Below are 71890 nucleotides of genomic sequence, written 5' to 3'. Positions count from 1 at the left end.
GCGTTGCCCAGAAGGGTGACAGTGTAGATGAGCAGCAACAGCACAAAAAGGGCTGCCTTCGTCTCCACTTGGTTACTGAGACCCTTGAGGATGAACTCTGCTGCTGAGGTGTGATTCTGCTCTGCCATTCAGGGCTTTTGTATCTGGCAAGGAAGGAAAAAAGTCTTGAAAATACAGGACAGTGGAAACCATGCCTTTGTTTGAACTGGAATGGGATAACTTGACAATTAGCACCCTGTGCACCGAGGGCATCCCCACTATTCATTTCCAGGGAGCTACAGTGGAATGGACTGCTCTGTGGCCATCTGCTCTAAGCTTGCCCTCTTACACAGCCCAAGGAAAGAGGAGGCCCCTTCTGAAGTGAGGGCATCCCAGCTTCCCCAAACACCTCTGAGCAGATTCATTTGTATCACTCAATCCCATTTTGGTACCTACAGTTTGATGAGACCAATGGCTACAGCAGCAGAGAGGGATCGATGTGACACAAACCAAGCCATCAGCTCTGCCCTTGATCTCCTGTGATTAAGTTTCTCTGAAGACAGCACTGATTTTGGAAGCAGCTTCTGGCTATAACTCATATAAGACGAAAAGCACTGTAGCTTTCCTTGGGTGGTTTTGGAAAAGCCATTGAGATGAAGGAAAAAGAGCCTTTAATTTGCTGGGAATTAAGGAAGGAGAAGGGAAGGGGTGCTGCATGACCCTAAAACTCATTCAGGACATGAAGAGTTTAATATTACAGTCTTGGAAACCTTGGGGAAGTGAAGCCAGGAGACCATGAGCAAAATTTGGGTCTGAAGATGTTATTCCCTTAGTACTATTAAGAGAATATACGATTAGGAGGAATCAACACCATGATGAGACCATTGAGCTCTGCTAAGCCAAACTCACTCAACTCCGGTTGTCTAAGTTAGGCACTAAGTTAAGCTGCTCACCCTCATGAAAAAAAAGTGTGAATTACAGGTTTCTGTCCCTGATAACATGAAGGTTCAGAATAAAACAATTAAATCTTTACAGGATTAAAGATGAGAGTTAAAATCTTACCCCACCAGATGAGTGTCAGGACCGGAAGACTCAGCGAAGATCCATTCTCCATCAACAGAATATTTCTTTGTAGAAATATTCTTTACATTTTAAAGTGAATATCACTATTTCAGGGCCAGTGGTTAGGTTCATCTGTCCTTGTGAGTTTTCTCGTCTCTTATTTTGCAAGGTTCCTTAAACATACCATAAGCACCATGATAAGCAGCAGTGGCTAAATGGGCTACAAGAAAGATGGAGAAGGGCTTTGGACAGGGGCCTGTAGGGACAGGCCAAGGAGAATGGCTTGAACCTGCCAGAGGGGAGACTGAGATGAGCTCTTAGGCAGAAGCTCTTCCCTGGGAAGGTGCTGAGGCACTGGCACAGGGTGCCCAGAGAAGCTGTGGCTGCCCCATCCCTGGCAGTGTTCAAGGTCAGGTTGGACACAGGGGATTGGAGGAAGCTGTTCTAGTGGAAGGTGTCCCTGCCCGTGGCAGGGGTTGGAGCTGGATGAGCTTTAAACTCCCTTCCAACCCAAAGCAGGCTGGGATTCTATAAGTACATCCCAGCAGGAATATTTCATCTCTTTAAAACCAACACAGAGGAGCAAATCTTTACCTGGCACAATTCTGAGCAGCCTCCCCAGTTGCTGCAGTGATTTCTACCAGAGCAGGGCTAACCTGGACCTTTCATGGTATGGTCTCACGTACCTGTGGAAGGGGGTCACCTCTTACAGCTGTAAGTTCTCTTCCACATTAGATGACACTGGATATCTGCATAGCAAATCGAGGGGATTATCTCTTGAAGGCATCTTCCTAGCTTCCACACAAGAATGTCTCTCCTGAATCTCCAAGAGCTTCCAGCCTATTTTCATCAGATGAAGTTCTTCACTTGCACCAGTGTGTTGCCTTTGTATCTCTCCCTGCAGGTCTTTAAAGGCAACAGACACAAACACTTAAGGAATAAGTGTTTGTCACAGTTTTGGCGACAGTTCAGGGCTCTAAGACACGTGAACCTTGGTTGTATATTGCTGGCCCCTGAATGAGAACCCATGAGTCACAACAGCCTAAACTACTAATAAAGGCTTAGCTTTAGATTGGATCTAAGGAGGAAATTCTTTCCTGTTAGTGTGGTGAGGCACTGGAATAGGGTGCCCAGGGAGGTTGTGATTGCTCCATCCCTGGCAGTGTTCAAGACCAGGTTGGATGAGGCCTTGGGTGCCATGGTTTAGTGTGAGGTGTCCCTGCCCATGGCAGGGGGGTTGGAACTTGATGATCTTAAGGTTCTTTCCAACCCTAGCTGTTTTATGATTCTATGATTCTATGCACACAGGTTGATGGAATATCTCTTCTAATTATTGTCACAAAGATGTCTAACCTGTTACAACATTCAGCATAAGAACAGTGACCTCCTAGATGTCCTTTCTGAACAATAACTATGTCCTGCGGTCTTCATGGTAACATCAGGTTGCTCCTGGCCTCATTCACCTTTGAATATCAGGGGGAATCCCTCCCCGGGCTGCAGCTTCACAAGAGATTTCACTTCAAAGAAGGGAATTGTAAGCAATGAATTCATAACTGAGAATGATGAACTGTGCTGAGACCATCCAGTGGTAAGGAGAATTTGGGCACATCAAGGGCTCATCCCATTCATATTAAAGGGTGTTGTACATTCATCTTAAATCCTATTTACTTAAATGGTGAGATAAATAGAAATAAGCTGGAAATAAGCACCCACATGCCATGTCCATGACCAGCTCATGCTAAAGCACACAAGGAAAAACCAGATTGTCTATGTCACTTATAAAGTAAGCCTGTTGATGGTGACTTAGGTCGGGGAAAAGTGTCTTCTACTTGTGGTCAACAAAGGAGCCACAATCAATGCAATTAAATGATGAAAAGTTAGGAAGGACAGAGGCCTTTGAAATCAGACCAGAAAATAACACTTGAATGTAATGTTTGATTTCTCACTCTAATTTCCCTCACTGAATAGACTATCTCCTAAGTTGCCCATGTACGGATAGAATCTGGGTGGAGAGGGACTGGCAGAACAGTGAGCACTGGCTGGGCTGTTGGGTGCAGAGGGTGACAGATTCTAGTCTGCAGGAGCCTGGAGACTGCCACAGGGGTTTGTCTCCTAAATCTGTCTAAACAGAACCAAAAGAGAACACCATGGGGTGCAGGACCCATTCCACAGTATCTGAGCAAGAGCAGTAGGGCAGGAACAGAGACCTGGGCCAAGGTCAGCCAAGATTCCAGGGTGTCAAGCAAGTAAGGGATTATGAGGCAGGTCCAAGACCAAGCCAAACCAAGCCAACACAGGTCAAATAAATCCCCCGATCACGGTCAGGTTGAGCAATTGCTAGGAAGATACATGAGCAAGCTTTGGTCACCATCAAAGGATTCCATAGATGTGCACAACTCCTGCGAAAATGGAAACAAAACCTCAAAAATAGCCCAACTTCCCTGGGCTGAGCTTAAATAGAGGTGGGGGGCAAATGGGTGGAGGGTGGGGATGACGCCCCAGCTGAGGCTGCTTAGGGGGATAAAGGCCTATTAGCTCACCCTGGGACAATTCATCACTGCCTCAAATGCCCATTTCTCATCCTTCAATACAGTGGAAGCCCTAAGGCACCAGCTCAGGTGTTGGCCATCCAGGCACTATATGTGGATAATCCCACTGGGGCTGGAAAAATGGGCACTCAAGTGTTCACAGAGGGATATCAGCAGCTCCAGAGAAGGAGTCACTTGTGGTTCCTGTTGCATTTAGGGACCCTCTACAAGATCTGAAATGTCTCTAAACCCATTCTTATTCTGTTGGCAACGAGAGATAGAATGCTTGGCATAATCCACAAGTATGTCAGAAGCATCCCAAGAGCTGCTCATCACTGGTGCTGCTGTGTAGCTGTGCTCAAAGACAGCTCATGCACTCCATGACTCTCAGGTGCCCAAGCACCACAATGCCTTTCAGAGGTGATTTCACACCCTTTGCTTTTTGCTTCTCTTTGTTTTCCTCTGGGAAAGCATGAGCAGCCGTGGAGGCTTCCTCCCAGCAGAGCACATGCAACTGTATTTACAGCCCCAGCACCACAAGCTGGGCTCTTGGAGTCTGGCAGGAGCTCCCCTCTCTTCACATCAGGTGCTTAACAGAGCTGATGCCGGCACGTAGGCGTTCTCTGCTGCGTTGGGGACTAACCTGTGGCTCCCATTACTCGGTGGCAGAAGGAAGTCACAGGAGGTAACACCAACACAAAGCAGAGTCTCACCTGCATTGAGGCAGTGGGCTTGCTTCTGCATGTCCTCGGGTTGCCTTTGGGAAAGCTGCATTGGAAAACAGCCTTACCAATGTGGGTTTTCTTTATAATAAGAGGGAGCATTGGCTTATGCAGGTTGTTTTCTTTTACATAGGCAGCTAAAGCAAGATGAACTGAATTACTCAAGAGTTAAATGAGGATGAATCTTATTTTGTCATAAAGAAATGCAGCATTTCAGGTTGTCAACAGAATATGGTCACTAACAAATCAGCCTTTGGAATCAGCCTCTTATAACACCAACTCTTTTCTAAGGCAAGCAACATAATGCCCATAGGTTGAGGGTGCTTCAGCATGCTGGAACTCAGAAAGGTAGAAATCATGACTTTAGCAATGTGAATTTTATCCTTTTTGAATTATAGATAACACTTCGATATATGCGATTTTAAGACTGGCATTAGAATTAAAAGCCAAGGGAAAATATCTGGAGGTCATTAATGTGTAAGCTACGATTTCAATGGGAATGTGACTTTCTCTTGCTCAAGGTTTATGTGTGCTCCTATGAGGTTCCTCTAAACTGTCTTCTGACGCAAACTGCCTCCAATCTGAAAGTGAGTAAAGATCTGATTCTTCACTCAAACCTGAAAAATCAGGTGCTTGAATAAATCCATAGTTTATGTTTCTCAGCATAGAAGAACAAAAATGGCAGTTTTTGCTTCATCGCACTCTCTGTTCTTTTCCAAATACCTCAAATGTAAAACAAAATCATATAATTTGGGTTTAAAAAATACAATACAAAATATTAATTCCACCAAAACATGGCAGTTAAACTGGTGATCGATTGTAGTTAAATATGGTCCAAAAGTGAATTTCTGTTTGCAATGATTTTGATGTTTTCCTTCCTTTTGCCTTGGTAGGTAACACCTGGTCATGGAAGGAAATCACACGCAGACTAAATTTGTCTTCTTGGGAATTACAGACAGACCATGTGCGCAGACCCCTCTTTTTGTCTTGTTTCTCCTGATTTATATTGTCACTTTGGTGGGGAACTTTGGCATTATCATCTTGGTGCGGGTGTCTCCCAGCCTCCACACCCCCATGTACTTCTTCCTCACCCATTTTGCCTTCACTGACATCTGCTATTCCACAGTCTTCTGCCCCAGGATGCTGGCAGACCTGTTATCAGAGGACAAAACCATTTCTTTCACTGGCTGCATGATGCAGTTCCTCACCTTTGCTTTCTTTGCCACTACTGAGTGTCACCTCCTGGCCATGATGGCCTATGATCGCCATGTTGCTATCTGCCAGCCCCTGCTTTATGTGACCATCATCTCCAGCCGTGTCTGCTGGCAGCTGGTAGCATCATCCTACCTATTCGCCTTCCTCACTGCCATCGTCTACACATGGTGCATGTTTGGAGGTTCCTTCTGTGGTCCCAACCGCATTGACCACTTCTTCTGTGACAAAGTTCCTGTAGTAAAGCTCCTGTGCTCTGACACCCACAGCAGCGAGATGCTCATCTTTGCCTTCGTCACCATCAACGTGGTGGGCACGAGCATGGTCATTTTACTCTCCTACATCTCTATCATCCGCACCATGCTGAGGATGTGCTCAGCACAGAGCAGGGCCAGAGCCTTCCACACCTGTGCCTCCCATTTGATGGCTGTTTCTCTATTCTTTGGGACAGGATTCTTCATGTACCTACAACCTTCTTCTAGCCATGGGAGCCTGGATAAGGTGGCCTCCGTCTTCTACACCGTGGTCACCCCAGTGCTCAACCCATTCACCTACAGCCTGAGGAACAAGGAGGTGAAGGGGGCTCTGCTGAAGTGTGGGAGGAGGATGTTCAACCACTGGCAACAAGCAAGACTTGTATCATGCAGGACATGAATACTCTACATCAAGTGAGAACGCCTAAACTAATGGGATTTTCCACTAATCCTCATGACTTTATGTAGGTTCTTTCACAGTTCCTGCACAGTAGTCAGAGTATTTAATGAGAAATAGAACCCCCATCGCATCTTCCTTGGAAGGAAACCAAGAGGAGCAGGAACCTCAAACTTCATTTCACTTCTCAGCCACTAGCGTGTAGGAAGAGATTACCTTGAATTATCCCAGGCTTCTTTTTCCTCACAGGAAACACCCATCAGCTTTATTCAATCCTCACTTTTGTCACTGATAAATATCCACTTTTTTTGCAAGATTCTTGACCTTGTCCCTCAGCTCCAATATGTGTAATATGTGTTGATGTGTGTAAATATATATATGTGTGACAGAGAAATACAAATAAAACGTATAAAACTGGTATTACAAATAAAATGACACAGATAGAGAATCACAGAATTGTTTAGGTTGGAAAAGACCTTTAAGATCATCCAGTCCAACCATTCCCCAGCACTGCCAAGGCCACCACTAACCCATGGTACTAAGGGCCTTGTCTACATGGTTTAGGACACTTATAGGAATGGTGAGCCCAGCTCTGCCCCGGGCAGCCTATTCCAATGCCTGAGCACCCTAATCTCCTAATTTGCCCATGCAGGGACATGTTCTGAATGGAGAGCGTGTGCCAGAGCAGTGAGCCCTGGCTGGGCTGTTGGGTGCAGCCAGAGAAAAGTTCTAATTTCATAGAATAGTCAGGGTTGGAAAGGACCTTAAGATCATCCAGTTCCAACCCCCTTACCATGGGCAGGGACACCTCACGCTAAACCATGCCACCCAAGAATGGTTTGCAGAAACCTGGCCAGTACCACAGGGGTTTCTCTCTTTAATCTCTTGAAACAGAGCCAAAGGGGAACACCATGGGGTGCAGGGACCACCCCACAGTACCTGAGCAAGAGAAGCAGGGCAGGAACAGAGACCTGGGCCAAGTTCAGCCAAGACTCCAAATCATCAGGCAAGTTGGTGATGACAAGATAGGTACAAGAGCAGGCCAAGTCAGATCAAATCAGGCCCTGAACCATGGTCAGGTCCAGCAATTGCTAGGGAAGTCTATGAGCAAACCTAGGTCTTCATCAAAGGATTCCACAGGTGTGCACACCTCCTGCCAAACTGGGAACTGGAACTCCTCTTATGAAGTTCAACCTCCCTGGGCTGAGATTAAATAGAGAAGGGGGACAAATGGGCAGAGGGTGGGGATGGAGCCCCAGCTGAGGCTGCTCAGGGGGATAAAGGCCTGTTACTTCACCCTGGGATAATTGATCATTGCCTCAAAATGCCCATTTCTCATCCTTGAATACAGTGGAAGCCCAGAGTCACCAGCTCAGCAGGTCTTCATCAAAGGATTCCACATAAAGGATGTGCTCAGCACAGAGCAGGGCCAGAGCCTTCCACACCTGCACCTCCCATTTGATGGTTGTTGACTTAGTCTATGAGACAACGTTTTTCATGTACCTACAACAGCTATCTAGCCACAGGAGACTGGATAAGGTGGCCTCCATCTTCTACACCATGATCACCCCCATGCTCAACCCATTCATCTACAGCCTGAGGAACAAGGACGTGAAGGCGGCTCTGGTCAAGTGCACAAGGAGGTTCTTCAACCACTGGCTACACAAAAGAGCTCTGTCATCCAGGACATGAACAGTTCATCTTAACTGAGGAAGACTGCGATGCACTAAAACAATGAGATTTTCCCTATTCCACATGACTTTATTTATGCTCTTCCACAGATCCTGCACAGAAGTCAATGACAGTATGTAATGAGAAAGAGACCCAGCCATCACATGCTCCTTGGAAGGAAATCAAGAGGAGAAGGAACCTCAAACTTCAATTCAGTTTGTAGGCACCAGTCTGTAGGGAGAAATTACCCTCAATTATCCCAGGCTCCTTTTCCTCACAGGAAACACCAATCAGCTTTATTCATTTATAACTTTTGTCACTCGTAATTATCTATTTTTCTTACAAGATTGTTGACCTTGTTCTCTGCTCCAATAAAATTCCTCACTCTTACCTGTGAGCTGTTTATTAAAGCTGCTGGGGTGGGAGGGAAGAGCAAGTGTAGTTTTACATTTCCTTGCTGAAAAAGAGTCGGAGAAAAGGTTTCAAAAGATTCATAGCATTTGTTTGTGCCTTTCAAAGAGAAGAAGTTGATGGGAATCAAGCTCTCAAGTTGCACTTTTGAATACCAGGGTGAATCCCTCCCCAGGCTGCAGCTTTACAATAGATTATACATAAAGGAAAAAATTGTAGACAATATCATTCATAACACATGATGATGAACTGTGCTGAGACCACCCAGTGTAAAGGAAAATTTGGGCACATCAGGTCTCCTCCCATTCATTTTGAGGGGTATTTTATACTCATTTGACATGACCTTTTACCTAAATGGTGAGAGAAATGGAATTCCAGCTCGAGATCAGCACCCACATCCCATATCCATGCCCAGCTCATGCTCAAGCGCACTGGGAAACACCAAACAGTGGATTTCATATAAGAATTAAGCCTGTGGGAAGTTTCTGTTGATGAAAGACAATCTTGAACACAGAATCAATGGTAATTGAGAGCTATCCGGGTCTCAAAGAAGCCAAAACACACTGATGGGGGAAAAATTCTTTAGCTGATGTGAGTAGGAATTAACTTCTATTTGGAAAGTATGTTTATAATGAACACACTGTTTATGTGCTCTGAAAAACAACAGTATTAAGAGAACACATTGTCTTACGTGTGGGGGAACGTGTTGGCAGGACAGAGACTTTTGATCGGACAGCTTCCTTCAAAACCTTCACCACACCTTGTTTTCTACCATTTTGTTGGCTATTTTGGCTTAGACTATACATATAGAATCATAGAGCCACAGAAAGCCCAAGCTGGACCTCAAAATATTATCTGATCTGAGCTTTTGTGGAAACAGGAGTCTAGATGAGCAGTGTCATGTGGAGGGCTCATCACTGTCTGATGAATTACCCCACTCTGGTGTCCTTATTTCCTCTTGGGTTTAAGAAAGTTTCCAAAGCAGAGACAACTAAAATAGTCAAAGGTTTACCTACACTTGGTGCTACCTTTCCAAGGGAAGTCTTGAATGCCATGGTCCTGTGTATGGTGGATCCGACTCAGTGAACTGGCAATAGGAACCTCAGTCTAACGTGCAGGGGAAGCACAATTGTGAATTCCAGCAATATAAGAAACAGGCTTGAGGTTTTGGAACTACATTTTATACTGAGAGCTTCATTGCATGATTCTGCTTCAATCTTTGCAGAGAAGGGATCTACAAAACGCAGAAAGCCCTGGCTGTAGACACAAACTTCTCACATCAAATACATGACAGAGGTCCTCTCATTAAGTACTTCTGATACCTCAAAAAGAAATCACCTTTTGGCAGGAAGAGCTGGACATGGGCCTCTTTACCCTGTTCTGCAGGTGCTGTTAGACCAGCCTGAATATTTTGGAGGAGAATATTGGATTCTCTGGAGATGATTCAAAACCTGGACTACATTGAAATGAGCATAAAAGACGATATTATTCAACAGCCTTATCTACCTAACAATTAGTTAACAAATCTCATCTTTAGATACCATATCTAGCTTTATCCATAGATAATAGAGAAGATAGAGATCTCAGAGCAGTGCCTAATTAGGTGAGGTTAATGCCAGTTTTTCTCTTAAAATAAATGTACTTCATTCATTATTTTGAGTTCATTTCCTGCACTTGTACAGAAAAAAATTCGTTGCCCTTTAATGATAGGGGAGAAAGACCCTGAAAATGAGAAGAGGTCGTAAGGCAGGTTTTAAGCCATCAACTGGGAGATGCTGATGGCCATGGAAGAGCATTTTCACAGGGCTATCAAGGAGCCCAGAACTAATGTTCAGTGCCCATCTGATAAGACAAAAAAAGAGGGGGGGGGGAAATAAAGGCAATAAAATAGAGCAGATAAATTAGATTGTGGTGTTGTGTACAAGCCAGTCATAGGAAGAAAGACAGACTTGGAAATGGTTCCAAACCAGATCTTTAAGGTGAAGGAATAGGGTGGGGAAACAAAAGTCCTTGGTGTCAACTGAAGCTCTGGAGACCTTTGTCACAAAACCAGCAGCTAAACATCCTGCCAAAGCTACTTCCACCTGACAAAGTCCCTCAGGGCATTCTTCACTTCCCTGTTCCTGAGGCTGTAGATCAGGGGGTTCAGCATGGGCACCACCAGCGAGTAGAACACAGCAAAGACCTTATCCGTGCTCAGGCTGCTGCCAGACCCCGGTCGGAAGTTCAGGGCGAGGATGGACCCGTGGAAGATGGTGACTCCAGCCAGGTGAGAGGTGCACGTGGAGAAGGCTTTGTACCGGCCCCGAGCAGAGTTGATCCTTGAGACAGCAGCGAGGATGAAGGCATAGGAGACCAGGACGGCCAAGATGGTCACCATCTCCACCAGCCCACCAAGGACAAATATCAGACACCTATTGACACGTGTGTCGGAGCAGGAGAGAGCTAGAACAGGCATGAGGTCACAGTAGAAGTGGTTGACCTTGGCTGGCTGGCATAAAGGCAGGCTGAAGGCGAACTCTGTGTGCACCCAGGAATGCAGCAGGCCAAGCACATAGGAACTGGCCACCAGCAGCATGCAGAGCTGGTGGGACATGATGGACAAGTACAGCAAGGGCTTGCAGATGGCCATGTAGCGGTCGTACGCCATCGCAGCCAGGAGGAAGCACTCGGTGGTGCCAAAGGCTATGAAGAAGTAAAGCTGGGTTGCGCAGCCGATGACAGAGATTGTTTGCTTCTCCATCAGAAAGTTCATTAACGTCCTCGGTGCCACCACTGATGAGTAGCAAGCATCGAGGAGAGATAAGTTGCTAAGGAAAAAGTACATGGGGGACTGCAGCTGAGCGCTGCTCCTGATGAGCACAACCATGCCCAGGTTCCCCACCAGCGTGATGAAGTAAATGAGGAGGAAGAGGATGAACAAAGGTGCTTGTAGTTGGGGGTTGTCCGTCAGTCCCACAAGAGTCAGCTCCGTCACTTGCTTGCTTTGATTTTTCTCAGCCATCTTCTCCTAAAGCACTGCAAGATGTATTCACAGTGCCATAATAAACAGTTAATGGAGACACTCAGCACCTAAAAAGCCCATCGATCCCCAAGGTCTGGATGGCAAACCCTCTCCTTATCAGAGATCTGCTTCATTTGCATCAACATCCATCAAAAAACAGTTAGCAAAGCAATGAATGTTTTATTCTGGTAGCAGTCACTCTACCAAGTGTTCCCTATTCCATTCATTCTAATATACATCTCCCTGATGTATACTCATGGTATATATCACATTCCAGGGTAACCCTCCCAAGTTCTGACAAAGAAAGTGTAAAAGAAGGGGTTCAGTGCTTCCTGTAATGAATTAGTGACATCAATAATGAAAATTTCACGCTAGACCGTGTCTTTAGAGGTGACACGGTCTAGTGTGAGACGTCCCTGCCCAAGCCTGAGAGGTTGGAACTAGCTGAACTTCAGGTGCTTTCCAACCCAAACCAGTCTGTGATTCTGTAATTCTAGGACTTAGAATCATAGAATCAACTGGGTTGGAAAAGACCTTTCAGATCATCAAATCCAACCTTTGAAGTAGAATAGAACATTTGGCATCTTAGGGAGCCTTCCCCGTAGAGGTTTTCCTTAAAGGTGATTTTGCTTGCACACTGCAGAGATAAAACAGGAAAACCCCATTTATTCTTCAGTAACTTTTCATCTGTTTTGCTATTTCAGGGTTATTCTTCTATTTGGTATATAGAAATGGTGAAGTGCCATCATGAGGGAGAAAACCATTAAAACCAAAAAATGGCACAACAAATCTTTTCCTTTTTATCAACTTTTCCTACACCTCCTCTTTCTAAAATCCATATTTAAGAGTTCTATGAAAATACACCATGGCATCCTGCCTTTTAATCACAGCATCAGGGAGGGATATGGAGCAGCCTCCACAGGGGTCCACAAGGAACCACTGTAACATAAACACTTGGAAGAGACCAAGAAAAGAGACAGGAAAACTGCTGGGAATAGCAGATCAATATTAGCCTAAGATCATGGAAAGCACTGTGCTGCTCATGGGGTGTGCGTCACTGTCAGCAAATCTCTGCAGTGCAATGAGCACAGCTTTCCTATCAGCAGTCACTGTAAAACTGGTATCAAAGAGCCTGGCTTATATTCAGAAAGGAAAATCAGATAAACCATTTATCCCTATGGAAGAAGCACATGGGGTTTAGCTCTATGTACAACCTGCAGCATGACAGAATTAATCAGGATGGGATCACCGGCATTGCAGTGATAAAGGATTTATTATAACTGGTATTTTAGCTGCTATCTACTGCTATTAAAAAATAACCAAACCATTATAACTGGTACAACACCCTTCACAAAATCCACGTGCTCTGTGATCTTCCTTCTTCTGTTGTTCTCTTGCTCTGCCATGAAATAAACAGCTCCTTATGGTATGTCTAATAAAGATACAACCCAAAACAATCAAATTCCTCTCTACAGACCTCATCTCTAAAGGATGAAACCATTCTCCTGCCCTCCTGCTTCCTGCAAGGAATTATGTATTGTATTGCACAAGGAGACACTGGCACAGGGTGCCCAGAGAAGCTGTGGCTGCCCCATCCCTGGCAGTGTTCAGGGCCAGGTTGGACACAGGGGCTTGGAGCAAGCTGCTCCAGTGGAAGGGGTCCCTGCTCTTGGCAGGGGTTAGAACTGGATGAGCTTTAAGCACCCTTCCAACACAAGCAATTCCGGGATTCTATGATACTATATAACCCCTTAAAATTATAAACTACCTTCTAACTCCAGCGATAAAACAAATCCTGATGTCCCCCTGTCCTTACCAGTGACAGCTTGGTTCTTCTTCCTTGCTTCACATTAAGTTACGACAGATGACGAGTTCACTTATATGCTCTGTCTGTCCCCCCTGCTGGTGTAACTGCTTTATAACCCTTATCTCTAATCCACTGAGACCTCCGAGGTGCTTTGGCTGAGAGGTGTTTTGCAGAACTTCCTTTGGGAGAAGTGCAATTATTATTATATTGCTCTGTCATACATATATGTGTGTGCATGGGGGGGGTGCATAGAAGGATGACAGAGGAATATGAAAATAAAATAAAAAATAAAGTTAAATTAAAAAATGAACTAAAAAATAAGATTAATAAGAATTAAAAATTATAAAAATAAATGAAAACTTCAAAACTAAACATAAAAAGCAAACAAAAATGTATATTAAAATAAATTAACTTACCTAAATTAAAGAATAGACTAGAATAATAAATTAAAATAAAATAATATGAAATAGTAAAATAAATAAAAACTAAACTAAAAACTAAACTAAACCAAACCAAATTGAAATAAAGCTGGTCTTCCTGCATGGATCCTTCTCCTTGGAGAGGGGCTTTGGATCAAGGGCTGTAGGGACAGGCCAAGGGGAACGGCTTGAACCTGCCCGAGGGGAGACTGAGATGAGCTCTTAGGCAGAAGCTCTTCCCTTTGAGGGTGCTGAGGCACTGGCACAGGGTGCCCAGAGAAGCTGTGGCTGCCCCATCCCTGGCAGTGCTCAAGGCCAGGTTAGACACAGGGGCTTGGAGCAAGCTGCTCTAGTGGAAGGTGTCCCTGCCCGTGGCAGGAGTTGGAGCTGGATGAGCTTTAAGGTCCCTTCCAGCCCAAACTACTCTGGATTCCAGGTTTCGTCTCATAATCCTAGATATTCATATAAATACAAGCATGAACACAGATTTCCATTGCTGGGACACAAACAGGCATTTCTGGGCTCTGATTCATGCGATTTGCTTTAGAGACTGGAGTTACAACAGAGTGAATTACACATAAAGGTGCCTGGTTCTTATGGTTGGGAGGAAATACCCACTTGCTGGAAGAGTTACTTTAGCACGAACATAGTTTATCCCAACTTTAAAGTTGTTTACTTGTATTTTTTACCTGGGTTTGCTTCTTTGACAGAGAGCCCTTCAGCTTTAAGAGCTGGGAAATCCAACACTGATGATCCAATCACTGCTGAAACAATCGATATTGACCCAACTTGTGATTAAGTTCTTTACATTTGCACACCGTCTGCAAAAGAACAGCAAAGACAAGGCTCAAATTGCCCAAAGGCTTCCAGGTAAATTAGCACCAACACTGTGAGATTTCAAAGGACCAAACACCTTCAGCTTGACCTGAAATTTCACTTGTAGGAACCAAGTTTTGGGTGGGAAAGCTTTATTTAAGAGTGCCACAAGCCTTATCATGAGAAAGTACAGTGGAGACTTGTGTGATTGAGTTATTAACTGATTCTATGATGTCCTGTGGTCCTTTGGGTCTATTCCATTCTCACCCATCCTGGTAGGCACTGGATTTCAGAGACACTCCAGAAGAAGAGAGTTTCTGGCTCTTCTTTTGAGTTCACCTCTGAACCTTGGCAACCTGGAAACCCATGCCCAGGGTAGTCCATGCTGTCTCTGTAGTGACTGAACAGAGCAATGTGATGAACAGGATGAATCAAGGTGTCCGGAGGAGCTGTTTGTGCACATTGACCATTGGTGATGAATGAGGTTGGGCTTCATCTCACCCACCTTCATCTAGGCAGGTGTTACATGACAAATCAGTGTCAGATACCTTATAAATGAGAGAGAAATTACAGAGTAATCACCTCAATACACCTTCACAGAGACCTCAGCGCTGCAATGAGTCCTGCTCAATAACAGCAACAAGGAAACACCCTCCTGGTCACCAGCTTCCTCCATTCACTGCTGTCCTGGGTTCAGCAGTAGCAGTCATGTTTTTTCCTTTGTGTTAACTGGTGCAGTGCTGTGTTTTGACTTCTAGTTTGAGAACAGTGTTGGTGAAGCCGATGTTTTCGGTTGTTGCTAAGTGATTTTTACCCTGACCAAGGACTCTGTGAGGCTCATGCTCTGCCAGGGAGGAGGGGAAGCTGTGAGGAAGCAGAGACGGGGCGCCTGACCCGGGCTAGCCGGGGAGGTATTCCATACCACAGCACGTCATGCCCGGGGTGGGGGGTAACTGGGAGTTACCCGGAAGGACAGGGGCTTCCGGGTGGAACTCGCTTTCTTGGCCGGTGGTATCGTATTCTCTTCTCTTGTTATTTTCCCTTATCATTGTTTTAGCTGATAGTAGCGGTGGTGATTTGTTGCTGGACTGTTCTTGTCTCAACCCGTAGGAGTTGCACTCTCTCGATCCTCCTCCCCGTTCCTCCGGGAGCGGGGAAGGGGAGAGCCCCGGTGCAGGGGGGGGGGGGGGGAGACGGACACGGACCTTGATTGTTGTCAGCTCGGCACCACTCACTGGGAGTGAGTGAACAAGTTACCTGACTGGGTTTAAACCACGACAGTTCTTTTGGCGCCCAACGTGGGGCACGAGGGGTTGAGATAAGAACAGATCTGACTGGATTGATAGTCACTCGTCACAATGCTGATTTATTGGCTCTCAAGGTTTTTCCTCTTGATCTCACAGTTTCAGTATACCATATCTTACGTCCATCCGGTATTGGCTGTATTAGTGTTTTTGAAGTGTGGGGCTTGGCCTAAGGTTTTTATCCCATTGTACTTTATGGTAATGACTTGTAATACAATAGAATCATTGATCATGAAACTGATCTGGCTTATGTTCCCAGTGTGGTCACCACCTTTATACTTTGGGAGGGATATGATGGAGGTGCTTAGCAATTACACATCTTTTTTCTCCTTCTCAGGTGCTCAACCTGTGAAGGAGACATCCTTTTACCCTCCCAGTCGTCCCCCCAGACCATTTACATTTGAGAGTTTTGAATTTTTTGAATGGCTTTTTAATGCTGTTGAGACTTGTTTGCTGATGGTGATGGGAATCACCATGCTAACACGCATACAGAGTGTGTTTTGCCCACTACTGATTTCAAGAGTTAAGCAGATTCAGGTTTGGGTCTTGTCTGGGGTCAAACGACGATGTAGGAGGACCGAGAGATTTTCCCAGAGGCTGGACAGCCATGAGTGGCAGGGTGTGTGGGATAGTATGGGCAAGTATCTAGGTCAGTGGGCCCCTCCAGTATTTTGGAATTTCACTACCGAACAACTGCAAAATCCAGAAGAATTAGTAAAACACTTAAATGAGGTGTGTGGTCATTCTGGCCATACCAGAGATGGACAAATCACGGCAACGTGCTGGGGCTTGGCCTATGCTTACAGGGCCTTGTTCAACACTATCCAGCACCTTCAAAAGGAAAAGAATGTCGGCGGATTTGAGGGCAAAGTGACAGTTGCTACTCAAACTTTGGCTGCAATGAACTGCGCAGCTACCCCAGTGGCAAGTACAGCAGCTGCTCAAACTTCAACTGCAACAGACAGCGCGGTTACCCCAGCTCCAAGCACGGTAGCTACACCACCCCCAGCAACAAGTACAGTCGCTACTCAATCCACAGTGATAATCACTGCAGCCAAACCAGAGGACCAATTCGTACCAATATCAGTTGCCCCTGTACGCAAGAGAACAAGCAAAAAGGAGGCAAAAAGGGTGAAGCGAGATGAAGAACCAATGAATTCACCACCCGGTCCAGAATCTGATCAGGAGTCATCATCACATGACGAAGAAGAAGAAGAAGAGGTAACTTCTCGACCTCGGACCTCAACCGAGCTGCGGAATATGCGAAAAGATTTTACCCGTCAACCAGGGGAGCACATCATCACCTGGTTACTCCGATGCTGGGACAATGGGGCCGATGGTCACGAACTAGAAGGTACAGAAGCCAAGCAGCTGGGATCACTTGCTAGAGAAGGGGGAATTGACAAAGCAATTGCAAGAGGGAAAAAGTCCCTCAGCCTTTGGAGGAGGCTCTTGGCAGCTGTGAAAGAAAGGTTTCCGTACAAGGACGATGTTACGAGTCCTTCGGCCAAGTGGACTACTATAGACAAAGGCATCCAGCCTCTGAGGGAATCGGCCATCGTAGAGATGATCTATCACATCAAGCCGAATAACGGGGATACACCTATAGATCCAGATGAAGTTGAACGTACACGACCCATGTGGCGAAAACTTACACGGAATGCACCGTCATCATATGCCCATTCATTGGCAACAGTGACCTGGAATGACATAGTACCACTAACAGTGGATTAAATGGTTCATAAACTCCGAGAGTTCGAAGACAATCTCACTCCTTCCATCATCTCAGCTGTGAAAAAACTGTCCCAGGACCTCGACAAATTGAGGGACGATGTATCTGATTTATCCAGCTCCTCACGTGTACCAACACACGTCTCAGCTATTAACAAAAGACGTCCTATTGTTAGAGAGAGGAGATATAGAAGGTATACGCCACGGGGTACCCTATGGTTTTACCTGCTGGATCACGAAGAAGACATGACAAAGTGGGATGGAAAACCTACTTCAGCTTTGGAGGAACGGGTGAGTGAACTGAAGAGGGGAGCAAGGGCCAAGACTGATCGTCCCATGAGAGCTACAGCTTCAGTCTCTGGTGAGCAGTTTCCCAGATGGAGTGGAAGAGCTGATTTTACTCCAGCTCCTGTGATAATGAAGAATAATCCCTTTCAACACGACTTAAGTGTCCAATGCTGTGACGACCATTAGAGGGGCCCTGCCTCCAGCCAGGTGGAGGTAGGGGACAATCGGATTTACTGGACTGTGTGGATCAGATGGCCTGGCACATCAGTCCCACACAAGTATAAGGCTCTAGTAGATACCGGTGCACAGTGTACCCTGATGCCATCAAGCTGTCAAGGGGTGGAACCCATCTATATTTCTGGAGTAACAGGAGGATCCCAAGAGTTGACTGTGCTGGAGGCTGAAATCAGCCTGACTGGGAGGGAGTGGCAAAAGCACCCTATTGTGACTGGTCCAGAGGCTCCATGCATCCTCAGCATAGACTACCTCAAGAGAGGGTACTTCAAAGACCCAAAAGGGTAGCAATGGGCTTTTGGTATTGCTGCTTTGGAGACTGAGGAAATTGAGCAGCTGTCCACCTTGCCTGGTCTCTCAGAAGATCCCTCTGCTGTGGGGTTGCTGAAAGTTGAAGAGCAACAAGTGCCAATTGCGACCACAACAGTGCACCGGCGGCAATATCGCACCAACCGAGACTCCCTGATTCCCATCCATCAGCTGATCCGTAGACTGGAGAGTCAGGGGGTGATCAGCAGGACCCGCTCACCCTTTAATAGCCCCATATGGCCAGTGCAAAAGTCTAATGGAGAATGGAGACTAACAGTAGACTATCGTGGCCTGAATGAAGTCACACCACCATTGAGTGCTGCCGTACCGGACATGCTAGAACTTCAGTATGAACTAAAGTCAAAGGCAGCCAAGTGGTATGCCACGATTGATATTGCCAATGCATTTTTCTCCATTCCTTTGGCAGCAGAGTGCAGGCCACAGTTTGCTTTTACTTGGAGGGGTGTCCAGTTCACTTGGAACCGACTGCCCCAGGGGTGGAAACACAGCCCTACCATTTGCCACGGACTGATCCAGACTGCACTGGAACAGGGGCAAGCTCCAGAACACCTGCAATACATTGATGACATTATTGTGTGGGGCGATACAGCGGAAGAAGTCTTTGAGAAAGGGAGGAAAATAATCCAAATCCTGCTGAAAGCCGGTTTTGCCATAAAACGGAGTAAGGTCAAGGGACCTGCACAGGAGATTCAATTTTTGGGAATAAAATGGCAAGATGGACGTAGACAGATCCCCACAGATGTGATCAACAAGATAACAGCAATGTCTCCACCAACTAATAAGAAAGAAACGCAAGCTTTCTTGGGTGCAGTGGGGTTCTGGAGAATGCACATCCCAAATTACAGTTCGATTGTAAGCCCTCTCTATCATGTGACCCGGAAGAAGAATGATTTTAAATGGGGCCCTGAGCAGCAACAAGCCTTTGAGCAAATTAAACGCGAGATAGTTCATGCAGTAGCCCTTGGACCAGTCCGGACCGGACCAGATGTAAAAAATGTGCTGTACACTGCAGCTGGGGAGAACGGTCCTACCTGGAGCCTCTGGCAGAAAGCTCCAGGGGAGACTCGAGGTCGACCCCTCGGCTTTTGGAGTCGGGGATACAAAGGATCTGAGGCCAGCTATACCCCAACTGAGAAAGAGATACTGGCAGCCTATGAAGGGGTTCGAGCTGCTTCGGAAGTGATTGGCACTGAAGCACAGCTCCTCCTGGCACCCCGGCTGCCCGTGCTGGGCTGGATGTTCAAAGGCAGGGTCTCCTTTACACATCATGCAACTGATGCTACATGGAGTAAATGGGCTGCACTAATTACACAGGGAACTCGAAGAGGAAATCTCAGTTGTCCAGGCATTCTAGAAGTCATCATGGACTGGCCAGATGGCAAAGATTTTGGAATGTCACCAAAGGAGGAGGTGTTGCGCGCTGAAGAGGCCCCACCATATAATAAACTGTCAGAAAGTGAAAAGCAGTATGCCTTGTTTACTGATGGGTTCTGCCGTATTGTGGGAAAGCATCGGAGATGGCAGGCAGCTGTATGGAGTCCTGGACGACAAGTTGCAGAAACTGCTGATGGAGAGGGTGAATCGAGTCAGTTTGCCGAGGTGAAAGCCATCCAGCTGGCCCTGGACATTGCTGAACGAGAAAAGTGGCCAGTACTTTACCTCTATACTGACTCATGGATGGTGGCAAATGCCCTGTGGGGGTGGTTGAAGCAATGGAAGCAGAGCAACTGGCAACGCAGAGGTAAACCCATCTGGGCTGCTGCACTGTGGAAAGATATTGCTGCCAGGGTGCAGAACCTGGTGGTGAAGGTACGTCATGTAGATGCCCATGTACCCAAGAGTCGGGCCACTGAGGAACACCAGAACAACCAACAAGTGGATAAAGCGGCTAAGATTGAAGTGGCTCAGATGGACTTAGATTGGCAACATAAAGGTGAATTATTTTTGGCCCGATGGGCCCATGACACTTCAGGCCATCAGGGCAGAGATGCAACATATAGATGGGCCCGTGACCGAGGGGTGGACTTAACAATGGACACTATTGCCCAGGTTATTCATGAGTGTGAAACGTGTGCTGCAATTAAACAAGCCAAGCGGTTAAAGCCTCTTTGGTATGGAGGACGATGGTTGAAGTATAAATATGGGGAGGCCTGGCAGATTGACTATATCACACTGCCACCAACCCGCCAAGGCAAGCGCCATGTGCTTACCATGGTGGAAGCAACCACCGGGTGGCTGGAAACACATGCTGTGCCCCATGCCACTGCCCGGAACACTATCCTGGGCCTTGAGAAACAGATTTTGTGGCAACACGGCACCCCAGAGAGAATTGAGTCAGACAATGGGACTCATTTCCGGAATAACCTTATAGATATTTGGGCCAAAGAGCATGGCATTGAGTGGGTATATCACATCCCCTACCATGCACCAGGCTCTGGGAAAATCGAACGGTACAATGGGCTGTTAAAAACTACACTGAGAGCAATGGGTGGGGGAACTTTCAAGCATTGGGATACACACTTACCAAAGGCCACCTGGTTGGTCAACACCAGAGGATCTGCCAACAGGGCTGGCCCAGCCCAGTCAGAACTTTTACATCTTGTAGAGGGGGACAAAGTTCCCATGGTGCATATGAAGAATTTGCTGGGGAAGACAGTCTGGGTAATTCCTGCTTCAGGTAAAGGCAAACCCACTCGTGGGATTGCTTTTGCTCAGGGACCTGGATATACTTGGTGGGTAATGCGGGAAGATGGGGAAGTCCGATGTATACCTCAAGGGGATTTGATTTTAGGGGAAAACAGCCAGTGAACTCAATGGTATGCTGTTGCCTGCTGTGTAATGCTTTTATAGCCCGCTGTGTAATGCTTTTATAGCCCATCAACTAGATGTCTCCAGGTCACCAGCGACTGGCCCTGACTTCCCTCCAGCCATCATCCCAACAGAGAATGAACTTTGAACATCATGGACCGAATGGACTCGGCAGCATTATAGGGATTGGTCCATGCACTAAGAAAATGATCTTTTCCTCTTGGTCTGTACGTATATGGATGTATATATATGGGAGAGCGATGGTGTATTGAAAATGTGGGATCTGAGCACGACATGAATGGTATGGAATAAGGGGTGGATAATGTCCTGGGTTCAGCAGTAGCAGTCATGTTTGTTTTTTTTCCTTTGTGGTAGCTGGTGCAGTGCTGTGTTTTGACTTCCAGCCTGGGAACAGTGTTGGTGAAGTCGATGTTTTCAGTTGTTGCTAAGTGATGTTTACCCTGACCAAGGACTTTGTGAGGCTCATGCTCTGCCAGGGAGGAGGGGAAGCTGTGAGGAAGCAGAGACGGGGCACCTGACCCGGGCTAGCCAGGGAGGTATTCCATACCACAGCACGTCATGGCCGGGGTGGGGGGTGACTGGGAGTTACCCGGAAGGACACGGGCTTCCGGGTGGAACTCGTTTTCTTGGCTGGTGGTATTGTATTCTCTTCCCTTGTTATTTTCCCTTATCATTGTTGTAGTTGAAAGTAGCGGTGGTGATTTGTGTACATTGGTTGCTGGACTGTTCTTGTCTCAACCCGTGGGAGTTGCATTTTTTCGATCCTCCTCCCCGTTCCTCCGGGAGTGGGGGAGAACCCCGGTGCGGGGGGACACGGACCTCGATTGTTGTAAGCTCGGCACCACTCACTGGGAGTGAGTGAACAAGTTACCTGACTGGGTTTAAACCACGACACCATTGCAGGGGGGGTTGGAACTTGATGATCTTAAGGTCCTTTCCAACTCGAACTATTCTATGATTCTATGATTCTATGACTCCTCTATGACTCCTCTATAAAACCTCTATGACTCCTCTATGCTTCTTTATTGACTGCTCTGACATCTTATTGACTTCTCTACAACTGCTCTATGCCTTCTCTAAGACTCCTCTATGACTCTATGACACTATGACTCCTCTAAGACTTCTCTATGACTCTATGATACTATGACATCTCTATGACTCCTGTATGAGTCCTATATTCCTCCTCTATGACTCCTCTATGACTCCTTCATGACTCCTCTGACTCCTCTATGACTCTGCTATTACTCATCTATGAACACTCTACAACTCCTCTATGACTCCTCTATTACTGCTCTATGACTCTTCTTTGACTCCTCTATGACTCCTCTATTACTGCTCTATGACTCTTCTTTGACTCCTCTATGACTCCTCTATGACTCTTCTATGACTCCTCTTGAACCAACCTACGACACCCCTACGATGCCTCTATGACTCCACTGTGACTCCACTGACTCCTCTATGACTCCTCTATGACTCCTTTATTACTCCTCTATGACTCCTCTATGACTCCACTATGACTCTACTATGACTACCCTGTGACTCCTCTATGAATCCTCTATAACACTATGACTCCTCTATGACTTTGCTATAACTCTATGACTACTCTATGACTCCTCTACCACTCCTCTATATCTCTATGACTATGATTTGTCTATGACAGATATTTGAATGCTCTATGACTCCTCTATGACTTGTCTATGACTCGTCTATGACTCGTCTATAACTCCTCTATAACTCTATGACTATGATTTGTCTATGACAGATATTTGAATGTTCTGACTCCTCTATGACTCGTCTATAACTCCTCTATAACTCTATGACTATGATTCCTCTATGACAGATATTTGAATGCTCTATGACTCCTCTATGACTTGTCTATGACTCGTCTATAACTCCTCTATAACTATGACTACTCTATGATTCCTCTATGACAGATATTTGAATGCTCTATGACTCCTCTATGACTTGTCTATGACTCATCTATAACTCCTCTTGGACACCTCTATGACAACTCTGTGACGCTTCTATGACGCCTGTATGATGCCTCTATGAAGCTTTTATGACTCCTCTGTGACTCCACTGTGACTAGATTGTGACCATGACTACTCTATGACTCTTCTTTGACTCCTCTATGACTGCTCTATGACTCCTCTATGACTCCTCTTGAACGCCTCTATGATGCCTCTATGACACCTTTATGACGCCTCTATGACTCCACTGTGTCTGTATTGTGACTCCACTGAGACTCCACTGGGACTCCTCTATGACTCCTCAATGACTCTTATATGACTCCCCTATGACTCTTCTATGAATCCTCTATAAATCTATGACTCCTCTCTGACTCCTCTATGTCTCCTCTATGACCTCTCTATGACTCCACTATGACTCCTCTATGACCCTTGTATGACTCCTCTATGGCTCCTCTATGACTCTGTATGACACTATGACTCCTTTATGACACCTCTACGACTCTTCTATGACTCCTCTTGGACGTCTCTATGACGCTGCTATAATGCCTCTGTGAAGCCTCTATGACTCCACTGTGACTCCTCTGTGTCTCCACTGTGACCCCTGCATGACTCCTCTATGACTCCTCTATGACTCTTCTAAGACTATTCTATGACTCCTCTCTGACAATTCCTCATTGACCCCTCTTTGACTCCTCTATGACTTCTCTATGACACTATGACTTCTCTATGACTCCTCTATGACTCCTCTATGACTCCTCTATGACTCTTCTATGACTCTTCTATGACTCCCCTGTGACGCCGCTGTGATTTCTCCATGAATCCTCTCTGACACTTGAACAACACCTCTATGATTCCACCATGACTCCTCTATGACTCCTCTATGACTCTTCTAAGACTCCTCTAGGACTCCTCTCTGACTCCTCTCTGACCCCTCGTTGAGCTCTCTGTGACCCCTCTATGACACATCTATGACTAATCTATGACGCCTCAATGTCGCCTCAAAGATGCCTCTATGACATCACTATGACGCCTCTATGACTCCACTATGATTCTTGTATGACTCCCCAGTACTCCTTTGTGACTCCTCTGTAACTCTATGACTCCTCTGTGACTCCTCTGTGACTCCTCTCTAACTCCTCTTTGACTCCTCTATGACCCATCTAAGACTCCCCTATGACTCCATTATGACTCTTCTAAGACTCATCTAGGACTCCTCTAGGACTCCTCTAGGACTTCTCTATAATACATCCATGATTCTATGACTCCTCTATGACTCGTGAATGACTCGTCTATGATTCCTTTTGGATGCCTCTGATGCATCTATGAAGCCTCTATGACTCCTCTCTGACCCCTCATTGACCTCTCTGACTATTCTATGACACTATGACTCCTCTATGACTTCTCTGTGACTCCTCTGTGACTTCTCTATGATTCCACTATGACTCCTCTTTGAGTCCACTATGACTTCTCTAGGACTCCTCTAGGACTGCTCTATGACTCCTCTATGACTCCTCTATGACTCCTTTATGACGCGTCTATGACTCCTCTTGGATGCCTCTATGATGCCTCTATGACGCCTGGATTACTCCTCTATGACTCCTCTATGACAGTATGATTCCTCTATGATGCTACGACTCCTCTATGACTCTAAGACACCTCTATGACTACTCTATGACTCTAAGACACCTCTATGATTCGTCTATGACTCTTCTATGACTCCACCTTGACTCCACCGGGACTCCACTGTGAGCCCTGTATGACTCCTCTGACTCCTCTATGATTCCTCTATGACTTCTCTCTGACTCCTCTATGACTCCTCTATGACTCCTCTATGACACTATGAATCCTCTATGACAATATGACTTCTCTATGACTCCTCTATGACTCTATGAACACTCTATTGATTTATGAGCCTTCTATGACTCTCTGATTCCTCCTTGACTCCATGACTCCTCTATGACAGCTAAATGACACTATGTCATAATGACTCCTCTCCGAATCCTTTATGACTCCACTATGACTCATCTAAGACTCCGCCATGACTCCGCCATGACTCCTCTACGAGTCTTCTATGAGTTCTCTGAGTACTCTATGACTTCACTATGACTTTTCTGTGACTCCTCTATGACTTTTCTATGAATCTATGACTCCTCTATGACACTATGACTACTCTATGACTCTCTGACTCCTCTCTAACTCGACTCTGACTCCTCTATGACACCTCTATGACTCCTCTATGACCGCTCATTGACCCCTCTATGTCTCATCTATTATTCCTCTAAGGCGTCTCTATGACGCCTCTGTGACGCCCCTATGACTCCACTATGATTCCTTTATGACTCCTCTATGACTCCTCTATAACAATATGACTCCTCAATGACTCATCTACTCCTCTCTGACTCCTCTCTGACGCCTATATTACGCCTCTTTGATGACTCTATGACTTCACTATGATTCATTCATGTCTCTCCTATGACTCCTCTATGACTCCTCTATGACTCCTCTGTGACTCCTCTTTGATTCCTCTATGATTACACTATGTCTCCTCTTTGACTCCACTATGACTCTTCTTTGACTCCTCTAGGACTCCTGTAGGACTTTTCTATAACTCTATGACTCCCCTGTGACTCCTCTGGGACTCCTCTGTGACTCCTGTTTGACTCCACTATGACTCCTCTTTGACTCCTCTAAGACTCCTCTATGACTCCTAAGACTGTTCTGTAACTCTATGATTCCTCTGTGACACCTTTACGACTCCTCTATGACTGAACTGTGATTCTTGTTTGACTCCACTATGGCTACACTTTGACTCCAATATGACTCCACTATGACTCCTCTAGGACTCCTCTTGGACTCCTCTAGGACATCTGTATGACATATCCATGACACTGTGACTCCTCCATGACATCTCTGTGACTACTCTTGGACGCCTCTATGACACCTCTATAACTATAATGTGATTGCACTGTGACTCCACTGTGACCCCTGTATGACAACTCTATGAATCCTCTATGACTCTTCTCTGACTCCTCTCTGACCCCTCATTGACTCCTCTTTCACTCCTCTATGACTTCTCTATGACACTATGACTCCTCAAGGACTCCTCCATGACTCCTCTGTGACACTTCTCTGACTCCTTAATGACTCCTCTATGATTCCACTATGACTCATCTTTGACTCTATGACTCCTCTGTGACTCGTCTATGACTCCCCTAGAACTCCTCTAACACTCCTCTATGAGTCATCTATGATTCCGTTAGGACTATTCTAGGATTCCTCTAGGACTCCCCTATGACACCTCTATGACTCCACTAAAACTTTACTATGACTCTTCTATGACTCCTCTAGGACTCCGCTATGACTCCTCTATGACACTTCTAGGACTCCACTATGACTCCAGTCTGACTCCACTATGACTACTCTATGACTCCTCTGTGGCACCTATATGACTGCCCTTAGACTCTTCTATGACTCCTCTAGAACTCCTCTATGACTCCGCTAGGACTCCTCTACGACATCTCTATGACTCCACTATGACTCCTCTATGATTCGGCTATGACTTTGCTATGACTCAATGACTCCTCTGTGACTCCTATACGACACTATGACTCCTCTATGAATCCTCTTTGAGTCCTCTGTCTCCTCTATGATACCCCTATGACTCTATGATACTATGACTACTCTCTGACTCCCCTATGACACCTCCATTACTCCTCTATGACTCCTCCATGACTCCCCTATGACTCCTGTAGGACTCCTTATTGACTGCTCTGACACCTTATTGACTCCTCTGCGACTCCTCTATGACTCCTCTATGACTCCTGTATGAATCCTCTATGACTTCATGGAACAATGACTACTCTATGACTCCTCTATGACCTCGCTATGAATGCTCTGTGACACATCTATGAATCTATGACTCCCCTATGACTCCTCTATGACACATCTATGAATGCTCTATGACACATCTATGAATCCATGACTCCCCTATGACTCCTCTATGACTCTTCTACGAGTTCTCTACGATTCCTCTATGACTCTATGACACTATGACTCCTCTATGAATCCTCTATGACTACTCTATGACTCCTCTATGACTCCTCTATGACCCCCCTATGACTCCTCTTTGACTCTATTACTCCTCTATGACTCCACTATGATTGCTCTATGACCATCCTAAGATGCCCCTATGACTCCTCCATGACCCCTCTAAGACTCCTCTATGAATCCTCCATGACTCGTCTAAGACTCCTCTATGAACACCCAATAACACCTCCATGACTCCTCTAGGACTCCTCTAAGACTCCACTAGGACTTTTCTAGGATTCCTCTAGCACTCCTCTAGGACACCTCTCTGATGCCTCTCTGACTCCTCTCTGACTCCTCTAAGACACTATGACTCCTCTAAGACACTATGACTCATCTATGAATCCTCTTTGAGTCCTCTGTCTCCTCTATGACACCCCTATAACTCTGTGATACTATGTCTACTCTCCAACTCCTCTATGACTCCTCTATGACTCCTCTGTGACTCCTCCACGACTCCTCTATGACTCCTGTAGGACTCCTTATTGACTGCTCTGACACCTTATTGACTCTCTGACTCCTCTATGACTTCTCTATGATTCCTCTATGACTTCTCTATGACTCCTCTATCACTCCTCTATCACTCCTGTATGAATCCTCTATGACTTTAGGCAATGACTCCTCTATGACACTTCTATGAATGCTCTACAACACATCTATGAATCTATGACTCCCTTATGACTTCTCTATGAATCCTCTGACACCTCTATGACTAATCTACAATTCCTCTTCCACTCCTCTACTTCTCTGTGAGTAATCTGCGACTCCTCTACGACTCCTCTATGACTCCTCTCTGACTCCAATATGACTCCTCTAAGACTCCTCTAAGAATCCTCTATGACTCCTCTAAGACACCCCTATGACTTCTCTACGACCTATCTATGACTCCTCTATGACCACAGAATGACCATTCTATGACTCTGCTACGACCCCTCAATGACTCCTGCATGAAACCTCTCTGACTTTATGACACAATGACTCCTCTATGACACATCTATGAATCTATGATGCCTCCAACTCCTCCATGACTCCTCTATGACTCCTCCATGACTCCTCTATGACTCCTCCATGACCCCTCTATGACTCCTCCATGACCCCTCTATGACTCCTCCATGAAAGCTATACGACTCCTCTATTACTCCACTATGACTCCTTCCTGATTCCTCCAAGGCTCCTCTATGACACATCTATGACTCTATGACTCCTCTGTGAATCTCTGACTCTTTTCTGACTCCTCTCTTACTCCTCTCTGACTCCTCTATGATTCCTCTTTGACTATTCTATGACTCCTGTATGAATCCAATATGACTCCTCTATGATTTCATTATGACTCCACCACGACTCATCTATGAATCCTCCTTAACTCCTCCATAACGCCTCTATGACACATCTGTGACTCTGTGACACCTCTATGACTCTCTGACTCCTCTCTGACTCCTCTCTGAATCCTCTATGATTCCTCTATGACTCCACTTTGACCATTCTATGACTCCTCTATGACTCCACTATGACTCCACTATAACTCCACTATAAATCCTCACTTTGACCATTCTATGACTCCTCTAGGACTCCTCTATGAGTCCCCTAGGACTCTTCTATGACTCAAGTATGACTCCTCTATGACTCATCTACAACTCCTCCATGACTCCCCTATGACTCCTCTATGAGTCCCCTATGACACGCCTATGACTCCGCTATGACTTCTCTATGACTCTTCCATGACTCCTCCATGACTATTCCATGACTTCTCTATGACTCCATTATGATTCCAATATAACTCCTCTATGACTCCTCTATGACTCTTCCATGACTCTTATATGACTCCTCTATGACACCTCTATGACTACTCTATGACTCCTCTATGTCTCCACTATGACTTCTCCGACTACTCTATGACTCTTCCATGACTCCTCTCTGATTCCTCTATGACACATGTATGAATATATGACTTATTTATGACTCCTCCATGACCCCTCTATGACTCCTCTATGACCACTAAATGAAACTTCTATGACTTCTCTACGACCTGTCTATGACTCCGCTATTCCCTTATGACACAATGGCTCCTCTATAACTCCTCTATGACACCTCCATGATTCCTCCATGACTCTTCTATGACTTCTCTATGACTCTCTATGACTCCCCTGTGAATGCTGTATGACTCCTCTATGACTCCTTTATGACTCCTCTATGACTGATATTTGACTGCTCTATGACTCCTTTATGACTCCTCTATGACTGATATTTGACTGCTCTATGACTCCTCTATGACTCCTTTATGACTCCTCTATGACTGATATTTGACTGCTCTATGACTCCTCTATGACACCCCTATGACTCTATGACTCTTCTATGACCCCTCTTTGACTCTAGGACAGTATGACTCCTCTATGACTCCTCTATGACTCCTCTATGACTTCTCTATGACCCCTCTATGAGTCCTCTGTGAGTCCTCTATGACTCCTCTGACTCCTCTATGACTCCTCTATGACTCTTCTATGACTCTTTTATGACTCCCCTATGATTCCTGAATGTCTCCTCTATAACTCTATGAAACCTTTATGACTCCTCTATGACACATCTATGATGCTTCTATGATGCATCTATGACCCCTCTGACTCCACTATGACTATTATGACTCCTCTGAGTCATCAATGAGCCCCCGACTCTTCTATGACTCCTCTATGACTCCTCTATAGCACTATGACTCCTCTATGACTCCTCTACGACTCCTCAATGAGTCCCCTATGACACCTCCATGACTCTATGACTCCTCTCCGAATCCTCTATGAGTCTTGGACAGGATGACTTTTCTATGACACCTCTATGATGCCTCTGTGACGCCTCTATGACCCATCTATGACCCGTCTATGACTCCTCTATGACTCCTCTATGAAACCTCTATGAAACCTCTGTGACTCCTCTATGACTCTATGACTTCTCTATGACTGCCCTATGACTCTCTGATTCCTCTGTGACTCCTCTCTGACTTTTCTAGGAAACCTCTATGACACCTCTGTGACTCCTCTATGTCACTATGACTCCTCTATGACTCGTCCATGACTCCTCTATGACTACATTGTTACTGCTGTATGACTGCTCTATGACTTCTCGATGACATCTCTGTGACTTTTGACATCAAGACTCCTCTCAGACTCCTGTATGACTCCTTCATGACTCCTCTATGACTCCTCCATGAATCCTCCATGACACCTCTATGACTCCTCTATGACTTCTCCATGACCCCTCTGTGACTCCTCTATGACCACTCAATGACCCATCTATGAGTCCTCTATGACCCCTCCATGACTCCTCTACGACTGCTCTATGACCTCTCTATGACTCATCCAGGACTCCTGTATGACTTCTCTAGGACTCCTCTATGACACCTCTATGACTCCTCTATGACTCCCCTACGACTCCTCTATGACTCCACTATGACACCTCTATGATGCCACTATGATGCCTCTATGACCCCTCTATGACCCCCATTGTGACTCTACTATGACTCCTAAGATTGCTCTATGTGCCGTCTGTTAGCCATCTGACTCCTCTATGCCTCCTCTACAACACTATGACTCTTCTACGACTCCCCTACAATATTACTGACCACCTTTACAGCAGTGAAGATAAAGGAAACAACCTGCTTGGATACATCATTCAAGAATTAAGAAGCACCAGAGCTACAGAAGACATGGCGGATCGAACCTTCAGGACCCTTACGTATTGTCGTGGTTTAAACCCAGTCAGGTAACTTGTTCACTCACTCCCAGTGAGTGGTGCCGAGCTGACAACAATCAAGGTCCGTGTCCGTCTCCCCCCACCCCTGCACCGGGGCTCTCCCCTTCCCCGCTCCCGGAGGAACGGGGAGGAGGATCGAGAGAGTGCAACTCCTACGGGTTGAGACAAGAACAGTCCAGCAACAAATCACCACCGCTACTATCAGCTAAAACAATGATAAGGGAAAATAACAAGGGAAGAGAATACGATACCACCGGCCAAGAAAACGAGTTCCACCCGGAAGCTCCTGTCCTTCCGGGTAACTCCCAGTTACCCCCCACCCCGGGCATGACGTGCTGTGGTACGGAATACCTCCCCGGCTAGCCCGGGTCAGGCGCCCCGTCTCTGCTTCCTCACAGCTTCCCCTCCTCCCTGGCAGAGCATGAGCCTCACAGAGTCCTTGGTCAGGGTAAACATCACTTAGCAACAACCGAAAACATCGGCTTCACCAACACTGTTCTCAAACTAGAAGTCAAAACACAGCACTGCACCAGTTAACACAAACGAAAAACATGACTGCTACTGCTGAACCCAGGACATTATCCACCCCTTATTCCATACCATTCACGTCGTGCTCAGATCCCACATTTTCAATACACCATCGCTCTCCCACATATATACATCCATATACATACAGACCAAGAGGAAAAAATCATTTTCTTAGTGCATGGACCAATCCCTATAATGCTGCCGAGTCCATTCGGTCCATGATGTTCCAAGTTCATTCTCTGTTGGGATGATGGCTGGAGGGAAGTCAGGGCCAGTCGCTGGTGACCTGGAGACATCTAGTTGATGGGCTATAAAAGCATTACACAGCAGGCAACAGCATACCATTGAGTTCACTGGCTGTTTTCCCCTAAAATCAAATCCCCTTGAGGTATACATCGGACTTCCCCATCTTCCCGCATTACCCACCAAGTATATCCAGGTCCCTGAGCAAAAGCAATCCCACGAGTGGGTTTGCCTTTACCTGAAGCAGGAATAACCCAGACTGTCTTCCCCAGCAAATTCTTCATATGCACCACGGGAACTTTGTCCCCCTCTACAATATGTAAAAGTTCTGACTGGGCTGGGCCAGCCCTGTTGGCAGATCCTCTGGTGTTGGCCAACCAGGTGGCCTTTGGTAAATGTGTATCCCAATGCTTGAAAGTTCCCCCACCCATTGCTCTCAGTGTAGTTTTTAACAGCCCATTGTACCGTTCGATTTTCCCAGAGGCTGGTGCGTGGTAGGGGATGTGATATACCCACTCAATGCCATGCTCTTTGGCCCAAATATCTATAAGGTTATTCCGGAAATGAGTCCCATTGTCTGACTCAATTCTCTCTGGGGTGCCGTGTCGCCACAAAATCTGTTTCTCAAGGCCCAGGATAGTGTTCCGGGCAGTGGCATGGGGCACAGCGTATGTTTCCAGCCACCCGGTGGTTGCTTCCACCATGGTAAGCACATGGCGCTTGCCTTGGCGGGTTGGTGGCAGTGTGATATAGTCAATCTGCCAGGCCTCCCCATATTTATACTTCAACCACCATCCTCCATACCAAAGAGGCTTTAACCGCTTGGCTTGTTTAATTGCAGCACATGTTTCACACTCATGAATAACCTGGGCAATAGCGTCCATTGTTAAGTCCACCCCTCGGTCACTGGCCCATCTGTATGTTGCATCTCTGCCCTGATGGCCTGAAGTGTCATGGGCCCACCGGGCCAAAAATAATTCACCTTTATGTTGCCAATCTAAGTCCATCTGAGCCACTTCAATCTTAGCCGCTTTATCCACTTGTTGGTTGTTCTGGTGTTCCTCAGTGGCCCGACTCTTGGGTACATGGGCATCTACATGACGTACCTTCACCACCAGGTTCTGCACCCTGGCAGCAATATCTTTCCACAGTGCAGCAGCCCAGATGGGTTTACCTCTGCGTTGCCAGTTGCTCTGCTTCCATTGCTTCAACCACACCCACAGGGCATCTGCCACCATCCATGAGTCAGTATAGAGGTAAAGTACTGGCCACTTTTCTCGTTCAGCAATGTCCAGGGCCAGCTGGATGGCTTTCACCTCGGCAAACTGACTCGATTCACCCTCTCCTTCAGCAGTTTCTGCAACTTGTCGTCCAGGACTCCATACAGCTGCCTTCCATCTCCGATGCTTTCCCACAATACGGCAAGAGCCATCAGTAAAACAAGGCATACTGCTTTTCACTTTCTGACAGTTTATTATATGGTGGGGCCTCTTCAGCGTGCACCACCTCCTCCTTTGGTGACATTCCAAAATCTTTGCCCTCTGGCCAGTCCATGATGACTTCTAGAATGCCTGGACTACTGAGATTTCCTATTCGAGTTCGTTGTGTAATTAGCGCAGCCCATTTACTCCATGTAGCATCAGTTGCATGATGTGTAGAGGAGACCCTGCCTTTGAACATCCAGCCCAGCGCGGGCAACCGGGGTGCCAGGAGGAGCTGTGCTTCAGTGCCAATCACTTCCGAAGCAGCTCGAACCCCTTCATAGGCTGCCAGTATCTCTTTCTCAGTTGGGGTATAGCTGGCCTCAGATCCTTTGTAACCCCGACTCCAAAAGCTGAGGGGTCGACCTCGAGTCTCCCCTGGAGCTTTCTGCCAGAGGCTCCAGGTAGGACCGTTCTCCCCAGCTGCAGTGTACAGTACATTTTTACATCTGGCCCGGTCCGGACTGGTCCAAGGGCTACTGCATGAACTATCTCGCGTTTAATTTGCTCAAAGGCTTGTTGTTGCTCAGGGCCCCATTTAAAATCATTCTTCTACCGAGTCACATGATAGAGAGGGCTTACAATTGAACTGTAATTTGGGATGTGCATTCTCCAGATCCCCACAGCACCCAAGAAAGCTTGCGTTTCTTTCTTATTAGTTGGTGGAGACATTGCTGTTATCTTGTTGATCACATCTGTGGGGATCTGTCTACATCCATCTTGCCATTTTATTCCCAAAAATTGAATCTCCTTTGCAGGTCCCTTGACCTTACAGATGAAGGGACAATGTCAGATGAATTCCAGCTTCTGTGCCTGTAGTCAGCTGTGCAAACACACACTAGCACTGAATAACTGCTGCTTTCAATAATGTGCCTAAAACCAGAGGTCCTAACATACATATACTTGTAATTAAGGCTTTTAGGTGCACGTCCAACCCTTCAGTGTTTGCTCATGCAAAAGAGAAAACTCAATGAGACAATGCTTTTACTGGGAAGACTGATGACAATGAATCTAATCAAACTGTGTTAGGCTGTAGCAGATGGTGACCCTACATGCATTTGTCTTCAGCCTCTACCTCCAGTTCTGCCACATGAAATTCAAATTAAAGAGTCTTAATATATGAGCAATTTCATGTGACACTGAGATTGAGATTTCCCATTCACAGAAGTTAGGGAATGCAAGGAAGTGTTCAAGGCCGACTTGGACGGGACATGGAGCAATCTGCTCTAGTAGGTGCTCCTCTTCTGGACAGGGGGTTGGAACTAGATGAGCTTTAAGGTTGTTTCCAAACCATTCCGTCATTCTCCGATAGAAGAGCACAACCAAAATCAGCACAACAGATCTTCTCAATACAAAATTTACTCTGCTTTTCTCTTTTGTGTGTGCAGCTGTGTTTTGGAACAGAGAGCAATGCCAGCATCATGGAAGCCCTTCTCTTAGCCCATGATCAAGACCCCACACTGCAGCTATGAAAGAGCCACTGGGATCCATGTCTCCAGTTGCTTCACCATGGAAGAGAGGAACAACAGTTCAGTCACCAGCTTCATCCTCCTGGGGCTTACCACTGACAGAAGGCTGCAGCTTCTCTTGTTCATGGTGTTCACCTTTGCCTACATCACCACCCTGTTGTGGTTCAAACCTAGCCAGACAGCTTGTTCACTCACTCCCCCCACTTCTTTCATTCTCCCTACTCCTGGGGGGGGATGGAGAGGAGAATCAAAAAGAATGCAACTCCCCCAGGTTGAGATAAGAACAGTTTAGTAACTAAGGTATAATACAGATCACTACTGCTACCACCAATAATAACAATGATAAAGGAAATAACAAGGGAAGAGAATACATCACCTCACCACCAGCCAACCAGTAACTAGCCCCCCCCCAGCCCAACCAAGCACCGACCCATACCTCCTCCAACCCTGCAGTCCCCCTGCATGCAGACTACTAGCCCTTCCAGGTAACTCCCAGTTACATCCTGGCCATGACATGCTGCGGTATGGAATACCTCTTTGGCTAGCTTGGGTCAGGTGTCCTGTCTCTGCTTCCTCCTGGCTTCCCCTCCTCCCTGGCAGAGCATGAGGCTCACAAAGTCCTTGGACAAACCAAAACATCAGTGTTATCAGCTCTGTTCCCAGGCCGAAAGTCAAAACACAGCACTGCACCAGCTACCAAGAAGGAGAAAAATGACTGCTACTGCTGAGCCCAGGACACACCCTTGTGAGCAACATCACCCTCATAGTGGTGATATGCCATAGCTCACGCCTCCATACCCCAATGGACTTTTTCACTGGCAATTTGTCCTTCCTGGACCTCTGGTATTCCTGTGTCTACACCCCCAAGATACTTCTGAACTGCATCTCTGAGGACAAGAGCACCTCATTTGCTGGGTGTGCTGCTCAGTTCTTTGTCTCCGGTGGCTTGGCCTGCACCGAGAGCTACCTGCTGGCAGCCATGGCCTATGACAGGTACGTGGCCATCTCCAACCCACTGCTCCATGCTGCAGCCATGACCAAGAAGCTCTGCATAGGGCTGGTGGCCACCTCCTACCTCAGTGGCTTTGCCAACTCTACCCTCATTGCCAGCTACACGTTCACTCCCAGCTTTTGTGACTCCAACGTCATCGATGACTTCTTCTGCGACCTGCTCCACTGGCAAAGCTCTCCTGTGATGTGACAGACAGCTACCAGTCCCTCCTCTACTTCATCCTGACCTTCAACACCATCCTCCCTTCTGCACTCATCCTCATGTCCTACGTCTCCATCTCGGTTGTTATCCTGAGGATGTGCTCAACCGAGGGGCAGTGCAAAGCCTTCTCCACCTCTGCCACCCATCTCACCACCATCACCCTTTACTATGGCTCCATCCTCTTCATTTACACTCGGCCCAGCTCCTCCTATGTGCTGGAGAGGGACAAGGTGGTCTCTGTGCTTTACATGGTGGTGACTCTCATGCTGAACCCCTTCATCTTCAGCCTGAGGAACCAGGAGGTGAAGGAGGCACTGAAGACACTGCTGAAGAGACAGACAGCTTCCTAACAGAAGAAACCCAGGGGTTATGTCCCTAATGATGCACACAGCAAGAAGCGCACAGACCTTGTCTTGCCTGTGCCTTCCTTTGTTACTTATCACAGTCCATGCAGGAGCATAAGCTCTCCTGATCTTGAAGTGCATCGTGAGGGACAGGAGATTGTAAGCAGCGAGGAGAAGCAGACAGGCCAACCCAATATGGGTGATAAGCAGCTTCTGGTTTATTTGTGACGCAGTTCACACATATATAGGAGTGGTATTCAGCCACTCCTTCTTGGCATAACAGTATTGGTTAGCCCCCACGGCTTCCTCCACATTCTCCTCCCAGGTCCAGTCTCCGGCCACCTGTGGGGGCCACCCCCTGCCTTGCTTGCACAGTCCTCCAGAACTCTATGGTTCTGCTCTTAGAGTCATTCTGCAGCAGGAGATGGCACTGTGCGGACAGACCTCCTCTCCTTCCCACCTCTCCCCATATGAAATATATATCTGCTATAAAATGGGATGTTAGCAGCAGTTGGGATTGTTGCACATCACCTTTGCACTGTGCTTTATCTGAATTAAACATTCATTACTCATGCCCAAAAAAGTAGCGCAGCGGGAGCTACATGTGTCAGAGAATCATGGACAGCTTTGGGCTCGAAAGTACAGTAAGATCATCCAGTCCCAACCCCCAGTGACGGGCAGGGACACCTTCCACTACAGCAGCTTGCTCCAAGCCCCTGTGTCCAACCTGCCCTTGAACACTGCCAGGAATGGAGCACTTACCACTGCTTTGGGCAACCAGAAGTCATGAAGTAACGTGTGCCTGTTCCTGAGCTGTCCCAGTTATTTCTTCACGATGATGCCAGCACCACAGACACACGATTCCATAGTCCTAGACTATTATCCCAATGAAATATACACATGAGCACAGGTAGAGCAGGTCAGATTAGATGAACCCATGTCAGGAAGCATAAAGGCAATTGGGACTGACTTCAGTTGCCTGAACATTAACACCATGGAGGGGCCCCTCGGTCTCCCTCTGAGCATTCAGATGTTGCTCCAAAGCAGCCAAACCCTTCGGAAAGTGGCATGATGTACATGTCGAGGGCATGGCAATGTCCTGGGCCCTTCAGGACAGAGCAAATGGCACCACATATCTATATGAGGGCAACCAAACCTGACCTGGAGCATTTCACTGCATCTGTCTCCTTCCCTGAAACTTAACTGGTAGTTTCCACCACCACTTACAGGAAAACATGCAGAAAAAGGGGTTTCTTAGTTCTTCAATTATCTTTTCCTTTTCCTTTATAAAGTTTTAGTCCAACTGAAAGGAAAACTAAAACAAAGCTTTCAAGAATGTTGGGAGGAAGGATTATGAGATCTGCAGTAGTTTCATCTTCTTCAAATTTAGGTAAATAAAAGTTGAGTCATTAAATCAGAGTTTTGTGTCCCCACCTGTTCTCAGTGAAGGTGTGTTTCTGTACCTCCTTTTAGACTCATTAAATCAACCAGGTTGGAAAATTCTTCAGGCTCACCCAGTCCAACCCTTACCCCAGCACTGCCAAGGCCACCACTGACCCATGGCACTGAGGGCCACATCTACACAGTGTGTGAACACTTGTAGGGATGATGACTGCAGCCCTGCCCTGGGCAGCCTGTTCCAATGCCTGAGCACCCTTTGGGGCAGGAATTGTTCCTCAGCTCCATCTAAACCTGCCCTTGTGCAGCTTGAGGCCGTTTCCTCTTGTCCTGTCTTTTGGATTAAAACAAACTGAAAATAGGTTTGAGGGGGCAGCTGATGCAGTTTGACCTCTAGGAGGCCTTCACATCCTGACTGGAATTCATTTAATCCAGAGAAAGCTATTCAGAGATGCACATACCATGGAGAGAGGGTGCATGGTACAAATCCTTCTGATGTTCAGACCTGCTCTGAACCACATCCATCCTCACCAGCTGTCCTAGGAGGTAATAAAACATCCTCTTATTCCCATCCGTTCTAGAAGGGTCCTGACTATCTCGAAACTAGGCAAGGAATTTTTGATGTTGAGTCAGGTGACCCCATTGCCATGTTTATTCTCCAATCCCAAATTCATAATGGTAGGAAAATCACATTTATGAAAGCCAGACAGACATGGAGGATGGATGTAGTGGGCTACAACTTGCCTCAGTTTAACAGTTTAAGGACATTTTTAACAGGTAAAGAACTAAAGAGAGACACAAATAAATCCATCCCAAGACAACTAATAACAAGAAATTCAATGTATGAAGTGTCCTTGAAGAGGCTGAAAAGTGAAGAGAAATGCAATGAGCTTCCCCAGCTCCCTTTATTAGGGGTCAAAAGCAGGAAGGGACAAAGCACCCCATTAGCAAGAACCACATTATCTGCACATGTCATGAAGACAGGGATGTGTCTTTAAAGAGAGAGTAGGACCAAGCTTGTATGGGCACAGAAAGCCCTCCAGCAGGCCCGAGATCCAGGCTTTCACAATACAAGCACTCACAGCTATTTCCATCACAAGTGATGCTGCTCACTTTGCCAAAGCAAGAAGTGGTCCCTGGGGACCAAGCACCCTTCCAGGAGTCATCAGCTTTAACAAGACCTTCTGGGGTTTACCAAGGAAGTTTCCTCATCACCACAAAAGCTTCTCAGAAAACTTGATGTGACTTCCCTCACTCTTCATAACAAGCCATCAGAGATTAATTAGCTGTGGATAACAAGAAAGAAACTTTCCTCTTTGTTAACAGCAAAGTTCACTTCTACAGCTGCCTTGCTTGACAGGGATGGCTCATGCCCAAAGCCAAGGAGTTGGAGGGTCAGTGTGTTGGCATGTTTGTGTATTAAGGACAATTTCATGGGCCTGGATCATAGAATCCAACCTGGTTTGTGTTGAAAGGGCCCTTAAAGCTCCTCCAGCTCCAACCCCTGCCACGGGCAGGGACCCCTTCCACTGGAGCAGCTTGCTCCAAGCCCCTGTGTCCAACCTGGCCTTGAACACTGCCAGGGATGGGGCAACCACAGCTTCTCTGGGCACCCTGTGCCAGCGCCTCAGCACCCTCCCAAGGAAGAGCTTCTGCCTAAGAGCTAAACTCAGTCTCCCCTCATGCAGGTTAAAGCCATTCCCCTTGGCCTGTCCCTGCAGGCGCCTGTCCCTGCTGGCACCTGTCCTAAGCCCCTCTCCATGTTTCCTGAAACCCCTTTAGGCACAGGTTTATGGGGAAAAATTCCTTTCTTATGGCTCTAAAAAGAGCAAAACAACACTAGTATCTTCTAGGCAATAATTTCCTATCCATCCATGCAGAATAGAAACCCCTCATCAGGAAGTTACTATCTGCTATTAGCAACCTTTATAAAAGCAAACACACAGCCAGGACACTGCCAACATTCATTTTGCTTTCCTATTCTGTCCAGGAAGTGATTTATGCGTGCTGAGCTTTGAGGCTCTACTGCATTAGACATTATTGACCAACAGAAATGATTGAGGACAGGTTGGATGGTGATTGCAGCAACCTGCTCTACTGGAAGTTGTTTCTGCCTGTGGCAGGGGGCTGGAACTGGGTGAGTTTTAAGCTCCCTTCCAACCCAAACCATTCCATGGTTGTATGCAAAGCTGCTTTCACCTCCTCACTTTTGAGTGGGGTTTCTGAAGGACCCCAACACATCAGCACAGTGAGCTGATGTTTCCCATTAGACTTAAACTGACTCTTCAGGCTATGGCCTGTGTTTGCTCTGAACACAACCCACATTGTAGCTGTGTCTGCCCACCACCCTTCACTGCAAAGGCAGCAGAACCATCCACTTTTTCCAGAAGAAACCTCCAATATGGATGTTTAAAATAGATCCAAGCTGAATCAAAGCCCCCAGATGCATCCTTGTCTCCATAAGGGGAACCTTCTGTGACTAATTCAGATGTGGAAACCTACTATTAGATACTATTGCTCCTTTGACCAATGTGACTCAACCATCAAACCCTGGCATGAGAAATCATGAGTAAGCTGCAGCTGGGACGGAAAATAAGCTTGGCCTGGATAGGCAGACATAAGGAAATGAAGAAGTGATAGGGTAGTTCCGGACAACACTGAGAGTCTTTGAGCCATGAAACACGTTGGGCACATCTGCATACAACATATGGCCAGAAGCATGGAGCATCTGTGTCGTCAGCACCAAGTGACATTGAAGGAAATGCCAACACTGCTCAGGCAGTGCCTTGAAAGGCTGTTCCTGGACCAAGTTGCGTGACTGCTTATCACAGGGGATGAAGTTCCGCTGTGCTCCTAGGTCATCATGGTTGCAGCTTTCCACGGTGCAGGCCAATCCAGAAGAGCAAAATGGCCAGCTACATCCTAGGGAGGAAATAAGTACATTTCCTATGAAGAAATAAGGAGATGGGCACATGAAGCTGAGAGCTGGTCTTCATAATGTTCCCCACCACCATGGTGATGGAGATGAGTAAAACAGTCCCAAAGAGCAGCTTCTACACGTTGGGGAAGCCCAAGAGGACAAACGTGGTCACACTCAAGGGGTTTCCTCCAACCGCTCTCTTGGCAGCAGGAGACAAAGAAACATGGGAAGAGGTTCAATCACTTCTCCCAGCTCACAGGAACACACAGGGCATGAGGTTAATGCAGGATTTGGGGTTTCCTTTAGGACTGCACCCAATTCCTGGGAGAGAAAACCATGATGGTTGAAGGTCCTAAATAATATACTGAAAATAATACCTTGATAAAATAATAGGCAACAGTTCCTATATGGAAAAAAATAATCTTAAAGCTTAAATCCTAAAACTGTGGCTGCTCTGTTATGGAAAGAATTGGTCCTGCAAAACATAAGCATCTTCCCATGAGCATCCAAATTCTTTTTAACAAGGAGGCTTGTTTGGGATGATTTCTTTGCTGTCTGTGGGAGTTGCTCTTATTTAAGGACAAGTAAATACAATAATATCATGCCTTAATCTGCCACAAGTATTAGTGTTGCATTAAATAGGTAAGAAATCAAATTGGAGTGATTTTCTGACTCTGTAGTGATGTCTGAGTCGATTAAAGTGAGACCAGAATCCCTGAATGCAATTCCATGTACTTGTAGCTTCAAGGGAAAAACCACCCCTTCTCATCTGAATTATTCTTGCATGTATTTCTTCCTCTGTTCTTCCTTATATTTAAAGAACATGTGTGTATATATAGATGTACACGAGATGACTGCTGTTCATGTTAACCTGAAATATGCAGGCCTTAAAAAGATGAGGAGATAACCTTCAAATAAACATGTTGCCTGTTGAGAAATGAGCATTCCTCCTCCTTCCCCTACCACTTCACTCTTTCCATCAGCCCCTTTTCAAGCAAGAGGACCATTTCTTCAGCACAATTCATCTTCTCCCTCCACCCTTCCCAAAGCAGCTTTTACCTCCCCATTCCCCAGCCTGTGGTCAGATATTCATTGCAGAAAGTCCACCAGTGCTCTTCTCATGTTGCTGGTGGGCGCCTTTGCTGCAAGGACACATTGATGGCTCATTTCACCTCGGTGGACACCACAAGAGCCTTCTCCCTCTCTGATAAGCTGCCCCCCCAGCCTGTCTTAGTGCTTAGAGCAAGTCCTCCTCATAGGTAGGACTCAGCATTTTCTCTTTTTGAAGTCTGTCTGATTCCACGTGCCCATTTTGGACCCAAAACTGGCCTTTCAAACAACGTTTTGCATTATATGCCTCCAAATTTATATAACCTCAGGGTGGCTTTTTACTGCTTGCAAAAGGAGGAAATGAAACCAAGACTGGGACTTGTTCCTTGTAGAAAAAAGCAGCTGACAGGAGCCAGGGCTTTAACACCTTCAAATGGGTTCAGAAGATCCAGCTGAAGTTGTCTACACCCACCTCAGGCAGGAGGATGAAGACAGTTGCTGTTTCCCATTGCTAAGGGCTCACACACTCAATGGCCATTTCCTCATTGTCCTGGGTTCATCAGTAGCTGTCATTTTTCCCCTTCCTGGTAGCTGGTGCAGTGCAGTGTTTTGACTTTCGGCCTGGGAACAGAGCTGATAGTAATGTTTTGGTTTGGCCAAGGACTTTGTGAGCCTCATGCTCTGCCAGGGAGGAGGGGAAGCCAGGAGGAAGCAGAGACAGGACACCTGACCCAAACTGACCAAAGAGGTATTCCATACCACAGCTCGTCATGCACAGGATGTAACTGGAATTAGCTGGAAGGGCTGGGAGACTGCAGGGTTGGAGGAGGTATTGGTCAGAGCTTGGTCAGGCGTGGGGGGCGAGTTATCGGTTGGCTGGTGGTGAGGTGTTGTATTCTCTTCCCTTGTTATTTCCTTTATCATTATTATCATTGGTGGTAGCAGTAGTGATCTGTGTTATACCTTATTTACTACACTGTTCTTATCTCAACCCGTGGGAGTTGCATTCTTTTTGACTCTCCTTTCCGTCCCTCCGGGAGCAGGGGGAGGGAAAGAAGTGGGGGGAAGTGAGTGAACGAGTTGCCTGACTGGGTTTAAACCACAACACTCATTCTCATTCTCCTCCTTCCCCTTGTGTAGTACTTACATAAGTAAGTTGCAGATACATAAAGAGTAGACATCTCAAACACACACCTTGCATCTAACACCACTGAAACCAGCCATTCTCGATACCACAGCTTGTCTAAACAAAGGGCAAAACATCACCCATCCCACATCAAATACCCACATCTTATCACACACAGAAGCATGCCAGAAGCCAGCCTCCTCATTGCCTGTTCATCATGACCCAGCAGGAAGATGCATTGCAATGCTGGCTGCTGCTTCTGCTTCCTAGAACCTCACTTGGTGTTTGCTCTGCTCTCCTGGTCAGATGATAACACCATTGAAGGCAGTGGCAGCCCTTAGATACAGCAAACCACTGGCTTCCTTAAACACACACAACAAGGACCAAAAAGCTTTTGGGTTTGATAGCAGCAGCTCCAATGTGAAGCCACAATGAGCAGAGCGATAGGGTTGTAGCCACAGACTTGTGTTTTTAACACACTAAGAGCTCATGTTCCTATTTAAACACTTGGTGATGGTGAAGGAGAGAGCAGCTGGACATAAAGTCATTGAATATTGTTGTAGAAGGCACCAGAGAGACCTTATTGTGGCCTTTCAATACCTTAAGAGGGGCTATGAGAAATCTGGAGAGGGGCTTTGAACAAGGGACTGTAGGGAGAGGCCAAGGGGAATGGCTTTAACCTGCCTGAGGGGAGATTGAGATGAGCTCTTGGGCAGAAGCTCTTCCCTGTAAGGGTGCTGAATTGCTGGCACATGGTGCCCAGGGAAGCTGTGGCTGCCCCATCCCTGGCAGTGTTCAAGGCCAGGTTGGACACAGGGGATTGGAGCAAGCTGCTCTAGTGGAAGGGGTCCCTGCCTGTGGCAGGGGTTGGAGCTGGAGGAACTTTAAGTTCCTTTCCAATACAAACCAGGCTGGGATTCTGTGATGGGCTTGGGAGCATCCATCAGAGCCACCAGCGACAGGGGCAACCCTAAAGCACCCTTCAGAAGGGCCTTTTTCCCCTGGTGCTGCCCATTTCAGTCCTTTACCACATTCCTCATCTGTTCCTCCCCATCTCCTTCCTTCCCCTTTTGGGCACCGCTCCCTCAAGCTCTCCTTTGTCTCTTGTGCTTCCAGCACAATGCGTGGAAGAAGGTGAATGTCATCATCAAGGAGAGCACAAGGACTGGGGCTGCCTCAGGCCCCACTGAGGTGAAGATCCAAATTCCCCAGGAAGCCCTGTCCATGCAGAGGAAAGACAGGAGGGTGACCATGAGCAGCCAGCACAGAGGTACCAAGGCCAAGTCACGCCTGAGCAACCTGAGTGCCTTGGGTGATGTGAGCATTGATGTTTGCATGGACAAGAAGTAGAGGACAGCATTTACCTCGTCGTTAGCAAGGTCACCACGATCTTCTGTTCGCTCCTTTGCACCCAAACTTGTGAGCTATGGTTTGAGTACAAGGAATTGAAGATGGGTGGAAAGCTGGTTCACTGCACATGGTGCTTGGCATTGGTGAGGGACCCTGGTACCAGCTCCCGTTGGCGAGGTTCCCCTCATCTCCCTGCCATGATAATGTCAACCATGGCCCTTGTGAAGCTGTAACTGCTTCAAAAATGCTCCAAAAGTGGATGTGAAAGCTGGGCTTGTTCTGTGGTTTGCTCTAAGGGAGCCCAAAGCCCTGTTGCTTGCTCAAGCTGAGGTCATCTCCTCTGGGTACATTTCTTCTCCAAACTAATCAACACAGAGAAGAGATAATGACCTGCTTTGGGCTTTGTCACCTCCTGGGGCACAAAGAGATTCACAGTCCCACATCCCCACATCACTTGAAATAGGAAGGGGGTTTGCTGATGCTGGTTCATTCCCAGGCACCCTGCACAGCTCCAGGCACATTCATCTTCACATCCATCTCCGAGAGCAACAGGAGGGCAGCAGAGACAGAGCTGAGATGTAAGTGAGGGGCAGCATCTTTCAGCCCATCATTCTCCTGTGGTTCTCTCTTGCTAACAAGCAGCAGCTCCTGTCTTCATCTCCTGCCCTACTGCTGGGTCCTGGGCTTCTTGATGATGCTCTGGGCTTCCCAGGGAGCTGCTTGTGCTGTGTGCTCTCCACGCTGCTGCTGAGAAGGCAGGTTTGGAGATCACCCTGGTGGAGAACACCCTCAGGAGGTTTCCTCACCTCTGAGCACAAAGGTTTCCTGGATGAGCACCAGAAGCTTTCCTGTACAGGACATTCAGGGTGCTCCCCATTGCTGAGATGAGGCAGCTCCAAAAGATGATTTTTTTTCCCCCAAAGCATGTGTTCAAGAAAAGATTTCTTGAACCCTATTTCTACTGAAGATTCAAGGAACAGGTTAAAGAACCATGAAAAGGTTTTAGATCTGACAGAGTGTGTCAGGAGGGAGGGGAAACCAATCTCAACCTCTGTATAAGAATGCACAGGTTAATAGTATGGTTCTGGTTGATGGCAAATCAGAGGTGATGCATCTGGAGCCCCTTGCCATGGACAGGATCACTTTTCACTAGAGCAGGCTGCTCCAAACCCCAGGCAACCTGCACTTTCCATAGGTCAGGAACTCATTCGTGTTTCCAGTTAGGAAGAAGCCCGAACAAAGAGGGAAAGAGCGGGTGGTTGGCCAATGTCCATGAGAGGATGAAGGATGAGCTCTGCACTGTGAAAGCACCACGTTTCTCTGCATTCCAGGTTGAGCCAGGTGGACTCCAAGCCCCAGGCTCAGCAGGAATGCAGTCAAGGAAGTGCAGCACTAAGGTAAAGATACTTGGGTGTGCTACCTCCCCACTGCTTTCCACAGGGGTCATTGATCACCATCTCAAGGGGAGCCAGAGGAGCACACACCACGTTGTGCCATGGTGTTTAACTGCTTGAGCACCTCTTTGTTCTACCTGTGCTGGCACACGACTTTCACCAACCTGTTCCTTATTGAGCTGTGCCTGAACTCTCCTTTTCCATCCTGCAGGACTGTCTCTGAGCAGCTCCCACCACACAGAGGCTTTTCCACCTGGGACATCCCTGCCTCTTGGAGAAGAAACCCCCAGCCAGGAGCTCACACACAAAGCACCATCCAGCCCATGGCACAAAGCAATTGCTCTCAAGTGACCGAGTTCAGTCTGGTGGGATTCACAGAGGACCCAGTGACTCAGGTCTACTTGTTCCTGCTCTTCCTGCTCACCTACCTTGTCACCATTGTGGGCAACCTGGGCATCACCATCTTAATCAGGGCCAGCCCCCACCTCCACTCCCCCATGTATTATTTCCTGGGCAATCTGGCCTTTGTAGACCTCTGTTCTTCCACCATCATCACCCCCAAATTGTTGGTTGACTTGATGTCAGAGAAGAAGAGCATTGCTTATGCTGGGTGTGTGGCTCAGGTCTTCCTCTTTCAGCTTCTTGGGATAACTGAATGCTTCCTCCTGGTTTCGATGGCCTATGACCGTTACGTGGCCATTTGCCATCCCCTGCTGTACCCCCTTGTCATGTCCCCAAAGTGCTGTTTCCAGCTGGTGACTGCCTCGTACCTCGTGGGGCTGACCAATGGTGTGGGACAGACCATCAGCATGTCCACCCTGTCCTTCTGCAGCTCCAGCGTCATCGACCTCTTCTTTTGTGACATTTCCCCTCTCATCTCACTCTCCACCTCTGACACTACCCTCAGCCGCATCATCCTGACCACTGCAGCATCTCTCTTTGGTGTGTCCAGCAGCCTGATTATCCTGCTCTCCTACATGGCCATCATCCCCACCATCCTGAGCATCAATTCAGCCGAGGGCAAGCGCAAAGCCTTCTCCACCTGCACCTCCCACCTCACCACTGTCAGCATCTTCTATGGGGCATGCTTTTTTATGTATTTATTCCCCAGCTCAGACAGCTCAAGGGCAGCAGATAAATGGGCTGTGGTGCTCTACACCGTGGTGACTCCCATGCTGAACTCCTTGATCTACAGCCTGAGGAATAATGAGGTGAAGGAGGCTTTGAGGAGGCTCACAAAAATAAGATGATCTTGAATGGTGCAAGCTTAAGGCCAGACAGAATGGAGATGTGGGGTAGATGCTCAGGTATTGGTTAAGTATGGACAACATGTTGGGGGTCTTCTGCACACAGAATGCACTGATTGATATGATTGAGAATACAAATAATTTCACTCTCTGAATTTTGGTAATTATATTTAGTAGTGAATTTCACCTAATTAGTTAATTTGTACTTTATTTCACCTAACGAAGACACAGGTAGACAACTACAAGCATGCTCTCCTCTTCATCTCAGGAAAAGGGGGGACCTGATCGCTGCCTACACCTGCCTGAAAGGAGGATGGATCCAGGAGGGGGCTAGGCTCTGCTCCCAGGGAAGAAGGGATGGGACAAGAGGAAACGGCCTCAAGCTGCACCAGGTCATGTTTAGATGGAGCTGAGGAATAATTCCTGCCCCAGAGGGTGCTCAGGCATTGGAACAGGCTGCCCAGGGCAGGGCTGCAGTCACCAGCCCTGCAAGTGTTCACAAACCCTATAGACAAGGCCCTCAGTGCCATGGGTTAGGGGTGGCCTTGACAGAGCAAGGGAACACTTGGAGTGCATGAACTTAAAGCTCTTTTCTTTTTTGCTCTCCCTTTTGCTTGGCAGATGAGAATAAACTGTGAATTCTACCGTTCCACTGGATCAAACTTCATTTCATAACGGTGTTGTTAAATCATTAAGGGCCTTAAGAAAAGGACAAAACCACCTTCAGCAAGAAAAACAGAAATGATAGCAAATAAGTGTGATGCCATGCAGTCAGTATTATTAGGTTTTGATGGACAAAATGATTTCCAGCACCATTGACCTCATTTCATTTTAGACAGCAAAGAATTTAAGTGAAATAAGGTACTTGTGTGACCTCTGTTATGACCGAATGCGTTTTGAAAGCGTTTTAAGAAGTGATAGTGATGAATCCACACCAAAGGGCAGAAACTTTCAAGGAATCCCCATCCACTGCTCCACACCTTTGCTTTCCATTCCCCTGTTGGCAGCAATAGAAGCTGTTGCAGAATGGCTCTGAGAGCAAGGCCATGAATCCTTGGAGGCCTTGTGCGAGCAAAGCAAAGTGTAGGCCTCACATGTACGTGACTTAAGCTGAAGGACACACTGTCCTTGAGCTCTGGGGAAAGTACCGAGAACTGAATTGCAGCTGTTGTAATGAGGAAGATCCTTGAAAACAGAAACCGGATGTGGGAGGAGAATGTAAATGAAACCGTTTAGAACTAACCAATGCTGTTGTGACTAGTAGGCATAATTAACACTATGAGGATATAAGCGATGTGTGACACGAGTAAAGTAGAAGCTTGCTTATCACTCATATTGGGTTGTCGCGTCTTGCTTCTCCTCGCCATCAGCAGAAGCCATGGTCTCCATGGCAGCCTGATCACAACAGAGCACAGGAGCTGTGGTGCTGTTCAGCAGCCTCCAGATCTGATATGTGGCAGCCCCTGGCAGCCTGGAGCGATGGCATTGCCTGCCCTGATGTCTCTCCTGTTGCTTTCCTTCACAAAGAGCTGAATGGTGATGGGCAAACACAGTATACATAAAACACCCCAAAATACATCACTGTGTGCATTACCTCAGCCCATGGAGCTGCAGCCTCTGCAAGGACCGTAGTGAAACCTGGAGCCATGGCTGAGCCTTAGGACTATCCTAAGGACCCACATTAACCTAGGCTGGAGGGAGAAGGTCCATGGCTGGATTCGGTTAAGTCAGGATCTAAGTGGTTTTCTCATTTCTTAACAACACACAACTAACAGGCACCCAGGGTCAATCAGCTGAATCCTGCTTTGTTCCCAGAGCTTCCTGATAATTCCCTGGTTATTATTTAACCCAGGGGTTATCATTTGACCAGGAGCCAGAGCAAACACCACATGAGGTTCCAGGAAGCAGAAGCAGCAGCCAGCATTGCAATGCATCTTCCTGGTGGGTCATGATGAGCAGGCAATGACGTGGCTGGCTTCTGGCATTCCTGCTGAAGAGCTCCTAATGGCTTTAGCTCTCCACTCAAGTGGAGCTGCTTTCACTGTAGTTAAATCTGGTTTAAAGGCAACTGATAAATGCTGGGTAGGAGCTACCTCCCCTTTTTGGGTACTTAGTGATTGGATTTAGGAATCACTTTGAATGTCCTTAGGGAAGCACTTGTCTCCTTACATTTGAATGCACCATGTCACCTCTATGTGTTTACTGGGTCCATCAGCTCCCTTTATTGCTGAGGGAGATTTGGTGGGCTTCATGCCTCTCACTGCAAGGCGGACACCTCCCTTGCTCCAGCTGAAGAGATCTGAATGAGCTCTGCTGATTGCATTGGACAGTCTCATCAGCTGTAATGGGACCTTGGCTCATAAATAGATAAGGAGAAATTTTCATGTTTGGTTTGTACTGTAAGTCATGTCTAATAGAGGGTGAGTGCTGTCCTCTTTGGAGATGTCTGGTATGGTTCCCTTAGCTGGTAAGGTAAAAATGTCATGAAACAAGGGGAACATGTTTTTTCCCTATTGATTGGAAAGGATTTCAAGCCTTGGGTTTTGAATGTGTGGGTTCTACACTGAGGATGTGATTCCTCTCCAGTGTGTGGTATCTAGATGTCTAAGAAGAACCAGGAACACGGAGTACCAAGCTTTTCTCTCCAGGGTAGCTGGAAACTGAGTTAATTCCCTTCATTACAAGGGGTAATGGGTTAAAACTTAAACAGGGGAAGTTTAGGTTGGATATAAGAAGGAAATTCTTTCCTGTTAGGGTGGTGAGGCCCTGGAATAGGTTGCACAGGGAGGTTGTGAATGCTCCATCCCTGGCAGTGTTCAAGGCCATGTTGGACAAGGCATTGGGTGATACGATTTAGCGTAAGGTGTCCCTGCCCACGGCAGGGGGGTTGGAACTAGATGATCTTAAGGTCCTTTCCAACCCTAACGATTCTATGATTCTATGTAGAAATGAAAAGGTGAAATTCACTTTGGTTTTACTCCCTTTAAAACTGTTGGCCATGTTATCTTTATTTTCTTTTTGAAAAAGAATTGGGAGGTATTAGAATGGCTTCTTTTAGACACTGTTGTTACTTGGAGGAACCCTTCTGAGGTCCTGGTGGAAGAAGCAAGGAGATTTTCGTCAAGTACTGGTGAGTTCATCTCTGTGTCTGCCTTTACCACTATTGATGGCTTGGAAAGAGATGTTGGTGGCTTGAGATGAGCTCTTAGGCAGAAGCTCTTCCCTGGGAGGGTGCTGAGGCGCTGGCACAGGGTGCCCAGAGAAGCTGTGGGCCAGTTTTAGGTCCAAAATGGGCAGGTGGAATCAGACAGACTTCAAAAAGAGAAAATGCTGAGTCCTGCCTATGAGGAGGACTTGCTCTAAGCACTAAGACAGGCTGGGGAGCACCTTATCAGAGAGGGACAAGGCTCTTGTGGTGTCCACTGAGTTGAAATGAGCCATCCATGTGTCCTTGCAGCAAAGGCACCCACCAGCAACATGAGAAGAGCATTGGTGGTGAGTCAAGGGACTGTGCAATGAACCTCTGAGCACAGGCTGGGGAATGGGGAAATAAAAGCTGCTTTGGGAAGGGTGGAGGGAGAAGATGAATTGTGCTGAAGAAATGGTCCTCTTGCTTGAAAAGGGGCTGATGGAAAGAGGAGAGTGGGAGGGGAAGGAGGAGGAATGCTCATTTCTCATCAGGCAATATAGTTATTTTAAGGTCATCCCCTCATCTTTTTAAGGTCTGCATACTTCAGGTTAACATGAACAGCAGTCATCTCGTGTACATCTATATATACATACGTGTTCTTTAAATAGAAGTAAGCACAGAGGAAGAAATATATGGAAGAATAATTCAGATGAGAAGGGGTTGGTTTTTCCCTTTAAGCTACAAGTACATGGAATTGCATTCAGGGATTCTGGTCTCACTTTAGTGGACTCAAACATCACTAGAGTCAGAAAATAACTCCAATTTGATTTCTTATCTATTTAATGCAACACTAATTCTTGTGGCAGATTAAGGCATGATATTATTGTATTTACTTGTCCTTAAATAAGAACAACTCCCACAGACAGCAAAGAAATCATCCCAAACAAGACTCCTCCTTAAAAAGAATTTGGATGCCCATGGGAAGATGCTTATGTTTTGCAGGACCAATTCTTTCCATAACAGGCCAGCCACAGCTTTAGGATTTAAGCTCTAAGATTATGTTTTTCCATATAGGAACTATTGCCTATTCTTTTATCAAGGTATTATTTTTAATATATTATTTAGGACCTTCAACCATCATGGTTTTCTCTCCCAGGAATTGGGTGCAGTCCTAAAGGAAACCCCAAATCCTGCATTAACCTCATGCCCTGTGTGTTCCTGTGAGCTGGGAGAAGTGATTCAACCTCTTCCCATGTTTCTTTGTCTCCTGTTGCCAAGAGAGTGGCTGGAGGAAACCACTTGAGTGTGACCACGTTTGTGCTCTTGGGCTTCCCCAATGTGTAGAAGCTGCTCTTTGGGACTGTTATACTCATCTCCATCAGCATGGTGGTGGGGAACCTTATGACCACCAGCTCTCAGCTTCATGTGCCCATCTCCTTATTTCCTCATGGGAAATGTATTTATTTCCTCCGTAGGATGTAGCTGGGCATTTTGCTCTTCTGGATTGGCCTGCTCCATGGAAGGCTGCCAGCATGCTGACCTAGGAGCAAGGTGAATTTTCATCCCATGTGATAAGCAGTCACCCAACTTGGTTCGGGAACAGACTTTCAAGGCACTGTCTGAGCAGGGTTGGCTTTTCCTTGAATGCCATCTGGTGCTGATGACACAGATGCGCCATGCTTCTGGCCATATGTTGTATGCAGATGTGCCCAAATTCTTTCATGGCTCAAAGATTCTCAGTGTTGTCCGCAACTACCCTATCACTTCTTCATTTCCTTATGTCTGTCCATCCAGGCCAAGCTTATTTTCCATCCCAGCTGCAGCTTACTCATGATTTCTCATTTCAGGATCTGAGGGTTGAGTCACATTGGTCCAAGGAGTCATCTTGTCTAACTGTAGGCTTTCACATCTGAATTAGACACAGAAGGTTCCTCTTATAGAGACAAGGATGCATCTGGGGTCTTTGATTCAGCTTGGATCTATTTTAAGCTTCCATATCAGGGAAGCTGGTCATTTTGCTCTTCTGGATTGGCCTGCACCATGGAAAGCTGCCACCATGCTGACCTAGGAGCAAAGTGAAATTTCATCCCCTGTGATAAGCAGTCACCCAACTTGGTGCGGGAACAGCCTTTCAAGGCACTGTCTGAGCAGGGTTGGATTTTCCTTGGATTTCATCTGGTGCTGATGACACAGATGCTCCATGCTTCTGGCCATATGTTGTATCCAGGCATGTCCAACCTATTTCATGGCTCAAAGACTCTCAGTGTTGTCCGGAACTACCCTATCACTTCTTCATTTCCTTATGTCTGTCCATCCAGGCCAAGCTTATTTTCCATCCCAGCTGCAGCTTACTCATGATTTCTCATTCCAGGGTTTGATGGTTGAGTCACATTGGTCAAAGGAGCAGTAGTGTCTAATTGTAGGTTTCCACATCTGAATTAGTCACAGAAGGTTCCCCTTACGGAGACAAGGATGCATCGGGGGCCTTGATTCAGCTTGGCTCTATTTTAAACATGCATATCAGGGATTTCTTCTGGAAAAAGTGGATGGTTCTCTGCATTTGCAGTGAAGAGTGATGGGCAGACACAGCTACAATGTGGGTTGTGTTCAGAGCAGACAGAGGCCATCGCCTGAGGAGTAAGTTTAAGTCTAATGGGAAACATCAGCTCACTGTGCTGATGTGTTGGGGTCCTTCAGGAACCCCACTCAAAAGTGAGGAGGTGAAAGCAGCTTTTCATACAACCATGGAATGGTTTGGTTTGGAAGGCAGCTTAAAGCTCATGAAATTCCAGCTCCCTGCCACAGGCAGGGACACCTTCCACTAGACCATGTTGCTGCAATCACCATCCAACCTGTCCTCAATCATTTCTCTTGGTCAATAATGTCTAATTCAGTAGAGCCTCAAAGCTCAGCACGCATAAATCACTTCCTGGACAGAATAGGAAAGCAAAATGGATGTCGGCAGCGTTCTGGCTGTGTGTTTGCTTTTATAAAGGTTGCTAATAGCAGATACTAAATTCCTGATGAGGGGTTTCTATTCCGCATGGATGGATAGGAAATTATTGCCTAGAAGATATTAGTGTTGTTTTCCTCTCTTTAGAGCCATAAGAAAGGAACTTTTCCCCTTAAACCTGTGCCTAAAGGGGTTTCAGGAAACACGGAGAGGGGCTTAGGACAGGTGCCTGTAGGAACAGGCCAAGGGGAATGGCTTTAACCTGCCCGAGGGGAGACTGAGATGAGCTCTTAGGCAGAAGCTCTTCCCTGTGAGGGTGCTGAGGCGCTGGCACAGGGTGCTCAGAGAAGCTGTGGCTGCCCCATCGCTGGCAGTGTTCAAGGCCAGGTTGGACACAGGGGCTTGGAGCAAGCTGCTCCAGTGGAAGGTGTCCCTGCCTGTGGCAGGGGTTGGAGCTGGATGAGCTTTAAGGGCCCTTCCAACACCAACCAGGCTGGGATTTTATGATCCAGGCCCATGAAACTGTCCTTAATACACAAGCATGCCAACACACTGACCCTCCAACTCATTGGCTCTGGGCATGAGCCATCTCTGTCAAGCAAGGCAGCTGTAGAAGTGAACTTTGTTGTTAACAAAGAAGAAAGTTTCTTTCCTGTTATCCCCAGCTAATTAATCTCTGATGGCTTGTTATGAAGAATGAGGGAAGTCGCATCCATTCTTCTGAAAAGCTTTCGTGGTGATGAGGAAACTTCCTTGGTAAACCCCAGAAGGTCTTGTTAAAGCTGATGACTCCTGGAAGGGTGGTTGGTCCCCAGGGACCACTTCTTGCTTTGGCAAAATGAGCAGCATCACTTGTGATGGAAATAGCTGTGTGTGCTTGTATTGTGAAAGCCTGGATCTCGGGCCTGCTGGAGGGCTTTCTGTGCCCATCCAAGCTTGGTCCTGCTCTCTCTGTAAAGACACATCCCTGTCTTCATGACATGTGCAGATCATGTGGTTCTTGCTAATGGGGTGCTTTGTCCCTTCCTGCTTTTGACCCCTAATAAAGGGAGCTGGGGAAGCTCATTGCATTTCTCTTCACTTTTGGACCTGCTCAAGGACACCTCATACTTTAAACTTCTTGTCATTATTTGCCTTGGGATAGATTTGCTTGTGTTTCTTAAGCTGTGAGGCAAGTTGCAGTCTACTATCCATCCTCCATGCCTGACTGGCCTTCATAAATGTGGTTTTCCTACCATTATGAATTTGGGATTGGAGAATAAGCATGGGAATGGGGTCACCTGACTCAACATCTAAAATCCATTGCCTAGTTATGAGCCAGTCAGGTCCCTTCTAGAATGGATAGAAATAAGAGGATGTTTTATCACATCCTAGGACAGCTGGTGAGGATGGATGTTGTCCAGAGCAGGTCTGAACATCAGAAGCACTTGTACCATGCACTCTCTCTCCATGGTATATGCATCTCAGAATAGCTTTCTCTGGATTAAACTAATTCCAGTCAGGATCTGAAGGCCTCCTGGAGGTCAAACTAGATCAGCTGCCCCCCTCAAACTTATTTTCAGTTTGTTTTAAACCAAAAGACAGGAGATGAGAAAATGGCCTCAAGCTGCACCAGGGCAGGTTTAGATGGAGCTGGGGAACAATTCCTGCCCCAAAGGGTGCTCAGGCATTGGAACAGGCTGCCCAGGGCAGGGCTGCAGGCACTGGCCCTGCAAGTGTTCACACACTGTGGAGACAAGGCCTCAGTGCCATGGGTTACTGGTGGCCTTGGCTGTGCTGGGGAATGGTTGGACTGGATGAGCTTGAAGGGCTTTTCCAACCTGGTTGATTCAATGCATCTAAAAGGAGCCCAGTTCATGCAGCGTGACCCTAGCCTCTGATGGGGATGGAAGCACAGTGAGGGGAGAGAGCTCTTTGCGTGTTTGTGTCTTCAAACTTGAACTCTTGAAACTGCTCTCTTATCAACAAATACTAGAGATACAGAAACACACCTTCACTGAGCACAGATGGAGACACAAAACTCTGATTTAATGACTCAACTTTTACTTTTACTGGATGATCTTAAGGTACTTTCAAACCCAAAGCACTCTATCGTTCTCTGACACATGGAGCTTTAGCTGAGCTACTGATATGGGCATAAGTAATGAATGTTTAATTCAGATAAATCACAGTGTGAAGGTGATGTGCAACCAACTCAGCTACTGCTATAATCTCATTTTATAGCAAATATCAGTGGTATATGGGGAGAGGTGGGAAGCAGAGGAAGTCTGTCAGCACAGTGACACCTCATGTCCACCGTGAAGCACTTCAGGATCGGGAGAGCTTATGCTCCTTCATGGACTGTGAAAAGTGACAAAGGAAGGCACAAGCAAGACAAGGTCTGTGCACTTCTTGCTGTGTGCATCATTAGGGACATAACCCCTGGGTTTCTTCTGTTAGGAAGCTGTCTGTCTCTTCATCAGTGTCTTCAGTGCCTCCTTCACCTCCTGGCTCCTCAGGGTGTAGATGAAGGGGTTCAGCATGGGAGTCACCACCGTGTAAAGCACAGATACCACCCTGTCCCTCTCCAGCACATAGGAGGAGCTGGGCCGAGTGTAAATCAAGAGGATGGAAGCATAATTAAGGGTGATGGTGGTGAGGTGGGTGGCAGAGGTGGAGAAAGCTTTGCCCTGCCCCTCAGTTGAGCACATCCTCAGGATAACAATTGGGATGGAGACGTAGGACCTGAGGATGAGTGCAGAAGGGAGGATGGTGTTGAAGGTCAGGATGAAGTAGGGGAGGGACTGGGAACTCTATCACACCACAGGAGAGCTTCACCAGTGGAGCAGGTCGCAGAAGAAGTCATTGAGGTTGGAGTCTCAAAAGCTGAGGGTGAACATGTAGCTGGCAATGAGGGTAGTGCTGGCAAAGCCGCTGAGGTAGGAGGTGACCACCAGTCCTATGCAGAGCTTCTTGGACATGGCAGCAACATAGAGCAGTGGGTTGGAGATGGCCACGTACCTGTCATAGGCCATCGCTGCCAGCAGGTAGCTCTCGGTGCAGGCCAAGCCACCGGAGACAAAGAACTGAGCAGCACACCCAGCAAATGAGGTGCTCTTCACAGTATCACAGTATCACAGTATGCTAGAGATTGGAAGGGACCTCGAAAGATCATCTAGTCCAATCCCCCTGCCGGAGCAGGAACACCTAGATAATGTTACACAGGAATGTTTCCAGGCGGGTTTTGAATGTCTCCAGGGAAGGACACTCCACAACCTCCCTGGGCAGCCTGTTCCAGTGTTCCGTCACCCTCACTGAGAAGAAGTTTCTTCTCAAGTTTAAGTGGAACCTCTTGTGTTCCAGTTTGTACCCATTACCCTTTGTCCTATCATTGTTTGCCACTGAGTAGAGCCTGGCTCCATCCTCGTGACACTCCCCCTTTATATATTTATAGACACCAATAAGGTCACCCCTCAGTCTCCTCTTCTCCAAACTATAGAGACCCAGCTCCCTCAGTCTTTCCTCATAAGGGAGGTGCTCCACTCCCTTAATCATCTTCGTTGCCCTGTGCTGGACTCTCTCCAGCAGCTCCCTGTCCTTCTTGAACTGAGGGGCCCAGAACTGGACACAATATTCCAGATGCGGTCTCACCAGGGCAGAGTAGAGGGGAAGGAGGACCTCTCTCGACCTACTAACCACCCCCCTTCTAATACACCCCAGGATGCCATTGGCCTTCTTAGCCACAAGGGCACAGTGTTGGCTCATGGTCATCCTGTCGTCCACTAGGACCCCCAGGTCCCTCTCCCCTACACTGCTCTCTAACAGGTCGTTCCCCAACCTATACTGGAACCTGGGGTTGTTCCTGCCCAGATGCAGGACTCAACACTTTCCCTTGTTATATTTCATCAAGTTACTCCCTGCCCAACTCTCCAGCCTGTCCAGGTCTCGCTGGATAGCAGCACAGCCTTCTGGCGTGTCAGCCACTCCTCCCAGCTTAGTGTCATCAGCAAACTTGCTGATAGTACACTCGATTCCCTCATCTAAATCATTCATGAATATATTAAATAATACCGGTCCCAGTACTGACCCTTGAGGCACTCCACTAGTTACAGGCCTCCAACTAGACTCAGCCCCATAGACTACAACTCTCTGGCTTCTCTCCTTCAGCCAGTTCGCAGTCCACCTCACTACGTGATCATCCAGTCCACACTTCCTCATTTTAGCCGTGAGGATGCTGTGGGAGACTGTGTCAAATGCTTTGCTGAAGTCAAGGTAGACCACATCCACCGCTCTGCCATCATCCATCCACCGTGTTATTTCCTCATAAAAGGCTAAGAGATTGGTCAAACATGATTTTCCCCTGGTGAAGCCATGTTGACTGCCCCTCATAACCTTCTTATCCTTGATATGCCTTAAGATGGTACCAAGGATAAGGTGTTCCATCACTTTCCCAGGGATGGAGGTGAGGCTGACCGGTCTATAGTTACCCGGGTCCTCCTTCTTGCCCTTTTTGAAGACTGCAGTGACATTTGCTTTCCTCCAGTCCTCAGGCACCTCTCCCGTTTCCCAAGACTTGGTAAAGATGATGGAGAGTGGTCTAGCAATGACTTCCGCCAGTTCCCTCAGCACCCGCGGGTGCATCCCATCTGGACCCATGGATTTATGGATGTCCAGATTGCTCAACTGATCTCTAACCCATTCCTCATCGACTAAGGCAAACCGCTCCGTCGACCTGACTTCATCTAAGGTCTCAGGGGTACAGGGCTCTTCAGGACTGCCCGCAGCAGAGTAGACAAAGAAGGCATTCAGTAACTCTGCCATCTCTGTATCTTCTGTCACCAGGGCACCCATCCCGTTCATCAGCGGGCCTACATTGCCTCTGGTGTTAGTTTTGTCTGCCATGTATTTGAAAAAGCTCTTTTTGCTGTCCTTGACTCTTCTCGCCAGGTTTAATTCTAAGGATGCCTTAGTCCTCCTAGCTGTCTTCCTACATCCTCTAGCAGCAGCTTTATATTCCTCCCAAGTGGCCAGCCCCTCCTTCCATGACCTGTAAACTCTCCTCTTCCACTTGAGCATACCCAGCAATTCCCTATTTAGCCACGCAGGTCTCTTGGCCCTCTTCCTTGACTTCCTACGTGTCGGGATGCTCCGATCTTGAGCACGGAAAAAGCAGTCCTTGAATGTCAACCAACTATCTTGGGCCCCTTTACCTTCAAGCAGCCTTGCCCATGGGATTTCCCCTAGCAATTGCTTGAAAAGGCCAAAGTTTGCCCTGCTAAAGTCCAGGGTTGCAATTCTACTTGGTATTCTACTAGTCCTACCACACAAGATCCTGAACTCCACCATCTCGTGGTCGCTGCAACCAAGGCAGCCCTCAACCCTTACTGCTTCAACCAGATCCTCCTTGTTAGTGAGGATGAGATCCAGCAGCGCTCCTCTCCTGGTTGGCTCATCCACCATTTGCAGGAGGAAGTTATCATCCATACACTGGAGGAACCTCCTGGACTGTGGCTGGGTTGCTGAGTGGTCCTTCCAGCAAACATCAGGGAAATTAAAATCCCCCACGAAGACCACAGCCTGTGACTGTGAGGCCGCTCTCAGCTGCCTGTAGAAGGCCTCGTCAACTTCCTCACCCTGATCTGGTGGTCTGTAACAGACACCTACAACAGTATCCCCCCTGCCAGCCTGCCCCTTAATTCTCACCCACAGACTCTCAACTCGCTCGTCATCTGTCCCTGGACAGAACTCAGTGCATTGTAGTTCCTCCCGCACACAAAGAGCAACCCCACCACCCCGCCTGGCTGGCCTGTCTTTCCTGAAAAGGACATAGCCCTCCATGACTATATTCCAGTCATGTGAGCTGTCCCACCAAGTCTCTGTAATTGCCACCAGATCATAGTCTCCTGACTTAACACAGGTTTCCAACTCCTCCTGCTTATTTCCCATGCTGCGCGCATTGGTTTACAGGCATTTCAGGGAGCGAGCTGAGCACACCGATTTCACCCTAGGATTGTAGGAGGCCTCCCAGTCTTCATTAATTCTGGAGCGCTGCCCCACTGGGGCAAGCCCAGCTACAAGCCCATCCCCCTTCGAATCTAGTTTAAAGCTCTCCAAATGAGCCCTGCTAATTCGTGTCCCAGCATCCTTTTGCCTCCGTGAGACAAACCTTTCTCACTTGTCATTGTCCAGACTGGTGCCCTATAAAACCAGCCGTTATCAAAGAATCCAAAGCCCTGCCGGTAGCACCAGTCTCAAAGCCAATTGTTCATGAACTGAATCTTCCCATTCCTTCCCACATCATCAGTGGAAGATGGAAGGAGTGAGGAGAAGATCACTTGAGCCCCAGACTCTTTCACCATCCGCCCCAAGGCCCTGTAGTCTTTCTTCATTCCCCTCAGACTGCGGGAAGCAGCTTCCCCCTCACCTGTCTGGAAGACCAGCAGCGGGTAGTAGTCTGTCGGGTGCACCAGGTTGGGGAGCGCCCTAGTGATATCCCTGATCCGGGCTCCAGGCAGACTACACACTTCCCTATGATGAGGGTCAACTCTGCATATTGGGCCCTCTGTTCCTCTCAGAAGGGAATCCCCTACTACAATGACCCTTCTTTCTTTCTTAACAGAGGTAGTCTTGAGGTGCAAAGTCGACCCCCTTTTCCTATGTGGCCTTGTGGGCTGGCCTTGCCCCACATTCTCACCTACCTCTCCTTCAAGATCCAGGGCCTCGAACCTATTACGGAGGGACACCTGGGGAAGCAGGGCAGGAAGGGGGGAGGGTTTCCCACGACGTCGAACAGGAACTCGCTTCCAACCCTCGTCGTCTTTTTGGTCCCCTACCTCTGCGCAACAGCTACAGGGCAGGGGCTGTCTCGGGCCATCCCCCTCTGTGTGAGAAGGCAGGGGGTCCTTCCCCTTTTGGGGGGTATCTCCCTGGAACCGTTCCGACTGGCCCGCCAGGGAGTTACTCCACCAGTCGATCTCCCTTTCACACTCCCTGATGGTCCTCAGTGTCTCAACCTCCTCAAGTCTTGCCACCAGGCTAAGCAGATCTTCTACCTGGTCACACCTCACGCAGGTGGAATGCTGTCCTCCCTCCCCCGGCAGCAGCAGGCTCTGGCACTCCCTGCACCCAGAGACCTGAACAGCCACGGTTTGGGACGGGGTCTCTGTCTGAGTTGCTGTAGTCACCTTACTGCAAGCTCTCTTTCTGGAGGCGACCATATTGGTCCGCAGTCTGGGACACCAGCAACAGGGTCAGCAACACGACCCGTTCGTTCCTCCCTACGCCCGCTGGGCAGCGACCGGTCACTGCCCTCTCAAAGGCTTTTTCAAGGCAAGCAGCAGGGGAGTGGTCACCATCACCGTGGGAACGCCCCCCGCCACGTCAGCCTCTCTCTCGCAAGGGCTGCTGGGCCTTCGGGGATCGGGAGATGTCGGGAATCGCGATGTCTCTGCGCTATCCCCTCTGATTTTCCTAATCTCCGTTGACCCTCGCAGTCGCTGAAGCATGCCGGCTGTGGCTCTAGCTAGGCTAGCTCCGATCAGCTGACTGAATGCTAGTAGTGAGTTTAAGCCGCTTTTAAATCTCCCGCCGTCACCGTGGGAACGCCCCCCGCCACGTCAGCCTCTCTCTCGCAAGGGCTGCTGGGCCTTCGGGGATCGGGAGATGTCGGGAATCGCGATGTCTCTGCGCTATCCCCTCTGATTTTCCTAATCTCCGTTGACCCTCGCGGTCGCTGAAGCGTGCCGGCTGTGGCTCTAGCTAGGCTAGCTCCGATCAGCTGAATGAATGTCTCTTGTCCTCAGAGATGCAGTTTAGAAGGATCTTGGGGGTGTAGACAAAGGAATACCAGAGGTCCAGGAAGGACAAATTGCCAGTGAAAAAGTACATTGGGGTATGGAGGCGTGAGCTACGGTATATCACCACTATGAGGGTGATGTTGCTCATGAGGGTGGTGATGCAGGCTAAGGTGAACACCATGAACAAGAGAAGCTGCAGCTTTGTGTCAGTGGTGAGCCCCAGGAGGATGAAGCTGGTGACTGAACTGTGTTTCCTCTCTTCCATGGTGAAGCAACTGGAGGCATGGATCCTAGTGGCTATTTCATAGCTGCAGTGTGGGGTCCTGATCATGGGTTAAGAGAAGGGCTTCTGTGGTGCTGGCATTGCTCTCTGTATCATAGCACAGCTGTACACACGAAAGAGAAAAGCAGAGTAAATTTTACATTGAGTGTGATAGGGGGCCTGAATTAATAACCCAGTGTTAAACCTATGTTATTCTTCTAATAATCTTCAATCTCTTCAGTTAACAATAAGTATTTGTCTAAAAGTGCAGCTGGTGTTTAATGTAAACTTGTGTGAGAAATAAAAGAACATCAGAGAAGGGGAACTGGTGGTCAAAGCTTCTGCTTGCAACACCATACACGCAGTGAAGATCTGGCTGAGACTGGAACTACAGTTTGAACCTAAGCCAAGGGACTAGTAAGCATGGGTACAAGACAAAGGCGAAAAGCTCAAGAGTGAGGAAGACTTGTTTACTTTATCTCGAGACCCCTGCCAACGACCACCAGGAGGTGCTGCGCAGGGGTGAAGGAAGCTTTAGCTCATTATACTATGAAGCAGGAAAAGGATATCAATATGTATAGGCATATCATGTAACCTACTGCATATGTAACACTATAGAGAATAAATGTAGAGGGAAAATGATGCTGGGGTGCGCATGCCTTTGGAGGAACTATCCCCCATGTACCTCAGCTGAATAAAGCATACCTACTTCACAACTTTAACGAGTTGTGGAGTCAATCTGCACATCAAGAGAATCTGCACTGCTATGGTTTGGTCGTGCTGTTCTATTGTAGAATGATGGAATGGTTTGGAAAGGACCCTAAAGCTCATCCAGTTCCAACCCCCTGTCCAAGGCAGGGCACTTTCTATTAGAGCATGTTGCTCCAAACCCCATCCAAGCTGGCCTTGAAGGCATTCTTGCATTCCCTGACTTCTATGAACATGAGATCTCAATCTGGGTGTCACATTAAATTGCTCATACATTAAGACTCTCTAAATTGAATTTCACATGGAGAAACTGGAGATAGAGGCTGATTACAAAAGCTCATCCAATTCCTACCCCCTGCCCAAGAGAGGGGCACCTACTAGAGCAGATTGCTTCAAGTCCCATCCAAGTCAGACTTGAACACTTCCTTGCATTCCCTGGCTTCTATGAATAGGAAATGTCAGTCTCTTTGTCACATTTAATTGCTTGTACATTAAGACTCTTTAATTTGAATTTCATGTAATGGAATTGGAGGTAGAGGCTGAAGACAAATGCATGTAGGGTCACTATCTGCTACAGCCCAACACAGTTTGATTAGATTCATTGTCATCAGTCCTACCACTAAAAGCTTTGTTTCATTGAGTTTTCTCTTTTGCATGAGCAAACACTGAAGGGTTGGAGGTGCCCCTAAAAGCCTTAATTACAAGTGTATGTATGTTAGGACCTCCGGTTTTAGGCACATTATTGAAAGCAGAAGTTATTCAGTGCTAGTGTGTGTTTGCACAGCTGAGTACAGGCACAGAAGCTGGAATTCATCTCACCCAACATCGCCAGCCTAAAAATGAATGACTTCAGCTCTTCCGTAGCCAATGGAAGTGATAGACTCTTCCACAGGAAGACCAGAAAATGAGCTGTGGCTTGCTGCTTCTTTGTAACTTCATCTATGCTCCAGGCTTGAAGGATCCTCTCTCAATTGCCTCTTGTGCTGGCTGCTCCTCAATGGGCTTGATGATTTTCTTATCTGGCCTCATATGTTGATTCTAATGTTTGTTGTCGGGTACCACAAGGGGTGAGCAGAGGGATGAGGAGACAAAGAAAAGAAAGATGACTCCCCTTTGTTGCAGAATGAGAGCAGGACCATAGAGCCCTGGAGGACTGTGTGAGCAAGGCAGGGGGTGGCCCCCACAGGTAACCGGAAACCGGACATGGGAGGAGAATGTGGAGGAAGCTGTGTGGGGCTAACCAATACTGTTGTGCCAAGGAGGAGTGGCTGAATACCACTCCTATATATGTGTGAACTGCGTCATAAATAAAGTAGAAGTTGCTTATCACCCATATTGGGTTGGCCTGTCTGCTTCTCCTCGCCGCTTACAAATGGCGCCCGAACAGGGACGCGGACTACAGGGCCCTGGTCAGTGGGGACCCGGATACAGGGCCCCGACTAGCGGGGACCCGGATTACAGGGCCCCGACTAGCGGGGACCTGGATTACAGGGCCCCGGTTAACGCAGACCCGGATTACAGGGCCCTGGTTAGTGGGGGCCAGGAACACAGGGCCCTGAATACCAGGGACCCGGAACGGCGAGTGAGCGGCGCCAGCGGCAGCGGCCAGGGAGCGCGGGCAATGCTGCTGCGGTGGCGTGACGGACCCGGGTGCTTGGACTGACTGAGAGAAGTCCGCCGCTGGGGCGAACCAGACACTGCTGCGTCGGGAGGCCGATCCGGAGACCGAGGTTACAGGACGATCCAGAAGAAGACGATCCGGAAAAGGCTGGCCATGAAAATGGACCGAGAGGTAGCCCTGGACTTATTACAGTGCTTTTTATAAAAGCAGGGAATTGAGCCCTGGACTTAGTACAGTGCTTTTTATAAAAGAGGGGAATTGAGCCCTGAACTTATTACAGTGCAGACTCACTGGACCTAGAGACGCTCAGTTGTAACAATGGGTAACCAAGTATGCGATCATTATTGGGGAATTTTCTGCAATGGGCATCTTTGCATATCCTGTGTTTACTACACAGCAGGGGGCTAAAGAGTGGGAAGCTCTTGATCTCAAAATAGTTAAGGAGGCCTGACAAACAGTGACCACGTATGCGTTAAAATCCTCTTACACTCAAGCTGTATATGTTATGATTTTTCTTGCAATTGACAGGGGGAGCCCGTACAGTTTCTCTGTGATACTCATGTACTAGAAGTTGGTAAATATAAGTATGTCCAAGTTTCTATCAACCCTTGGAGACCTCTATAGATACTGCTGGCCACTTCTTCCAGCACAGCCTGGCCACCTGTGTCGGAATGAGTGTGCATTTTGGTCAGTATAAAAGCCCAAGCCTCATACGATGTGGGGGAGGCAGAGCCTCTGCGGGGACTCCTGCTAAGGTTGAGCCTGCCACCTCACACTGCATCGATGCTTCTCGGAGCTGGTTTGCTGTTAGTCTCCACAGGGTCCTTGTGCCACGTTCTGTACGTGGGACTGTAGTGGGAGTAATGATGGCTTTTGCAGGGTCTAAAAAAAAAAAAAAAGAAAAAAAAAAAAAAGAAAAAGCGGGGGGAGAGAGTAATGATGCTGCACTTAACCTGTCTACTTCTCAAGAACTGAAGAACTGATAACCTGGGGGAGGGGGTATATTTGTGTCCTCCTGCCTACAGGTCCATGGTGACTGCCTGCAAAGTTTGTGAAGCCTTGCCATGAGCTGGACAGACGAATGGATAAACCTGATGCCTCAGCTACAGGAGCTGACCGTGATTACCCCAAGCAGAATGAGATAGAGGAAGAGAAAGAACAAATAACTGCAAAACATCACTTGGGGGCAAATGAAAAGTAACATCCTGAATATGTGTGCTTGTAAAATAGCTATTATTAGAGGTTGTGATTTTGTGTATAAAACCACCTGTATTTACTAGCTAGTTGCTAATAAGGAACTGCACCTTGTATAGATTTGTCACTTGTAAAAGAGATGTTAGAGTATGGAAATTTGCAGTAGCTGCTAAAAAATGCTAAGGCAAAAGCTAGAAAAATTTTAATACAATGGTAGTGTTATAAAGCAGGTGATGGAACAAATTTAAGAGAGGGGGAGAATTCCACTGGTAAGAAATTTCTTTGGCTAGTCCCTCACTGCCATCAGCATCTTCAACATGCTGCTGCACCCTGTAATAGTTACTCTGCTAATGTAAATTTGTGTGTGCCTTGCTGTAGTAGCGACTTGTTACTGGATGAAGCAGGTGAAACTGTGCATTGACAACAAGGTGCAAGGACTGAGGCTGACCAAATGCCTTCTGCCACAATCAAGGGCAAGACTGGGTTGGCTTCTGTGTTTGCCACCAAGAAGAGCCTTTAGCTCCGCTGTTGGCTGCAACCCAGCAGGCGTGGAGCAGTGGGGACACATGCCATGCCAGACCTTGATGTGAAGGATCAGAGAGCTATACAGCCTGTTACCAGAGAGCCATACAGCAGAAAAAAGGGGCAGGGCCAGGCAGCCTCTAGTTGGCATATGTTGGAAATATAATCTAGCCCAGATCCCCTGCTCAAGTAGGGTCACCCAAACCATATATAAAACATAAAGGGGGAAGATGTGGAGACAGTGTTCTCACGGGAGAATGCATAAGTGGTACATAAACTTTGAATAGTCCTGAAAGATACAGCAAGGCCATGGGAGGCCCGAAGAAGCTTAAGCAAGCAAGATAAGAGGCTGGAATTCACCAAGTTAATGAGAACTGTGGACTGTTGGCAAGCTTTCAAGGTTGAGTTCTCACACCTGTGTTTAACCAATTATACGTTAGTCACTAAGGGTCTTCAAAACATGTATCCAATCATAATATGCCAAATCACTGTAAGTGCTTCAGCCGGGGCCTTGGCTCAACTAAGCAGACTGGGTTGCTGAGTTGCTAAGCAGACAATTCTACATCGAAGGCAATTTCTGATTTATTTTAATGTTGACTCTGTAAGACATGCAACACTGCAGAACCTTTTGTTGTTGGAACAGGGACATGGATGTGAAGAGTTTGATGGAATGTATATTATGCTAATTCGATACACGCATAGCTGAGAACCCTGGCTCAGCTTACCCAGCAACAGTAAATGAGCAATATCCTAAGAATAACTAGATGGTTTAAAAGTATTGCACTTATGTATCATTGATTAGGTTAATCATCGTAGCTATTAGACTTGCTTATAGTTGTGTGATAAAACAGGTGAACAGAATAACCCACAATGCCTTGCTTGCACAAAGAAAAAGGGGGGAATTGTTGCAGAATGACTCTAAGAGCAGGACCATAGAGTTCTGGAGGACTGTGCAAGCAAGGCAGGGGATGGCCCCCACAGGTGGCCGGAGACCGGACCTGGGAGGAGAGTGTGGAGGAAGCTGTGGGGGGCTAACCAATACTGTTGTGCCAAGAAGGAGTGGCTGAATTCCACTCCTATATATGTGTGAACTGCGTCACAAATAAACGAGAAGTTGCTTATCACCCATATTGGGTTGGCCTGTCTGCTTCTCCTCGCCGCTTACAAGGTTTTTTACAACCCTACTTCAATTCACAGCAGGGCAGAGGCTCAGATATGACTTGTCCCCATTTAGCACAAGGGCTCTGATATCAAGAGACTGACAGAGCTTTATTTCTTAGAATCCCAGCCTGGATTCAATTACAGAGAGCTTACATGAAGAGGAAGTGGGGAGAAGTTACTGCTGGTTCCCATTTCACTGGGGATATCCCTGATGCAGTAAGGGGAGTCAGAATTCCAGACTGGTTTGAATTGAAGGGACCTTAAAGCTCATCCAGCTCCAACCCCTGCTATGGACAGGGGACACCTTCCACTAGAGCAGCTTGCTCCAAGCCCCTGTGTCCAACCTGGCCTTGAAAGCTGCCAGGGATGGGGCAGCCACAGCTTCTCTGGGCACCCTGTGCCAGCTCCTCAGCACCCTCACAGGAAGAAACTTCTGCCTAAGAGCTCATCTCAATATCCCCTCTGTCATTTCACGTGACCAAACCTTGTGGGCTGGAGTTGAAATACCTGGAAATATCAGTTAATATTTCCTTAAAACCAGAAATAAAATCAGAAATCATTTGTTAATATAAAACATGAGCTCAGATACCAGCTGGTTTGATGTCAGCAGGGCAAAGCCACCACCTTCTCCCTTTCTGCTCTCTGAAGCCTGAAATAAAGTTTATTGTTATGTTTAATAGCATATAAATAATAAAATATATTAATTTCAAGTAATATTTATGTAACATTCACATTGGACAACAACTTTCTTTCCAATACACAGTCACTGTCAGGTCTCAGGCTGCAGCCAGAGAAAGTCCTGTCCATCCCAGCACAAAATGTAGCCTTGGTTTAAGGAGAAGCGTGTTTTCCAGGTGTCAGGCTTCCAAGTATGCTTAGTCCCTGCTTTGTGAAGGTTCTATATCCACCCATCCTCATCAAGGTGCTATATCCAACCATCCACTTCAAGGTGCAATATCCAGCCATCCTTGAACGTGCAATATCCAGCTACCTTCTTCTCCTCACAAGGGCAGGGTAGCCCTCTCCTTTCAGCTGACTAGGAACCATGAATGGACAAAGAAGAGAGGACTCTACTTTTTGCTTTCCTCATGGCATTCTTCATATCCACATTTCTTAGGCTGTAGCTGAGTGGGTTCAGCATGGGGACAGCCACAGAGCACAGCATGGAGATCACCCCGTCATGCTTCGAGGAATGGCTGGAGATGCGGATCAGGTACCGGAAGAGGGAGCTGCCATTGTACAAAGCAATGGAGATGAAGTGAGAGGCACAGGTGAAGAAAGCTTTGTGTTGACCAACCACAGACTGCATTCGCATGACAGTAGAAAGGACGGACAAGTAGGAGATGAGGATGAAGACCGCAGTGCTCAGTACCTTGAACCCCACCACGGCAGCAACCATCACCTCAATGGGAGGGGTGTCAGAGCAGGAGAGGGCTAGCAGTGGTGGTCCATCACAGAAGAAGTGACTGATCGTCTTGGAACAGCAGAGCGGGAGACAAGATATGGAAACCGTGTGTATGGTAGAGCAGGATCACGCCAGCTAAGTAGGCACCAGCCAACATCCCAATGCAAAGCCTTTGGGACATGACCATGGAGTAGGATAAGGGGGTTACAAATGGCCATGTAGCGATCATAAGCCTTAGCAGCCAGCACGTAGCACTTGGTGGTGGCACAGGTTGCAAAGGAGAGGAGCTGGGTGGCACACCTAATGAAGGAAATCACCTTCTGCTCCACTAGAACATTGAGCAAGGCTTGAGGGATGATGGTAGAGGAGTAGCAGACATCCAGGAGAGACAAGTGGCTTAGGAAGAAGTACATGGGGGCGTGTAGGTAGGAATCCATTCTGATTAATGCAGTTACTCCCAGGTTTCCTATGAAGGTAACAACATAGATGGCAAGGAATAAGACAAAGCACATCACCCGCAGGTCTTCCCTGTTTGTGAAGCCCAGGAGAATAAACTCAGAGGGGGACATATAATTATCTTCAACCATAGTAAACCTATAAGCAGTTTGCGTGATTTATGTCTTTAAATTGAAATGCTGAATAGGCCCAAATCCCTCAATAATGTTAAGAATGTGAGGTTTTATCTATCAATCAGTTACACCACTTTAAGTCAATAGAAAGTTTGTAGTTTTTATATACACACACATGCTGCTACTTAGAAGGAAAAAATAAAAGCACAACTTCCTTTTCATTTTGATGCAGCTGCCTTTACTTTTCAATCAGAAATGCTTCCATTACTGTGCTCCCAAAGATGAGAGGGGGCTGCAGGGCCTTCAAGGAAAGGACAGAAGTCACCTCCTTGCTCCCCAAAAGCCCTAGTAGGGAATGACCTTGGTTATTCCTGCCTAGCACTTAATGTTCTGTAACAAACGGTGGGTTTCCTACCCCATGCAGGTTACCAGGATGGATCCACCAGTAACCCAGGAACCTGGTTACTGTATAGGCATCCTCACCCATTTAATTGAGCATCAGAGAGCACCTAAATAAGCCCAGCTGCTCCCCTGGGATTATTTAGGTGGTGATGGGTGTGATTTACATACATCAACAACAAGGAATTAAATCCTTCATCTTCATGGGATAAACCTGTTTTGAGATCTGATGTGTTTTCCTTTGCTTTCATTACAAAATCTGGGATGGCTTTGTCAGGAGTAAAGATGTGCAATGCGGACGCTTTCTGAGAGGGATCTGTGGATCTAGAGGAAAGAACTGATGGAGAAGGGAATCATTTAAAACACCATGAATTCGCACTTCAAATTGTGTACGAATAGCACAGGCTATTTAATGAAAAAAAAAACATTTAAAAGGCAGAATGAATTTGATATCCTCAACAACAGAAGGACATGGAGCAAGTGCAGAGGAGGAGAAGAGGACACAAGGATGATCAGGGGCTAGAGCACCTCCCATACAGAGCCAGGCTGAGAACATTGGGGCTGTTCAGCCTGGAGAAGAGAAGCTGCGTGGAGACCTCAGAGCAGCTTCCAGTGTCTGAATGGTGCTACGAGGATGCTGGAGAGGGACTCTTCATCAGAGACTGGAGTGACAGGAAAAGGGGTGATGGGTTCAAAATGAAACAGGGGGAGTTCAGGTTACAGATAACAAAGAAGCTCTTCCCTGTGAGGGTGCTGAGGCACTGGTACAGGGTGCCCAGAGAAGCTGTGGCTGCCCCATCCCTGGCAGTGTTCAAGGCCAGGCTGGACAAAGTCTTGGATGACATGGTGTAATGTATAGTGCCCCTGACCATGACAGGGGGTTGGAACCAAGCTCCTTTCCAACCCAAACCACTCTATGATTCTACAATAATCTACATTTCATACAACCTGAAGCCTCAGCCAAAAACTGCATTAGGAAAAGTGGGGTTTAAAACATCATTTCTAAATGTGAGGGTGTCGTGGTTTAAACCCAGTCAGGCAATTCGTTCGCTCACTTCCCCCCTTTTTTGCCCTCCCCCTGCTCCCGGAGGGACGGAGAGGAGAATCAAAAAGAATGCAACTCCCACGGGTTGAAATAAGAACAGTTTAGTAACTAAGGTATAACACAAATCACTACTGCTACCACCAATGATAATAATGATAAAGGAAATAACAAGGGAAGAGAATACAACACCTCAGCACCAGCCAACCGATAACTTGCCCCCCTCAGCCCGACCAAGCACCGACCGATACCTCCTCCAACCGTGCCGTCTCCCAGCCCTTCCGGCTAACTCCCAGTTACCTCCTGGGCATGACGTGCTGTGGTATGGAATACCTCTTTGGTCAGTTTGGGTCAGGTGTCCTCTCTCTGCTTCCTCCTGGCTTCCCCTCCTCCCTGGCAGAGCATGAGGCTCACAAAGTCCTTGGCCAAACCAAAACATCCTTGTTATCAGCTCTGTTTCTGAGCTGAAAGTCAAAACACTGCACTGCACCAGCTACCAAGAAGGAGAAAAATGACTGCTACTGCTGAACCCAGGACAGAGGGGACTTCATTTCAAGCTGTTAACAGGGTCAGGAAATAAACTGTCTACATAGGATCAGCCAACTGTAGAGGCAACATGATGGTCTTAGTTTATTTATCTATTATTTCTCAGTTTCCTGGGCAAGAACAAGTCACTTGGCTAATCAAACTTTCCCAGCACGTAAGAAAAAGTTTTTATCTTAAATAAAAAGAAGTGGATATTCCCAGCAACGTCCCAGCAATGATGGTGTTGTATAAGAAATCCTGATCCATGATTTTCTAGCCACTATTTCAAATCTTCTGCCTTTTGATACCTAAAGGGACTCCTGTGACCATTTTGCACCTCTTGAAGGTGACCACAGAGAGCAATGGTACCAAGAAGGAACAAAAATCACACAGGAAAAGGAGTGAATTTTGTTCAGAAGTAGATGAAATGCAGCTTTGAAGGGGAAATGGGCATCTAAAGAGCAGGCATATGTGGGTACTGTCATGTCCTGCTGGCAACAGTAAGAGTCAGCTTCAGGTTCGTAACTTTAGTAAACAGTTAGAACAAAGAATAAGAGTAAAGAATAAGAATATATGGATAATAAATATATATAAATTAAATATATATAACAAATACAATGTAAATCATAAAGAATAAAGTATAAAAAAAGAATAAAGATTTATTTCTTAGTGCTGGCCAGGGTCACATCCCTGTTTCGGTTATTTTCCCCTGGATTAGAGTGTTTTTCCCACTGGTGATGCCACAGCTCAAGTGACCACAGGTGGAAAATCCCCATACAGGACTCAGCCAAGCCTTCTCCTTCCTATCAGCCCATCAGTTCCAAATCCATTCCCAGAGGAGCTTGTTAACACAGATGGATCAGGGACATCTCTCACCTTTGAGTGATGAGCTGCTAAAGAAATGGGGAAGTTTTGGGTGTGTGGGGAAACCCTGTGGTGACTGTTTTCCCTGGTGGCATTGCGATTTTATAGCAACCAAGATATGGGGGAGCTGCAATTTGTGCCAGGAATGACTTCTTGCATAGGAAATAAAGATTTTTGGTTGGGTTTCTGCATTACCTTCGATTTTCCTGCTGTTTCAGTGTTTTGGTGTGTTTCCATGTTTGCTTTGGGTTTCTTTAATCCCCATTGCCTCAAACCAAAGTGCAACTCTCCTGCAGCAAACTCTATTGATAACATTCTTGCCTTTGTTTTTAACAAACCACTGTGGGTATAAATTAGAAAACTCCTTAGAGCTTCTCTTAAAGGCTTTGAGAAAGGCAGAACTTGAGGAGGAAAATGAAAGGGTGAAGTTCTACAGCTGCCTGAATAGAGGTGGCAAAGCCCAATTTGACTGTGATTTAAATCAGCAGCGTGGTTCCAAACACAGACCTGTTGAAGAATTTGCATTTCACTCACTTGGCTCATGCACAATATCCCATTGCTCCATAACTGCATTAAAAGATCAGTTCATCCATTTAGATCTTGGGTTTCCATCCTTCCTGGGAAAAGCCCATAGCAGCTGGGCCCTCCCCACCCTATGAATCACTGAGACCCCAACTAAACTGAGGCAAGGAAAATCAGTCTTGTGTGTGTTGGTTTCACATTTAACACAAGAATATATTGTGTTATATATAAATATATAGTTTAGGATGCATTTAATATTGTGTTTTTATATATATACAGACATATACATATATGTTTATGTGTATAATTTGCCAGTCATAGGAACAGAGACCTCCTAGATGTCCTTTGTGACCAATAACTATGGCCTGCTGTTCTTAGTCACATCAGTGACTAGTCATGGTCATGCTAGTCATGGTCACATCAGGTTGCTCCTGGCCTCATTCAGGCAGCTCCTGAACATGTCCATGGGTGGAGGCTTCACAGCCTCTGGGACAAATCCTCATAGAAACACAGAATCATAGAATCGCTAGGGTTGGAAAGGACCTTAAGATCATCTAGTTCCAGCCCCCCTGCCGTGGGCAGGGACACCTCACACTAAACCATATCACGCAAGGCCTCATCCAACCTGGCCTTGAACACTGCCAGGGATGGAGCATTCACAACCTCCCTGGGCAACCCAT

General features: G+C 47.0%; 5 protein-coding genes and 2 pseudogenes across 5 annotated transcripts in view; 3 read left to right on the top strand and 4 right to left on the bottom strand.

Moving 5' to 3' along the window:
- The window catches only part of LOC133282271 (olfactory receptor 5J3-like), a 939-nt gene extending 811 nt beyond the window's left edge, over nucleotides 1-128 (bottom strand). The window contains exon 1 of the mRNA XM_061478311.1: nucleotides 1-128. This exon is cut by the window's left edge and continues 811 nt beyond it. Within this exon, the coding sequence (XP_061334295.1) occupies nucleotides 1-128 (128 nt within the window).
- A 5069-nt stretch (nucleotides 129-5197) lies between these two features.
- LOC133282270 (olfactory receptor 8U3-like) lies at nucleotides 5198-6157 on the top strand. Its single transcript, XM_061478310.1, has one exon. It carries the CDS (start codon nucleotides 5198-5200, stop codon nucleotides 6155-6157), a length of 960 nt encoding a protein of 319 aa, XP_061334294.1.
- Nucleotides 6158-10310: 4153 nt separating this feature from the next.
- Nucleotides 10311-11240, bottom strand: LOC133282269 (olfactory receptor 5T17-like). Its single transcript, XM_061478309.1, has one exon. It carries the CDS (start codon nucleotides 11238-11240, stop codon nucleotides 10311-10313), a length of 930 nt encoding a protein of 309 aa, XP_061334293.1.
- Nucleotides 11241-34556: 23316 nt separating this feature from the next.
- On the top strand, nucleotides 34557-36079 carry LOC133282364 (olfactory receptor 9G19-like). The gene is given in 3 exon segments (XM_061478381.1): nucleotides 34557-34678; nucleotides 35267-35685; nucleotides 35688-36079. Coding segments are annotated over 3 exon segments (933 nt in total).
- Nucleotides 36080-45634: 9555 nt separating this feature from the next.
- On the top strand, nucleotides 45635-46561 carry LOC133282366 (olfactory receptor 5G3-like). The gene has a single exon (XM_061478382.1). The coding sequence runs from the start codon at nucleotides 45635-45637 to the stop codon at nucleotides 46559-46561; it is 927 nt and encodes a 308-aa protein (XP_061334366.1).
- Nucleotides 46562-55076: 8515 nt separating this feature from the next.
- On the bottom strand, nucleotides 55077-60681 carry LOC133282361 (olfactory receptor 9G19-like; annotated as a pseudogene).
- A 6128-nt stretch (nucleotides 60682-66809) lies between these two features.
- On the bottom strand, nucleotides 66810-67876 carry LOC133282268 (olfactory receptor 8U3-like; annotated as a pseudogene).
- Nucleotides 67877-71890: the final 4014 nt, after the last annotated feature.

Source organism: Pezoporus flaviventris, unplaced genomic scaffold (genome assembly GCF_033815535.1).
Source record: "Pezoporus flaviventris isolate CSIRO_AGI_PZ_B2104156 unplaced genomic scaffold, CSIRO_AGI_Pfla_v1 ptg000116l, whole genome shotgun sequence".
NCBI classification, from domain to species: domain Eukaryota; kingdom Metazoa; phylum Chordata; class Aves; order Psittaciformes; family Psittacidae; genus Pezoporus; species Pezoporus flaviventris.
The sequence above is the reverse complement of the archived record's forward strand: the minus strand, read 5'-3'. Positions and strand labels throughout refer to the sequence as shown.

What these genes read in the sequence shown, in the direction of transcription:
- LOC133282270 (XM_061478310.1), top strand. Translation starts at nt 5,198, where the DNA reads ATGGAAGGAAATCACACGCAGACTAAATTTGTCTTCTTGGGAATTACA.
- LOC133282269 (XM_061478309.1), bottom strand. Translation starts at nt 11,240, where the DNA reads ATGGCTGAGAAAAATCAAAGCAAGCAAGTGACGGAGCTGACTCTTGTG.
- LOC133282366 (XM_061478382.1), top strand. Translation starts at nt 45,635, where the DNA reads ATGGCACAAAGCAATTGCTCTCAAGTGACCGAGTTCAGTCTGGTGGGA.